The sequence below is a fragment of the Neofelis nebulosa genome, chromosome 3 (genome assembly GCF_028018385.1).
Source record: "Neofelis nebulosa isolate mNeoNeb1 chromosome 3, mNeoNeb1.pri, whole genome shotgun sequence".
Classification (NCBI taxonomy): domain Eukaryota; kingdom Metazoa; phylum Chordata; class Mammalia; order Carnivora; family Felidae; genus Neofelis; species Neofelis nebulosa.
The window spans coordinates 117,211,586-117,283,674 of NC_080784.1; the positions used below are offsets into that span (position 1 = coordinate 117,211,586).

At 37.7% G+C, this 72,089-nt stretch overlaps 1 protein-coding gene and 1 long non-coding RNA gene across 3 annotated transcripts; both read right to left on the minus strand.

The window, feature by feature from the left end:
- Positions 1 to 34,728: 34,728 nt before the first annotated feature.
- Positions 34,729 to 38,369, minus strand: LOC131506153 (uncharacterized). 2 transcript variants are annotated; one of them, XR_009258757.1, is made up of 3 exons: positions 38,147 to 38,369; positions 36,321 to 36,428; positions 34,729 to 34,984 (listed from the first exon to the last, which is right to left on the minus strand). It is a non-coding gene; the product is annotated as an uncharacterized LOC131506153 (long non-coding RNA). The 2 variants fall into 2 exon arrangements; XR_009258758.1 differs by lacking the exon at positions 36,321 to 36,428.
- A 3,882-nt stretch (positions 38,370 to 42,251) lies between these two features.
- Positions 42,252 to 43,350, minus strand: LOC131507225 (very-long-chain enoyl-CoA reductase-like). Its single transcript, XM_058721726.1, has one exon. It carries the CDS (start codon positions 43,279 to 43,281, stop codon positions 42,355 to 42,357), a length of 927 nt encoding a protein of 308 aa, XP_058577709.1. The 5' UTR covers positions 43,282 to 43,350; the 3' UTR covers positions 42,252 to 42,354.
- Between the last annotated feature and the right edge of the window lie 28,739 nt (positions 43,351 to 72,089).

The window sequence follows — 72,089 nt, forward strand, 5'->3', positions numbered from 1 at the left end:
ACAAGAAAGGGAAAGTAAGAGAAACTAGAGAGTAAGTAAAGAGAAAGAGGTAAGACTTCACACTAACACAGGTCTCGAGTGTTGAACTTGAGTTTATCTTACTTTGTCGAGCCACAAAGCAACACCCAAACCAGAAGTAACTGACTGGTAGAAGGAAACCAGGAGAATGTTCTCACAGGAACTATTTGATATTTTCAATGAAAGAATTGCCCTTTAGACTCTTCCTCTGTTTCTTTTGTTATTTGATAAAGTTTTCTCCACCTGTGTCTCTGCACTGAAACAGAAATAGCTGAGATGTACAACTGCATCATGCCCAAATAGTTTTTAATTTATTTGCTCTTATTTCAATTGCTCTTATTTCAATTTGCTCTTATTTCAATTTCAATTATGTTGTGGGACTTAAAAAAATGTTAATATATTCCAGGCTTACAATTTCTTTTAAATTTCTTTTTAACGTTTATTTATTTTTGAGACAGAGAGAGACAGAGCATGAACGGGGAGGGTCAGAGAGAGGGAGACACAGAATCTGAAACAGGCTCCAGGCTCTGAGCTGTCCGCACAGAGCTGGACGCGGGGCTCGAACTCACGGACCACGAGATCATGACCTGAGCCGAAGTCGGCCACTTAACTGACTGAGCCACCCAGGCGCCCCTCACAATTTCTTTTAAAACTGGACTTTGTATTATGATACCTCCAAATATTTTTCTTACGTGTATGTGAATTCAAGATCTCAAAAAATGGCATGTCTTTAACTTAGCAGGGAGCGTAGAGTTTGGGGCACAGTGGGTTAGCTGTCAGAAGGCTCGTGCTTTCCTTTAGAGTTATTCTTTTTCCTCCAGGAGTTTTTCTTGATTTGAAAGCTTTATTTTATTTAAATATTCAGAGGAGACTAGGTTTCAGTAGACTTCTTTATACTCTGAAAAACTGCATTAAATTCTTTTGTGGCCAAGGGAAAACATTTACTAATTTATAGAAGTGAGCTAACTAAAATGGTTTGCTCCTTCTGCACATCGCTACACAGTTGATAATTATTATTCTAATCCCTTTTACTATGCTTCAAGGAACTTTTATATATCTGATCTCATTAAGTTACTAAGGCAATGAAATCAATGCTCGAACAATCACAGACTCAAAGATCCTCTCAAAGAGAGAATCCACCCACGCCATGGGGAAGCCACTGAAGTTTCCTTCCCATTCTGGGTGATTATTCTATCCAGTAAATTAAATTTGAGATCAGTACATCTCTTTCCTTCAGATCTCTTCTGAGCCTTTCCTCTCTCCCTCAGACTCCTTTGAGATACATGTGAACACCTCCATAGCATTTTGGTATCTGAGACAACTCAGACTGATAGAGTGATTTCCTATGTCTAACAGCTAGTAAATGGCAAGGCTGGGCTTAGGACTGCAACCAAGAAGAATTCTTTCTCGTTGAAATGGTAGAAGTCCATCCACCTTTCTTTTAATTTTGAATGTCCAGTCTGGTGACCACCAGCAAGATTAAAAAAACTGCCATCCAGGGATCTTGGGTGGTTCAGTCCATTAAGCATCTGACTTTGGCTTATGTCAAGATTTCCCAGTCTGGGGGTTTGAGCCCACATTGTGCTCTGTGCTGACAGTGTGGAGACTGTTTCAGATCTTCTGTCTCCCTCTCTCTGCTCCAACCCACTCGTTCTCTCGCTCTATCTCAAAAATAAATAAACATTTAAAAAATAAAAATAAAAAACTGCCATCCTCTCGATATTTCTTTTCTATTCGTGTCATTTGACATGGTGTGAGGAACATTTCTTTACAGGCTTCCCGCTTCTTTCATAGTCATAAAAACGACTATGTAGGAAAATGGTAAGACCTTGGGCATAATTGTGTCTATATATAGTATATCTATTGTGTGGTAGATTGTATTGTTTGCTTAAAACATATGGTACTTACAGGGACCCTGCCCTGGTGCATTTCCCTCTGGGAGAAATATTCTTCCCACCCAAATTTATCAGTTTTGACCCATGTGACTTGCTTTAGCAAATGGAATGTGAGCAGAATGGACACATCTCACACCAGAGCATAAGGTTTCAGAGCCACTGCATGTACTGCCATTGTTCTTCACCTCTTCCTGTCGAACATTTTCCAGATCGGGGCCACTCTTTCTGCTTGGTTTTGGGAATAAAGAAAAGCATGGGTGCAGGGCCACAGCTAACTCACAGCCAAAGTATGTGTGAATGAGAAATAAACCTTTGTTGTAAGTCACTGGAGTTTGGAGGTTGGTTGTTATCACAGTATAATATAGCAAATGCTGACTGACAACACATATTGCATGTCAATGGGGCCATTGGTTTCACACATAATGGCTTTTGATACATTTTCTGTGGATAATTTTGACATAAATATATTTCTAAATCTGATTTCTAGAGTGGATATTGTGCCAACAGCGAAAGGCATACTTCTATATTACTATTCACTGATCTGAAAAAAGAGAAAGGAGCATGAGCTGCTATTTGAATAATGTTATATATTTACTATCACATTACAGTTGGTGAAACACTTTCATATACCAGTATCTTATATTCACAACAATTCTGTGCAATAGGTACTCTCATCTTCATTTTATAGAGGAAAGCATTGGTGATATTTAGAGAGATGGAACACATTTGCTCAAAATTCTGCATTAATAAAAGTGGAAAAGGAAGAAAAAACAGGTTTCCAGTTCAACGTTTCTCCCCAACCCACTATTTCACAGTTGTTACCATCATGCATCGTGTTATTGAATGATTAGTTGTCTTTTTTAATATTTTATACAAATACTTAAGTTTGCAGATAGGATTTATAAGCACCATATTTAAAAGCACTTTATATTGACATATGTGGGAGGCTTAAATTCTTCTTTCTGCCTGAAAATTAACCGTAATGGGGTTGTAGAGGTTAAAATGAAAAGAGTAGAATAAATTATATTCCGTAGAAGTTGTCCATTATATAATGATAGGGATGCCATAGACATTTAGAAATTAGGGAATACTAATACTTTGTTCAGCTCTTATGTTCATCCATCACTTCTTAGTTATGGTGACCAAATCACAGTAGTGAAATTGGATTAAAACATGCATCCTGCCTGATTCACTAGAGCTGGGGTGTGTTGCTACATCAAGTAGCAAGAAGATGACAATGCTGGTCATAAATCTTATGTTATATTAAGACAGCTACTGGTAAATCACAGTGAGTCCTACTCTACATTTCTATAGCCAGTATATTTTTGCGATATAGGCTTTCATATAACAAAATTCAATGGAGGTTTTAGTCTTCTGTTTCATTTTTCCCTTGTGTGTGTATGAAGGTGGGTGGGTGAAGAGGGTATAGGGTAACTCTGCTATGGAGGTGATACAATTGTTCTTTTCTAGAAGCAAATTGTGTGACCTATAAGTTGCCATGCGTGATAAATGTGCATGCTTTTTAAAACGTGCCTCTTGCTTCCTACTACATAAAGATCTGTGCACAAACGTATGTGTACATGTTATGTTTCTAAAATTGGCCCTGTATTGCTTTAAATTTGACCTGACTGTTGTTGCTATATGTAGTGTTTATGCGCAATTGTTATATATAATTGCAAAAGTTTGATGATTTCAAACAAACCTTATGATGTTACCAAAATTGTTTTAAATGTGGTAAAAGTTTCTTAGCCAGGCTAAAAATTAACTAAATATATTTTCACTAACTTATTTATTTGTTCGTTATCATAGACCTTCCTCCAACTCAATATTCATAATAGGGCAGAAAGATCACAGTGGCAAAATAAAGTAAATAATGGGCAAATTTTACTTGTTAAACAATGTCATTCGAATCTGTATTTGAACTTATGTTATATAGTAAGTCCAATGGATAATAATTAATATGATTAAAAATGAGAGGCTGCAATAATTAACATATATTATTGTGCTATCTCCAAACATCCTGTTATTAAGCATTTCTTTTGAACGAGCAAATGCTTACCCTAATAAATAATTACAGTAGGGGAGCCTGGGTGGCTCAGTTGGTTGGGCTTCCGACTTCAGCTCAGGTCATGATCTCACAGCTCATGGGGTTGAGCCCCACGTCAGGCTCTTTGCTGACAGCTCAGAGCCTGGACCCTGCTTCGGATTCTGTGTCTCCCCCTCTCTCTGCCCCTCCCCCACTCATGCTCTGTCTCTCTCTGTCAGAGAGTTTTGGTTTGCTGCTTCAGTGGGGAGTGGGAAATCATTTGTTTAGGTGAGCCCCACTGTATTTTATGCTAAGATAGTAAAACCCAATCAGAGAGAAGCCTTCTGAAAGACTGTTTCCTCTGTGAATGAAAGCACTGGTAGACTGTAGCTTCAGGCTTCAGAACTGTTCATTTTAGTTCTAAGATCACGTTTCATCTACCAGGAAGAGCTTTTATCTTCCACTAAAGGAAAATTTCACATGAGCAGTGATGGCACAACATGGCCAGTGGAAGGAATTACACAAGATATGCAGAGGCTTGAGGCTTGTGAAGTGCAAGGATGGAGAGTATGCATTAAACTGGGGGGAGGGAGCAAAACAAAATCAAATTTTAAAATGAGCTTTCCTGGGGCACCTGGGTGGCTCAGTTGGTTAAGCGGCCGACTTCGGCTCAGGTCATGATCTCACGGTCTGTGAGTTTGAGCCCCGCGTCGGGCTCTGTGCTGACAGCTCAGAACCTGGAGCCTGTTTCAGATTCTGTGTCTCCCTCTCTCTCTGACCCTCCCCCATTCGTGCTCTGTCTCTCTCTGTCTCAAAAGTAAATAAACGTTAAAAAAAATAAATAAAATGAGCTTTCCTTTTGCTAATTCTAAGATTTTTGATCTTGTAGAAATTATGAAATCCAAATCATTATAGCTCTCCATTAGTGGTGCTTTAGATCCCTAATAACAAATATAAATATTATCTTATTGTATGAAACATTCTCTTTTAACCTCAAATCATGCACATTAGTTTTTCTTGTACAAAATATTACAGAGTATAATTTCAAGTCAACTTGCTTTATCTTGCTGCCTGATTGATTTTAATCATATAATTCACAATTCTACATGTTTGGAGATTCTTCCTGAGGTTCATGATCATTGCAATATGCCGCTAGGCAATAACCAACATTTTGTCTAACTCTATCCCATGTGTGAGGCTGTAAGAATAGAGGTATTGATCTACCTGTAGTGGTCTTGACAATACAAAGGTACAGGAGTTTCAACTATGGACACTGGTACGATACTGAGTTTCTTGTGTTGTCTTTTCCATCTTGATTCAGCAGAGAAAGGAGTAACTGCAAACTTGCCCACATCATAGGTACCTGAGAGAATCTGTGAGCAAGCTGTTTTTCCCATTATAGAATGTTACCATAACTCTGAACAATCTAAGACAGATAATTTGCAAGGAAAGACATTCCTTATATACCAGGACCCTTTTCTCCTTTCACCATCTAAAAAATAAAAATAATAACAGATTGAAGTTTTGTGATGTCATTCATGATTTATATTTTAATGGGATTTATAATTAACCCAAATTGGAATAAATCACCATAATATATAAAAAAATTCAAATTAAGATTTAATTTAAAATTTATAGAGCTTATATTTTTAAAGTGTTAGATGTATAAAAAATTTAAAAAAGAATTAGTACAGCGTTTCCACATACCCCTTTACCCAGTTTCCCCTATTACTAATATCTTACATTTGTATGGCATATTTGTTAAAATTAGTGAGAAAACATTGATATATGATTATTAACTAAAATTCATGTTTATTTAGATTTCCTTAATTTTTACCTAATTATATTTTTCTGTATCAAGATCCAATCCAGGATCCCATTAGGCTCCTCTTGTCTGTGACAGTTTTTTGGGTTTTGGTTGTTTTTAAAGACCTTGACAGTCTTGAGGAGTACTGGTCAAATATTTTATAGGATGCCCCTCTGTTGGAATTTGTTTGATGTTTTTCTCATGATTAGACTGAGGAGGAAGTTAATTTTGGGGAGGAAGAGGACAGAGGGAAAGTACTATTTTTATCTTATCACATCATGGGTACATACTATCGTCACGATTTATTACTGGTGCTATTAACCTTGAACACCTGGCTGAGGTAGTGCTTGTCAGATTTCTCCATTGTGACATTACTCTGTTTTTCCCCTTTTCATTACTTTACACTTCAGAAGGAAGTTCCTATGTGCAGTCCACACTTAAGGAATGGAATACCCACATAACTTATTTGGAATTCTTTTAAATAGAGATTTATAGCTTCTCTCACATTTAAATATTTATATGTTGATTTATATCAGTATGTACTTAAGACATTCATTTATACTTTGGGTTATAGTCCCATTCTACTTCGTTTCTTTTGTTGCTCAAAATGTTCCAGTTTTGGTCATTGGAATCACTTTCATCTGGCTTATGTTCCTTTGAGATACACTCACCAATGTATTGTTCTTTCTGAGGAACATTTCCTTAATTTCTGACACCATAAAATACTGTAGGATTATCTTGTTGATTTTGTACCCAGTCCTAGAATCAGCCGTATTTCCAACAAAGCCTAGTTTCTTTTATGGGAGAATAGTATTAAAAAGCAAAACCTAGGCACTAGTTTTCTTGTTTCTATTGATATGTCATTACTTTAAAGACTTCTCAGCTGACAGAGCAAGGAGATATGTGTGTTTATACTAACCCATGTATATGCACATACATATATCTATAAATATTTCTATGTGTAAACATCTGCATCTATAATTAAGCTAAACATAAGTTCAGACTGATGTCTCCAAATCTAATTCAATACCATATAGATCATTTCTAGCCTTCTCCTTTGTTTTTATCTGAACTCCCATCCTAGCAGTAAGAAACCTGGGTCCATCTACCATCCAGTTACTAAAGTGTTTTATTGTATACATGTTTTATGGCTTAGCATGTGGTCTATCATGGTGAATGTTCCATGGTGAATGTTTGAAAAGAATGTGTATTTGCTGTCATTGGATGGAGTATTCTATAAATGTCAATTAGATCTATTTATTTAACACTGTTGTTCCATTCAACAATATTCTCACTGATTTTCTGCCTGCTTCATCTATCAATTACTGAAAGAAGAGTGTTCAAGTTTCCAGGTATAACTCTGTATGTGTCTATTTCTCTTTTCAGTTCTATTAGTTTTTGCTTTATGTATTTAGATCCTCCATTGTTAGGTACACACGTGTTAAAGGTTCTTATGCCTTCTTGAAAATTGATCCCTTTATCATGACATAATGCCCCTCTTTATCCCCAATAACTTTCTTTATTCTGAAGTCAACTGTACCTGAAATTAATATAGCTAGTCCAGCTCTTTGTTAGTATTATTATGGTATACCTTTCTTTACTCTTTTACTTTTAACCTATGTCTTTATGTTTAAAGTTTGTTTTTGTTTTGTTTTGTTTTGTTTTTGCCCTTTTTTTGTGGATGACATACGGTGGGGTCTGTTTTTTATCTACTCTGACTGGCTCTGTCTTTTAATTGGCACATTAAGATAGTTCACATTGAAAGCAATTATTGATGTAGCTGGGTTAATATCTAACATGTCTGTAACTGTTTTCTATTTGTTGCACTTCTTTTTCATTTCCGTTTTTCTTCCCCTCTTTTTCTGCTTTCTTTTGCTTTAATTGTACAATTTATATGATTCAATTTTCTCTCTTTAACACATCCATTATACTTCTTTTTTAACTTCTTTCAGTGGTTTCACTATAGCTTACAGTATAAATTTTTTTATGAACCTAAGTCTATTTTTAAATAACATTAATTACATCAAGGGTAGTGCTGGAATTTTTTTTTGGAGTTTTTTAGTTGCATTCCCCATTTCTCTCTCCTATTCCTTAAAAATTACTGTAATTCATTTCAGCCATCTATTTGCTACGATGACAGAGTACGTTTTACTCTTACTACTTTAACAAATGTTTATCTATTAGATTAAAAGTAAGAAAAATAAAAGATTTTATTTTATATACATATTTCTTCTCCAATTCTTTCCCTTTCTTTAGGTAGATCTGAATTTCTGATCTATTACTTTCTTTCTCCCTGAAAACCTCTTTTTTTTAAAGACTTTATTTTAGAGAAACTTTAGGTTCACAGCAAAATTGAATGGAAGGTACAAAGATTTCCCATGTACTCCTTTTCCTCATGAATATGTATAGTCTCTCCCATTATCACCATCCCCACTAGAGTGACACATTTGTTACAGTTGATGAGCCTAGACTGACACATCATAATCACCCAAAGTCCATAATTTATCTTTTTGGTGTTGTACATTCTTGGGAAACATGTAAAATAACACGTATTTATTATTATAATATCACATGGAGTATTTTCACTTCTCTAAAAATCCTATGTGCTCCCCCTCAAAGAACTTATTTTTATGTTTCTTGCAGAACAGAGCAGGTTTGTTGGCAATTAATACTCGCAGTTTTTGTTTATCTGAGAAAGTCTTTATTTCTCCTTTACACTTATAGGATAATTTTCCTGGACATAGAATTTTAGGTTGACTCTTTCTTTCTTTTAATACTTCAAATATTTCACTTCATTCTCTTCTTGCTTATACAATTTTTAAAATGAAAATCCACTATAATCCTTATCTTTTCTCCTGCATATGTAAGACGATTTTTTTCAGCCTCTGCCTCCTTTCAAGACTTTTTCCTCTGTCTTTGGTTTTCTACAGTTTGACTATAATATGTCTTAGTGTAACCTATGGCCACAGAAGCTTTAATTTCCTCTAGTGTCCTGTTTGTGTGTCCTCTGTTGTTGGGTTTCCCTAAGAACTTTTTCTTAAATAGAGTTTGAGCCTTGTAGATCTTTAAACTATAACCTACTATTATGATATTGGAGCCTTATTGATGTGACATTAAGGATTTGAGAAGGGGGAGGAGAAGTGTTTTATAAGCTTATGATTAAATTTCAGTTATTTAGTGGTAGTGTGTCCCTAAGCTGTAACCTTCACAAGTGTTTCTTTTCATACTTGCTCTACCTGTGTGAATCAGAAAAGCTGACTCCACGGGGGGTGGGAGTTGGGTAATTGTCCTTAAGTGTATGTGAGACAGACTCTGGTAAAGTCTTCTCACTTGAGAGTAGGTCTTTGTTATGGAGAACACATTGGGATTATTTCAAACCAGTTACTTCCCCCCTTATTCTGCCAAAGATGAGAGGTGATTTTTCTTGGCACCTTACCATAAGAACATGCTGGAGTTTCTGGAGGTGCAATCCAAGAACATATGCCTCCACCCCCACCGCAATCTCTAGGAGTCTCCTTCTCAAGGTAGTCTACAGTCTACTTCAAGCAATTCATCAAATTAGCATTTAAGTTTTCCTACCAGTTTATGGGTCTAATGGCTTCTGCCTCAGCCGAGTTGATTTCAGCTGTGTTTCTCTATATTTACGTGTCTCTCTAGATTTGGAGGTAGAGGTTTGCCCTGTGATAACAACTCTTGCATGTCCAGCAAAGCCTCTGATTTTCAGTTTGTTCAGCTTTATTCTTGAATTTAAGGTCAGGAGCCTATTACTTCCAAACTGAAATCATGTCAGAGCTTAAAGCAGAAGTCAACATTTACCTTGTTGATAAATAAAATTGCTGAATGTTTCCACTTTCAGGAGTCATATTTTTATTAAGGAAAATAATCCTTGATGATGATAGCTGTGAGATAAAAATTTCAAAGTCCATAAGGACGCTCATTGCCCTGAGAGAAAAGGCACACATACAATAAATGGTAGTACTTAATGAACTAGAGTAACCAGAATCTATTCTGAAAGAGACTTTAAAGCAAGTATATTAAAAAAGGTTAGAGTATAAAAGAAAAATAAAATCCGTAAGAAAAGTACAGGACTATATGATAGAATAAATACATAGATATAAGCATCAAACATAATTTATGTAACTAAAAATGAAAGTTTGAAATAATAAAAACACAGTAGATAAATTAAGGCATTGACTAGATATAGGTAAAGAGAGAACTTGAAAATAAATCTGAAGAAACCACTTAGAACACAGCTCAGAGAATAAAAGAGAAAAATCAAATTACAATGGAAGGAGGATAAAATGAGAAACTTTAATATGCATCTAAAAGGAGTCCCAGGAGGAGGAAATAGAATGGGAGAGAAGAAAAGGTCCTAATGTTATGATTCCAAATTGGTAACAATTGCAAAAGATTATGAGTCCTCTGATTATAAAAGCTTGACAAATTCCTAGTAAGGAATATAAATGCAAACCCATTCCTTAAAAACATCATAGAGAAACTGCAATACATCAGGGGAAAGAGTGAATGGAAGATTTTAAAGGCTACTAGAGAGTCAAAACAGAATACTTATAAATAGATAACAATCACAGTGACAGAAAAGTTCTTAGAAACATCAATAGATCTCAGAAATACTGAGGGGAATACTTGTTTATTTAGATTTAGATACATCCCCCTCCCCCTGCTGCCCTGCCAACACACACATCTATCAACAAAATGCAAAGGTAACTTCTGGAATGGGAGAAAATAGTTTCAAATCATATATCTAATAAAGGGTTAATATTCAGACTATGTGAAGAAATCATATAACTTAAGAGGAAAGAGCAAACCAATTAATAAATGGGCAGAGGAATTGATTAGACAGTTTTCCAAAGAAGACATTCAAATGGCCAACAGGAACATGAAAATATGCTCAACATCATTAAGTAGGGAAATATAAATCAAAACCACAATGAAATATCACCTCATACCTGTCAGAATGGCTATTTTCAAGGGGGGAGTTCCGGAAGATGGCGGCATAGGAGGACGCTGGGCTCACCGCGCGTCCTGCTAATCACTTAGATTCCACCTACACCTGCCTAAAGAACCCAGAAAACCGCCAGAGGATTAGCAGAACGGAGTCTCCGGAGCCAAGCGCAGACGAGAGGCCCACGGAAGAGGGTAGGAAGGGCGGCGAGGCGGTGCGCGCTCCACGGACTGGCGGGAGGGAGCCGGGGCGGAGGGGCGGCTCGCCGGCCAAGCAGAGCCCCCGAGTTGGGCTGGCAAAAGCGGAGGGGCCGGACGGACTGTGTTCTGACGGCAAGTGCGACTTAGCGTCTGGGAGGTCATAAGTTAACAGCTCTGCTCAGAAAGCGGGAAGGCTGGAGGACAAAGAGAGGGAGAGCTGCTGAGCCCCCGGACGGACGGCAGAGCTCAGCTTGGCGGGGAACAAAGGCGCTCGCCAGCGCCATCTCCCCCGCCCATCCCCCAGCCAAAATCCCAAAGAGAACCAGTTCCTGCCAGGGAACTTGCTCGCTCCGCGCAAACACCCAACTCTGTGCTTCTGCGGAGCCAAACCTCCGGCAGCGGATCTGACTCCCTCCCGCTGCCACAGGGCCCCTCCTGAAGTGGATCACCTAAGGAGAAGCGAGCTAAGCCTGCCCCTCCCGCCCCCGTGCACCTTGCCTACCCACCCCAGCTAATACGCCAGATCCCCAGCACCACAAGCCTGGCAGTGTGCAAGTAGCCCAGACGGGCTACGCCACCCCACAGTGAATCCTGCCCCTAGGAGAGGGGAAGAGAAGGCACTCACCAGTCTGACTGTGGCCCCAGCGGTGGGCTGGGGGCAGACATCAGGTCGGACTGCGGCCCCGCCCACCAACTCCAGTTATACACCACAGCACGGGGGAAGTGCCCTGCAGGTCCTCACCACTCCAGGGACTATCCAAAATGACCAATCGGAAGAATTCCCCTCAGAAGAATCTCCAGGAAATAACAACAGCTAATGAACTGATCAAAAAGGATTTAAATAATATAACAGAAAGTGAATTTAGAATAATAGTCATAAAATTAATCGCTGGGCTTGAAAACAGTATACAGGACAGCAGAGAATCTCTTGCTACAGAGATCAAGGGACTAAGGAACAGTCACGAGGAGCTGAAAAACGCTTTAAACGAAATGCAAAACAAAATGGAAACCACCACGGCTCGGATTGAAGAGGGAGAGGAGAGAATAGGTGAACTAGAAGATAAAGTTACGGAGAAAGAGGAAGCTGAAAGAAAGAGAGATAAAAAAATCCAGGAGTATGAGGGGAAAATTAGAGAACTAAGTGATACACTAAAAAGAAATAATATACGCATAATTGGTATCCCAGAGGAGGAAGAGAGAGGGAAAGGTGCTGAAGGGGTACTTGAAGAAATTATAGCTGAGAACTTCCCTGAACTGGGGAAGGAAAAAGGCATTGAAATCCAAGAGGCACAGAGAACTCCCTTCAGACGTAACTTGAATCGATCTTCCGCACGACATATCATAGTGAAACTGGCAAAATACAAGGATAAAGAGAAAATTCTGAAAGCAGCAAGGGATAAACGTGCCCTCACATATAAAGGGAGACCTATAAGACTCGTGACTGATCTCTCCTTTGAAACTTGGCAGGCCAGAAAGGCTTGGCACGATATCTTCAGTGTGCTAAACAGAAAAAATATGCAGCCGAGAATCCTTTATCCAGCAAGTCTGTCATTTAGAATAGAAGGAGAGATAAAGGTCTTCCCAAACAAACAAAAACTGAAGGAATTTGTCACCACGAAACCAGCCCTACAAGAGATCCTAAGGGGGATCCTGTGAAACAAAGTACCAGAGACATCACTACAAGCATAAAACATACAGACATCACAATGACTCTAAACCCGTATCTTTCTATAATAACACTGAATGTAAATGGATTAAATGTGCCAACCAAAAGACATAGGGTATCAGAATGGATAAAAAAACAAGACCCATCTATTTGCTGTCTACAAGAGACTCATTTGAGATCTGAGGACACCTTTAGATTGAGAGTGAGGGGATGGAGAACTATTTATCATGCTACTGGAAGCCAAAAGAAAGCTGGAGTAGCCATACTTATATCACACAAACTAGACTTTAAATTAAAGGCTGTAACAAGAGATGAAGAAGGGCATTATATCATAATTACAGGGTCTATCCATCAGGAAGAGCTAACAATTATAAATGTCTATGCGCCAAATACCGGAGCCCCCAGATATATAAAACAGTTACTCATAAACATAAGCAACCTTATTGATAAGAATGTGGTCATTGCAGGGGACTTTAACACCCCACTTACAGAAATGGATAGATCATCTAGACACACAGTCAATAAAGAAACAAGGGCCCTGAATGATACATTGGATCAGATGGACTTGACAGATATATTTAGAACTCTGCATCCCAAAGCAACAGAATATACTTTCTTCTCGAGTGCACATGGAACATTCTCCAAGATAGATCATATACTGGGTCACAAAACAGCCCTTCATAAGTTTACAAGAATTGAAATTATACCATGCATACTTTCAGACCACAATGCTATGAAGCTTGAAATCAACCACAGGAAAAAGTCTGGAAAACCTCCAAAAGCATGGAGGTTAAAGAACACCCTACTAACGAATGAGTGGGTCAACCAGGCAATTAGAGAAGAAATTAAAAAATATATGGAAACAAACGAAAACGAAAATACAACAATCCAAACTCTTTGGGACGCAGCGAAGGCAGTCCTGAGAGGAAAATACATTGCAATCCAGGCCTATCTCAAGAAACAAGAAAAATCCCAAATACAAAATCTAACAGCACACCTAAAGGAAATAGAAGCAGAACAGCAAAGGCAGCCTAAACCCAGCAGAAGAAGAGAAATCATAAAGATCAGAGCAGAAATAAACAATATAGAATCTAAAAAAACTGTAGAGCAGATCAACGAAACCAAGAGTTGGTTTTTTGAAAAAATAAACAAAATTGACAAACCTCTAGCCAGGCTTCTCAAAAAGAAAAGGGAGATGACCCAAATAGATAAAATCATGAATGAAAATGGAATTATTACAACCAATCCCTCAGAGATACAAACAATTATCAGGGAATACTATGAAAAATTATATGCCAACAAATTGGACAACCTGGAAGAAATGGACAAATTCCTAAACACCCACACTCTTCCAAAACTCAATCAGGAGGAAATAGAAAGCTTGAACAGACCCATAACCAGTGAAGAAATTGAATCGGTTATCAAAAATCTCCCAACAAATAAGAGTCCAGGACCAGATGGCTTCCCAGGGGAGTTCTACCAGACGTTTAAAGCAGAGATAATACCTATCCTTCTCAAGCTATTCCAAGAAATAGAAAGGGAAGGAAAACTTCCAGACTCATTCTATGAAGCCAGTATTACTTTGATTCCTAAACCAGACAGAGACCCAGTAAAAAAAGAGAACTACAGGCCAATATCCCTGATGAATATGGATGCAAAAATTCTCAATAAGATACTAGCAAATCGAATTCAACTGCATATAAAAAGAATTATTCACCATGATCAAGTGGGATTCATTCCTGGGATGCAGGGCTGGTTCAACATTCGCAAATCGATCAACGTGATACATCACATTAACAAAAAAAAAGAGAAGAACCATATGATCCTGTCAATCGATGCAGAAAAGGCCTTTGACAAAATCCAGCACCCTTTCTTAATAAAAACCCTTGAGAAAGTCGGGATAGAAGGAACATACCTAAAGATCAGAATGGCTATTTTCAAAAGTCAAGAAATAATAAGTATTGGTAAGGGTGTGAGAAAAAGAACCCTTGTGCACTAGTGGTTGGAATGTAAACTGGCGCAGCCAACCTTGGGAAACAGTATGGAGGTTCCTTGAAAAAATTAAACAGTAGAATTATCATATGATCCAGCAATTCTACTTCTGAACATTTATCAGAAGGAAATGAAATCACTGTCTGGAGAAGATATATACACCCCCATATTCATTATTGCAACATTATTTTTTTACAGTAGCCAAGACATAGAAACAATTTAATGTCCATCAATGGATGAATAGATAAAGAAAATGTGATGTATATAAACACACACACACACACACACGCGCGCGCGCACATACACACAGAGGGATATTATTCCATAAAAAATGTTGCCATTTATGACAACATGGATGCAACTTGAGAGCATATTATGTTAAATGAAATAAGTCAGACAGAGAAAGGCAAATACTGTGTAATCTCATTTATATGTAGAATTAAAAAAAATAAAACCTGACTCACAGAGAACAGATTAGTTGTTGCCAGAGGCAGGGAGGGGGTGAAATTCATGAAAGTGATAAAAAGGTACAAACTTCTAGTTATTGCACTTATAAATAAATCCTGAGGATGTAAATATATAGCTTGGTGACTGCAGTTAACAGTACTGTATTGTATATTTGAAAGTTGCTAACAGAATAATCTTAAAAGTTCTCAACACAGGAAAATATATTGTAACTATGTGTGATGATGAATGTTAGCTAAATTTATTGTAGTAACCATTTTGCAATACATATATATGTCAAATCATTATGTTGTACACCTAAAACTAAAATAAAATACATGTAAATTACATCTCAATGTACAAAAGATTCCACATTTAAGTGAGATCATGCCAAAAAAAGATAAAATCTTTTCAGATATTTCACAATTTTTTTACCCTTTTTATATCTAATGGTTAGGAAGATGTATAATAATTCAGAAGTGAGTGTATATACAGTAATACTTAAAACTGAGTTTAGAGTGTATTAAACACAACTGTACTTACGTGCATTTGAAAGATGATATAAATATTTCTCTTTAATATGTAATATATGTAATATGTAATATATGCTATATGTTTAACATGTACTAAGATAATGTCAGTCAATGATCAAAGCTTAGTGCATGTCTGTAATCACAGACCATTTGCCATAATTACCCATGATATTTTCAAAAACTACACCTCCATAGCTTGTCATGTCTCTGTTTTGAAATTGGTTTCTTACAGTTTTAGAAGGGTATGATTTAATACTGAGTTTCAACCATACTGGTCAGCATACCTTCAAAACATATTATTTTCTAGCCTTTACACATTATAACAGATATGCCTGGACCCCAGCTGCTGTGATTTGCTCTGATGGAGATTTGGGTTGCTGTAAGAATCAGTGTAGTACTTCTGGAATGCAGGATGCACTTTGGATCTCAGTGCAGCGTGCATACAATTGGCTAAGGATCAGAGTTCTGGCTGCAATGGATAGATCAGGGCCCTCTGAGAGCAATTTTAATTTCAGGTATCTTAGATGTTGGAGGATATTGCCAAAATATTTTTTATTCCTTAAAAACATTCAGATTTTTTCCCTCCCCTCACTTTTTCAATATAGAAAATCCCAAAGGAATCTTAAAAATAAAATATATTTTCAAAACAAAATATTTTCTCTCAATCATCGGAGAAACAGCTGTTTATTAGTGGTTCATTCAGTCAGAATACATCCATAAAAATATATATGTATGTATGTATATATTATATATATATACATACATACATATATATATATATACACACACGTCTATGTTTTAAGAGGGTGAAAGTAATTGATGTGATATAGTTTCAACCAGGCCTTTGCTCTGAGATTAAAAAAAATAGTGTGATTTCCTTCATCATTTACTAGCTCAGAAAAAACCCTCATGATTACAAATCCTTGCCCATCCATCCACTTCTTCTCATACTCAGGAATGCAGTTTCCTAAGGAACAACTTTCAGGAAAATGTCCTACTCTTTTAAGTCTTGGCTTCTTGTCTTTGAATCTCCAAACAGTTTTTGGAAATCCACAGCATGTCTTCTTTTTTCAGCTCATTAATTCGACAAATTTGGTTGATGTCCATGCCAGGCACTATGCTAGTCAGTGGGGATTCCCTGATGACTTTGAGAGCAATAGCCTGTAGCCACGCAACATTAAGTACTCAATGCCCTTGAAACCAGATTCTTGGCTTCAATAATACTCATTTTCCTTTAAAAGTATCAGAGGTCCTTCTCTCTTGTGTATTGAGCCAGATTCCCGGCACAGAACAGTGGTCATCTCCCTATCATAGCTGAGCCCAGATCTTTCTGAAGGACTTCCTGTTGCAACTCTATAGAATGGGCCCAGGGGTATCATTTTTCTACAACGGATGAGTCAGTGATGCCCCTTTGTACACACACAGCATTGTGAACAACAGAAGACCTGTTTTGGTTAAAATGTAAATAGACCTTTTTGCAGCAAAGCTTAGTGGAAAATCTTGGACATAGAGTGTTTTCTAATTCTGTCATAGAGCTATATGATCTTGAACAGGGTCCTCTTTTGGCCTCCATGTCTGCATATGCTAAATTGGAATAATATTAACTGGCTTATATGGTTAAGTGTTTATTCAGAAATGGTCCAGTGCAGCAGTAGTAGACGGTGACTATTATATATAAATATGTACATTATATATTCCAAGATGTCATATGGAATCACTATGAATTAACTTAGGTACAACTCTAGTTGTCAGGTGCTCCCGTTTCTCTATCAAATAGCATTTTACCCAGTAATCTCTCTAAACTCTGGTGTGTGTGTGTGTGTGTGAGTGTGTGTGAAACACATTTGCATAAAGTGTTCTAAACAACAAAGGGAAAACAATAGAGGAAATAAAGAAATCCAGCTTCAGAAAATAGCACTTCAGAGGCTTGAAAGGACTCCTTGACACATATAATTTATTGCCCAAGAGGGGAAAGGAAGATAATTCAGCAAAAGTGGAGGCTTTATCATTATGTTTGACTTTCACGCAATTTTTTTCCCTTTTACACGAAGCTGGGGTTATTTTATACCTTTTAACCTCTGATTTCCTGCTCCAATAACAAACATGGAGCTATTCCCGTGTTCTTTAATGCAAATAAATATAGTAGTACCCACAGTATTTAGCATAAGCTGGTTGCCTAATAGTATGAAAATCATTGCACGTACAGTTACCAAAATTTAACTTTCCTTTTTCTTAAACATGGAGAACTTTTTTAAAACCCATTTCAAACCTGAAAGATACCTAGGTTTTTATATCTATGACTGGCTTTTGTCCAAATGTCATGTAAGGAATTTATTAATATTACTATAATACTTCAGAGGACTGTGGAATGTACATTCTAGGCAGATTTTTTAGGCTCTGTGGGGGGAAAAGGAAAGAGCAGAGATGGTGGTGTGATGGAATTCTCTTCTCTGCAGGAGGGAGGAAGAGAATTTTCTTTCTGCCACTCTTTCATGCTGAGACTCCACTGCAGTGCCAGGGGCACCCTAACATAATATTAAATTATTGCTTTTTTATATGAGCTACTCATAACTTTCCAATGACTCAGAGGAATTTAATAAGAATTTTAAAAATGTACTGGTGGCAATAAAAAAAAATAGAAACTAATATATTTTATAAATGTATTTCTTGGGAAAGCCAGTGCTATTTTGGTAAAATAATAAAAAAAAATATTTCATACTTCATTGTTAATACTTTGATTTGCAATACACATCATTCTTTGTTTTGTTTCAGATAGCTTGAAATATTATTTATTTTCCCCTGTAGACATAAAGAAAGTTTTACATAATATTTGTAAAGTCCTTAAAGTAATGGGAAAATTGACATAGGTTAATCAAAGACATTGAGAGTACTTGCTGTATTTTGTGAGAATTTGCTCCAACACTTAACTCACTTAAGAACATTTCATTTTGGGGCGCCTGGGTGGCGCAGTCGGTTAAGCGTCCGACTTCAGCCAGGTCACGATCTCGCGGTCCGTGAGTTCGAGCCCCGCGTCAGGCTCTGGGCTGATGGCTCGGAGCCTGGAGCCTGTTTCCGATTCTGTGTCTCCCTCTCTCTCTGCCCCTCCCCCGTTCATGCTCTGTCTCTCTCTGTCCCAAAAATAAATTAAAAACGTTGAAAAAAAATTAAAAAAAAAAAAAAAGAACATTTCATTTAGCTTAAACACCATATTCAAAGGTCTTTGCCTAGTCTGTTCTCTTTGACCTATTTCCAGCATTTGTTGGAGTTTTCCTCCCCTTTCTTATTGAAAACTCACTGTTCCTTTGGCCTTTATAATATGTTCCTCCTAAGATGTGCTGATTATTTAGCTATTGTCTCTCAGTTCCAAGACTCTTTACTACTCAGCTCCATGAGGTTCAGCATGGAACTCTACAAATAACTTTTCCCAGAGTTCCTTATCGACTGGCTTCCTGTTAGGCTCTGCCAGTAGGGGGCCCTAGAGACAGATTGGAGGGAGAGAGGTGAGATAAGGTTTTGTTTGTGTGTTTCAAAAAATTTTTGAGTATAATTGACACATGATGTTACATTAATTTTGTGTATACAACATAGTGGTTTTCTTTCTATTTTTCCACTCCATAGAAGCATTGTTACTGCAAAAGCAGACAGTTGGATCCAGCTTCCAGCTTCTTTTGACAATTTTAGCTCCTATTGGTAACCAGAACATGCTTCCTTTAAAGGCTGGAGTAGGAGATGCCCCTGTATTCCCTCACACACTGGGACACACTCTTCGGAGCCTCTGTTAAGCAGTGTCCCCTCCATAGAGTTCCTGGCATTTGCCAGAGGAGAGTTGAGGTCTGAGAATCAGCTTTAAGCAGCTTTCCCCAAAGGACCAAACACCAGCTTTATTAGACTCCTCCTCCAAATTCTAGGTTCTAGCATTACCAACCTCTTCTCCTTGTTTTTCCAGGCCCAGAGACAGTAGCTGCTTCTTGCAGTTATTAATCTCTGTGTAACCTCAGCATCTTTTTTTCTGTTCCCATAGCTATCTAGTACCCATTAACCAATTCCCATATTAAATTACATTTCAGAAATACCTAGGGCACTCTGTTTTCCTTAGGATTCATGGTTCTCCCTTTGTTCTGCTTCCTTTGTTGGATTTTTTTTCCTCTTCTGCCCCAGGTTTCTCTTCTTAGTTTCTTTAGTCCTTCATGTGCACCTGAATACCAAAATCTGTACATCAAAGTTATGTCAATTTCATACACAATCTGTATATCAAAGATCTGATCCATTTCTTCAGCTTCCAACATGACATCTCTACCTGATCACATTATTAACTGCTTATTGAGCATTTTTTCTGGGATTTCCTATCAACTGAACATATTTAACATGCCCCAGGGCAAATGCCCATTTCACGTGCCATTTCCATGCTTCATCGTGTACTTCTTTTCAAACTTGCTTGTTTGGATCAACGGTACCTCAATGGTCCCAGTCAGGGAGAATCATACTTTGAAATTTTAAGACTATTTCCTATCATTAGACTCTCACATACAGACAGTAATAATATCATCTGAATTATTTTTTACACTATATTTTTAATATCCTTTTCTTACCCACTGCTACCACCACTACCTGAATTTAGATCCCCATTACCTTCACCCTTTGATAACTTAAAGTCCGTACTGGTTTACCTGTTTCCACAATTATTCTCTTTTGTACATTGATACCAGCCTAATTCTCACAAATGCTGAAATTCTCTTTCACAAACCTTTAGTGGTTCTCTGAGCCTGCACGATAAAGTCTAAGCCCTTCTGCTGGAAATCTCACCTCAATAAATGTTTGGCCTTGCCTCCCATCATTACCCCCAATTAAATCTCTACTTTAGGAAAACTGATTTTCTCAATGACTCCCACTTCTCTCTCCTTACATCTCCATAAAATGCTCTTTTTGTGAAGCCTTCCTAAAACATCTCAGACAGAACTTATCACTCCCCATGAGGGACTTTGCCTGGGAATCACTTCTCTGTATCACCTATTTGGCACTAGCTGTAAGTTGAATGCACTATTTTAAGGAGAAAAGAAGAGAGTATATATTTAATAAATTACACAGTAGAATGACCATGGCTGGTCATACTGTGTATGTCAGGACTCTTAGGATGCATCTATCCAATGTTACATCAGTAGATTAAGAGCCCCGCCCCCTCCAAAATGTCTTTGAAGTAACAATTCATTTTACTTCTTTTTAAAAAATTATTTAAGTTTATTTATTTACTTTGAGAGAGAGACAGATAGAGTGAGCAGTTTAGGAGCAGAAAGAGAGAGAGAGGGAGAGAGGGAATCCCAAGCAGGCTCTGCACTGTCAACAGAGACCCTGATGTGAGGCTCAAACTCACAAACAGCATGTTCATGACCTGAGCCGAAACCAAGAGTGAGACACTTAACTGACTGAGCCACCCAGGTGTTCCCCTTTTATTTCTTGACCCTAATAAAAATGTTTCTTTTTCTTTAAATTTCAATGCCACTGTATTGATCTTTTATATTGCCTTAATGTTTTGTAGAGGTAGAATTTATTAATAAACCTTGATATTTTCTGTTTTATGGAAGTATGTGCTCCATCATTCATACTTCTAAAATTCTTACTTTGCATCAAGAGATCTGGATGAACTAAGAAAATATAACAAAAGCTGATATTAATTCTAGTACTTCTTAAAGACATACAAAATATTTGGGGGAAGTTTCGTTTGAGAAAATTTTCCTGCCATAGTATATGTCCTTCCTTCCAAATATGTTCTAATAACTCTTGCTCCTGAAAATCAAGATTCTGATAGTGTCCAATTTCATGATCAAATCTGATAATATCAAATCTCATCATTAATTTGACCCACCAGGTAAATGTCAGATTTTGTAGCATGTAGAGATCCTGAAGGCTTCAAAGGAAAAAGTCCTGCAGACAAGTGTGTAAAGTTATATTGTGAAAAGAAAGCCAACAAAATGTGAAGCTACTTTGCCTATACTTTCTTGAATAGCTTTCCATTATCCAACCCTTACAGACAAGTTGAGGGAATAGTAACATAGAGAGGGCCTCAAACTAACTGGAAAAATTATCTTGAACTCTCTAGATTAGGAAGGACTCTAGAAAGAACACAATAATCTTTTGCTTTCAGAGACGTTTATAAATGTAAAACAACAAAAGCTAATCAAGCTCCTATTATGTTTTAGGTCAGTTAGTTATAAGCAGAAGCAGTGAGTCCCCACGGATGGAAACTCTACACCTCCCACAGTATCTATTTTTACAATTAATGTTTTGACAGTCAAGATGATCTTGTTATGTCTAATAAATGGGTAATGAAATTTTAGTTTCTATAAACATATGTTTAATAATTAGATAATGAGCTCAGTGATAACAGAGTCCTCAATAAACATATACATAAAAAAACAGCCAAAGTCTATTCTGCTTTTATTCTTATCTGCTCTTCCATGGGTAATGTGAGTAAATGATAAATATTTTTCCTCATCAAAATTCTTCATATACTTGAAGTTAGCACAGTCTTTGATTAATAAAGCGGTCATGTTGCTGGTTTGCCCAAGACAGTCCCAGCATGGGTCAGTTGTCTGGGTGAAATCTGTTAATAGCCACCATCTCCCTTTTCTCTGAAAAGTTTTCCAGATTTAAAATCTGGGAATTCTGTGATCAGTCTACCCATTAATCTTCTCATATTCGGGCCAAATAATCCAACATGTAAGCCCCCTTTTTAAAGGTTCACCATCATTGTTTTCCTCTAAATCATTTCTAGTGATAGTGAAGCAGGTTGCAATTTTCTCCCCTTAACAGTGTGGAGACATTTCAGTGCTCAAGGTACCTGCTTTTGGAAAATGGAGCCCCAGGTACAGTTATTGAACAACGACAATGAAAGAGTAAGTGCAGGGGAGGAGGGCTTGTGAGTGACAGTACTCAGAGGAAGAGAGACGGGGTGCCACTGAAGAGTTTATGATAAGCAGATGAATTCTAGTTCAAGAAATCAAACACCACCTATTTCAATTCCCATCAGAGGTTCAATTAGAAATAGAATCCTTCGTTGCTTCCTGCCCCACACTGGCGTGTTGTCACGGGCCATGCACTGTTTAAACAGCTGCAGAGTCTCACCTCAGGGGTGACTGAATTGCACTGGTGATGTTGATCCCTGTATGGAGCTAAAACTGAGAGGAAACTTGATCATTTGCAGAATGACTTAGGAACTGAGGGTGAGTTATGCTCTCTGTATGAGGATAATGAGGTAAAGACTAGAGAATGTGGGGTCGTAGTACCAGTTTTGCTCAGTAAACCTAGTAGTGTCAGACTCCTCTTTTTAGTGCAAACCAAGAATGAAAAAAACATAGACACAAATGTGAAGATGGTGAATTTGCAAAATTAAAAATAAGAATACTCAAATATGCATCTCAGTCTCTGGTATAAGCCAATGGGAAGGTGTCAGTTGCTTATTTTCTTGTTCTTCAGTATTCCTAGTATTATCACCTCACATTTAATATACTTGTGAATGAGCGATCACCTGCTCTTTATATCCATATGTTCTAGTCCAGTGGTTCTCAAGCCTCATCATGTGTTATGAACACCAGGGCCTCACTCCCATAAATTTCCAATTCACTAGTTCTGTGACAGATTTCTAGAATTCCCATGTGTCACATGTGCCAAGAGGATACTCTTGCTGCTGGCTGGGGATCACACTTGACAACCACTGCTCTAGAAATTCTGTATTTTACTGAAAGGTTTGATAAAGGTAAACTACGAAGAGGAAAAAGGGAAATTCAAATGCGAATGTATTATTTGGGAAGAGCATATGAAAGAGAAGCACAAGCTACTTCAATCAGGCTTATGAAAGTTTCATCACCATCCTTCCCTCCAATATGTCCTTCAACAACCCTGCCTCATTCATCGGAATTTGTTGCTGGGGGTCACTTCTCAAAGCATTCTGAGACAAATACTCTATTTACTGAATTTCAATTTACTGGTTAAATGAATTCATGGACATGAGAATATTAAGTAAGAGTAACTTACATTAAAATCAACTGTACGTGATGGCATGAAAGATGGTGACCTGACCTGGATTTGGTCTCCCCCAGAAACTTTGTGACATTGCACAGGAGCCGCTGTGCACTGTTTAGTGGCTACAGTACTTGAATGTGTTCATTCAAAGTATTTTGTGTTCAAAGTATTCAATTTATTCTTCTCAAGAATGTAGACTTCTGTCTTTTGATGTATATTTCCTTTCACGTACTACATTCTACTCTGTATTTTTTTCATCATTTTGTCAGTCTCCTTCAACCTTACTACATATCATCCTCAAATTCTTTACTTCTAATTTCACTCATTATTACCTTTACTTTCCTCCGTTAGTGTTCTAATGATTTCTCCATCACCCTTTCTTTTCTCCCCCACTCATATCTTTTTTCAGTATCTTTTACAACACTCTGGGATATTTGGTTATTTCTCTTTCTTTTCACCTGGAACCTGTCTTGTGTAACAAAATATTTTGAAATGTCTTTCAGTAATATACCAGAAATCCAGAAATCCAGAAATACCAGCATAAATTAAAAAGTCAAGGGCATTAAAATATAGAAGAGAAAAGCAAATTCATATAAAATTTAGAATTAAGAAATTTATACTATAAAGACTTTAATAGCTTCATACTTTTAATTAATAAATTTAACTCTGAGCTTCTTGGCAGCTGAAGGAAGGAGCTATAATCAGTTTACAGGAATGCTATTCTCACTTAAAGAGAAGACACACTAGTTCTTTGTAAGGTCAAGCCCATGTCTTGAGTGGGTCTTTGTATTCAGGATTCTGGGTTATGTAGTAGATGACATTTTAATAGCTTTATTAAGTAATTATAGCAGTCTATTTCATAAAGCATTTTTTAGGATATCCATTAATGTAAGCCAAGGGCAAAATGTCAAAGTACAGCAAAGAAAATATCTTGATAGAGGCTAAGAAAATATGGTCTAAATATGCAGCTTTTTGATAGCACAGCATGATTCAGGAGTTAAAAACAAGGATGTATATAGGGAGACATGCATTTCTTTTTTTCAAAACAATCTCCAGAAATGAAATTCCGTTCACAAATGGCTTCTCATAGAAGTTAGTTAGCAAATGGTTTGAAAGTATGTTCTCTGTTAATGAACAATTTCTTGTGACTGATTAAGGACAGATTCTGCATTTAAGAAATCAACTAACTGAACAGGAGGGTTGACGACTTCTTGTGAAAATGAGACCAAAAATCAACACTACTTTTTGAATAGATGGCCACCCAATTCCTACATCAAGGTGGGCTAATGGAGTAGGGAGATCCAAGAGTTTACTTAAGAAACAGTTTAGAGTTTTTTTTTTCCCAGCATATGAATAAATGGATTATTAAGCCTCCAAAGTTCTTCACCATACAATGTGATCAAGATGATTTAGACTGGAACATTTTCAAAACATACGTTACCAGCCACCCACCATGGCTATAGAAAAAAATATCACAGCAAATGTACTGATGGAACATCTGGTTTTAAGAAACTGGTTTCCTTGGTGAATCTACCAGCATGAATGAATTACAAATGTATGCTCAAGTAACTAAATTAATTATCTTGTTACATGGTGTTGATATGATCAAGTACATTTTGGAAGATAATTGACGCAAATAATTTTGGTTTTTAAGTAAATGATTTTAAGCAAACTTTTCTGATAACAGCTAGCAAGCAGAACCAATTTTCCCTTGAGAGTTCTGATAGTCTGTGACATAGTCATGTCATAAGCATGTAGAAGGAACATTCTAGTCTCAATATCAGACATATTTGGGCTTTTCAAACACATCACTGAAATATGTAAAAAGAAAATGAGTGGAATTAGAACACAGGAGCTTTTGTGTTCTTTAAAATTATTAGTTTTCTAGGCCATTTTTATTATTTTTTTTAATTCTAGGCCATCTTCCCAACCCTTATTCTCCCAGAAGAGCTATAGCTTGCCCACTAGATCTGTATAGGACCAGTATTAGGACTAGTACCAGGAAATCACTTAGCCAATATTGACCATTTGTTTTTGCCCAGAGTAAAAGACTAAATAAAAGCTAATAAAAGTATGTTATTATGAATAGACTTTGTCATAAATGGGTTTAGACAAACACAAGATTCAACCAAGTTTCTAACATTCGTCCTTGCCCTCCATCTATTATTTCTTATCTTAAATACAGAGCCAGGAAAGATCTGTCTGTGGTTTGTCAAGGAGAAAATTGGCATGGAGTTTGAGACAGAATGCATAATTAATGATATCTCTTGCAGAAATACTGTGGCTTTGTAACTCTTTTGTTATATATATATATATATATATATATATATATATATATATATATATACATACACACACACATTTTTCCCCCAAGCCTAAGAATGCTATTGTTCTGTTAATGGAGCAAAGAATTCTTGGTTCTCAAAGAGTTAGAGATCTGAGTGACTGCATATAAGAACTGGAATGCTTCTCCTTTCTTATTTTTCCTTCTCTGTAGTCATTTAATGATAACCAAATGTCATTGAAGCTTGGGACACATGTAAAATGCACCAAAATAATTTTGCATAGAAGAAAATCAATTTTAGCACCTTTTGGGAACATGACACAAGAAAAACCCCACAAATAACTGTGACCGATACTGAGGTAGGTGAACATATCCTCAAAGCAACCACTAACATGGAAGAGCAGAAAAACAATTTCATGTTTGTACCACTCAATAGAGAAATTATAAAAGACAAAAAGGATTATGCTCTTTGACTCCAAATTCCTCTTGTGTTCCTTATATGTATTTTCTGTATATCACTTCCTTGGCTTAATAACTTGTGTAAAACATGTTTTTTCTTTTGAGCAATTATAAGTGTCCCCTTTTCCCCATGAGGTTGCTCGAAGTTAATTTATCTTAAGAATAAGTGGGGTGTGCTTTGTAAAAATGATCTTTTTTCTACTAATACAAATCTATCTCAGATGAACTGAGAGACAATATTAAAGGTATGTGTGTGAGTGGGACTCTAAAAAAGAAAATAAAAATATTGCATCAGTGGTTTCTTCAAAGGTAATGAGAAAATAAATATATAGAAGACATATTCTATCATTCTGTGTTTACTAGATCTGAATGGGCTACACATTCTGAAGACCCCAGTAGATTTGCAAAGTTAGCAGATTTACTAAGCAGACAAAGAATTCCTCCCCCCCAAGCCCCTTCATTCCCTCCTCCCAGTCTTCTCAGTGAACTTTATATGAGTAGAAAAAATTTGTGTGACAGTCTTCTGGAAACTTGGGAAGACTGAGAAATCACCCCCTTCCCTGAAGTTGTCTCTTGAGATATATTTCTTTTCCTATCGTGTCTCTGAAATATAAAGTTCCTGCACAATCTTACATACCATTTTATTCTTCCTTCCTTGAATTGAAAGGAAGCATGTTCCAGCAGAGTGAAATTTTCATTTGGCATGTAGCCTATATATTGATGTTCCAAATGAAATTTCTCCTAGAACTTTCTGGCTTCCATGATTAACCATTCATTGCATTTCAGACCACATAACTCAAAGTACATCATATTTATCTAAGGAATTTTTACTGTTTATATTTAGATGTAAATGGTCCAATCACCCATATATCCCACAAAAACAGTACACTGTATTCTTTCTTACAAATGACCTAGAATGCTTTGAATTCAAATATGGTTATTGCACTGGTATTTTGACAAATAAAGCTCAGCATTAAAGCAAGAGATTCTTAGTAACTTATATTACTCTGTAGAGTTTAAAAAGGTAAATTTTCTATCAACTGTCTCATATGCATCTCAAAGGAGGCCACATTACTTTATTTTAGACTATATTCAACATACAATATTTGTTTGTGGCCCAGCATTACTTTAGATGGAATTTCCATGGGGCAGTCATTTGGAATCAGCTAATTTTACAAAATTATTTGTTGTCTTTATCACTGAAAACTCGTTTCAAAGAGTAACTGAGGTATAAAGGCACAAACACTCTCAAGGCATAGAAATGATCCATTCTTCTCTGATGGGATAGGTAAAACTTAGTGGTCTGGCCAAGATTCATTTCAAAATTCAAAATGGTTTGATTTGCAGCTTTGGGGTCTTAGAAACATTTCAGTACAATTACCTCAGAGCAGTTATAGTAAAGGTGAATCCCACCTCATTCTCTAAAGTCATCTGTAAGAGGCACATATATAAGTCAGAGCATCCACACTGATAATTGTGTACCAGCATCATTTGGAATGGAGAACCTTAATATAAGTGCTAAAACTGGGCAAATATTTCATTTGGTACCAGTAGAGAATTAATTTACAAAGAATTATGTTAATCTCAGAAGAATATATTTCCTGATGAGCAAAACGGAATAATCCTAAGAACAGAGACTTCTTTTTGAATCAGGTTTCAACATAACTACTACATTGGATGTAGAATTGCATTATTGGCATCTACTTGTCTTCCAGTCCCTTCTAATGATGGGAGGATCCAAGTTGAGACCTGTCTCCTTCCTATGCTGTGAATGCTCACACCTGCTAGCACAGAGATGTAAATATACCAACCGACTTGAAAAATCTTAATGTCAAAAAAAGTGGGTTCTATAAGTATCTACATCTAATTTCTTCTGTTTAACAAATGCCCATTGAGTTTCCAGGCAACAGTCTGAGGTATAAGTTATGGACATAAGTAAGCCATGGTCCTGACATCCAGTGAAAGAAACAAACATCTATTCAACCAATTACAGCACAGTAAGAGCTCTATTAAAAATGTGAATGAGGGGCGCCTGGGTGGCGCAGTCGGTTAAGCGTCCGACTTCGGCCAGGTCACGATCTCGCGGTCCGTGAGTTCGAGCCCCGCGTCAGGCTCTGGGCTGATGGCTCGGAGCCTGGAGCCTGTTTCCGATTCTGTGTCTCCCTCTCTCTCTGCCCCTCCCCCGTTCATGCTCTGTCTCTCTCTGTCCCAAAAATAAATAAAAAACGTTGAAAAAAAAAAATTAAAAAAAAAAAATGTGAATGAATTGTTAGAGGAACACAGAGAAAGAAATGATTTATTTTCTTAGATGAAAGATTCAAGAATTGATTCTCAATAAAATGTGTGAATTTCATCTTGATATGAATTAGAATTTTCTTTTATCACATGAACAAAAGTAAAAGCATTTACAATAGGAGAAATAGAAGAAGAAAAGATACAGAAATATAGAAGTCTACCACCTTGCATAAGTAATATTGAGTATCTTAATATGGTTAGAGTGTAGGAAAAGTCATAGGGAGGGAGATGCATGAATGAATGAGTGAAGAGTAGTGTAGATTGAAGAATGCCACTCAGAGGATCCTTTAGTTAGTCCAGTGCAGACCATGTGGATCCCCTATAGATTTTGATTAAGATAATGAAAATAACAGGTTGTGTTTTAGAAACCTTGGTAGACATTCTGGAAGCTGGATGAGAGAAGGAAGCTACAGGAGTAATGGTAATTCATTAAACAAGTTATTGTTTTTGCCTAAATGATCAAATAAGAAAATAACTAGTTTTGCCGAAATTATACACATAGCTGTGACTGGATGTATTTTGTTAGATTTATATGGTGTTTTTTGTTGTTGGTGTTGGTAGTGGTGTTCTTTTGTTTTTTTGTTTTTTTGTTTTTTTTCTGAAGAGAAGCCTAGGTTAGAGTCATTTCTCTTTTCATCTTTTTGGATTTTATGCCCATGAAGTAAGGAAATGGTATTTTTTCCCTTATCTGTCTTCGAGTTCATGACATATTATCTATCAGAAGCTTTGAAGTATTTGAAGGAGAATTCCATAAAGATCATAGAGTATTATGGTCTCTTTTGAACTGAGGCTTGCCATGTTTGCCTTATTTATGCCACCTTTGGATGAGGACCTACAAGATACCAGCTGTTGACCCATATTTTATATAAAAGTTTTTCTTCTTGAATAAATCAGAGGACCATTTCCTGGGACCAATTCCAGCAGAAAATATTGCCCATTGAAAAAATGTCCTGGATGTCAATAAGAATACCAATTCCTATAATGATAAACCTGGCTCTTGGAAAATTCCTGGCTCTTGGTGGTATTTTACTATGAATATCCAAGTTAATCTCTTAAAGTAGAAAGGGCCTTTCTAGAAACAATTTATATTCCTTGCTAGAATGCTTATTAACCAAAATTTCTTGAGCATCTCTACTGTCCATGGCTTTCAAATAGTGTGCTATTATAGGCATTTCCTTATTCCCGAAAACTGCTGCTCATGAAGATGTGTTTCTGGGCCCCTCCTAAATTTATGGCTCTTAAATGAAACAGACCTCTGGCAGTTTGATCTCTTAAAGTTAGGCATCTTTGATTTGCTTGAAGGAAAAACTGGAGAAGATCAGCAGGGCTTGGATCTGTTTTAATGTGACAATGCTTTGGCTAGAGTTTTCCTCCCTGTTCATTTTCTGACTCTTTAATAAAAAAATCTTGGGGCGCCTGGGTGGCTTAGTCGGCTGGGCGTCCGACTTCGGCTCAGGTCACGATCTCACAGTTTGTGGGTTCGAGCCCCGCGTCGGGCTCTGTGCTGACAGCTCAGGGCCTGGAGCCTGTTTCGGATTCTGTGTCTCCCTCTCTCTCTGACTCTCCCCCATTCGTGCTCTGTCTCTCTCTGTCTCAAAAATAAATAAACGTTAAAAAAAAAAATCTTTCCTTTCAGTACCCCAAATTTGAAGACATCTTAAGAATGAGATGTTTTAACCAGCCATTTTTGCTCTGCAGCAGCCCCCGAAACTTTTTTTTATTCTGTTGTAAGTCATTTAAAAGCTGGACAAATGGAGATATAAAATTTTAGTTTATTTTTTAGATATGTGTCAGTCACATGTTTCCTCAAACACTGCACGTTTATCAGCACACTGTAGTATATATTAAGAGTTTGGGCTTTAAATTATTTGATTTTATGTCACAATTAAATACATTTCAACAAATCTTAACTTTTTAGAGCTAACTGGCAAATCTTTTCACACATGTTCACGAATCTCTTTTCGATGTACATGCATATGTATGTGGTGTTTATGGTTGCTTTCAAAGTATGTAATCAACAACCTTCAGATATATTTTCCACACTTTAAGCTCAAATTACCTGAAGTAAGAAGTCATTGTGTAACGTTAGTACTCTGCTTTAGCTACTATTTATTAACTTTTTTCTGTATTTAGTAAACACTTATGAGCCCCCATTTCCTTCAAGGCACTATATTGCATTTTAAAGCAATGAAAAGTTAGGTTTACTGTAGGGAATACCCTTGAAAAATTTCATTAAACCCTTCTTGTCTACATAGTTTAGAGTAAATGAAAACACATCCAAACTCAAGTTACTCTGTGTCCATGGAATTATAAACCAATAAGAAGTGGGTAACCATGTAAGTATTTACGTTGGGGTAATGACTCAACATTAGATATTTAATGTGATTTTCTATGGCAAGATGATTATAATATGAGGAGCTTATTTATAAATAAAAATTACTTATACCCAATAATCTAATATTTTGATTGCATTACTGGTTGTTATAACCAAGTCTCTGCTGCATTTGCAATATATTATTATAAAGAATGTCAAGCATAAACAAAAGTAAATAAAATAGTAAAATAAACCCTCTGTACCCACAGCCCATGCAGCCAGCATTGCTTTAAACATTATTTTTTTTCCAGAAGTTTGTGTGTGTTTGTGTGTATGTGTGTGGTGGTGAGAGATTAATGGGTGTGGAGGTATTATAATATAATATTCCATTTGAAGCTCTTGGGATGGCATCTAAGATTCAGCAGCTTGAAATTGTTGGTTCAAAGTATCTGAGAAAAACATTTTAAATTTAGGTTGCAAATGCAACCGCCCAATGGGGATTAATCCCCCTGGTAGATAATGACCTTCAACACTTATATCACCACCAACACTTGAATAGCCAAAGCAAGCAGGAAGAGGGGTATGCTTAGTACAGGATTAGTGTGATTAGAAGAAACCTGTTCTGCTTGTTTTATTCATCTGACTGTTTCTAAATGGACTGTTTGTAAATGTAAAAGGAAGGTGAAAAATAGCTACCATCCTGAATAACAAAAGTACATTTACCCACCACCCTATCCTTTTCCAGATTTGCATTAAAGTGTCTTAAATGTTCATTTATTTACACATGAAGAGAATTCCAGGTTTCTACACTGGGCTTTATTCTCAGGACAGAGTTACTCTGTTGCTCTCCTCTCACCTGAGTTCCTAGTCACCAAACACGTGACTGTGAATGACAGCTGGGCATAGCTGAGAGCACAACTTATAATGAAAATCACAAACTGCTGATCTTCTATCAGAACCTAGTCCACTAATCTTCCAGTGTGTGACCTGAATGAGGTTCTCAGGCCATTTTAAGCCTACACGTAAAATACACAGATGGCACATAAAAAACTTTTATTTTCAACTTCTCTTGAAAAATTAGAAAGTTTGGTGTCACTGAACTCACAATGGCCAAGTGACATCTTCCCCTTTGGACTGGCATGTTCTCGTAATAGACTACAGTTCCCACCTGACCAGAGTCATTCACCCATGTTCCTGTCCAAAAGAACTTGAGTTTGCTAACCTTGATCTGCAGCCATTAACAAGCGCTGTCCCCTCCACGTAAACTCACTGAACAAATGAGCAGGCCCTCAGGGACAGAAGACCTATTAGTGGCTTTATAATTGGTTGTAAAAAATTGGTATTTTGAGCAAGGAATCAAGGCACAATAGATGTGAATTTCTAACATGTTAGAATATGAAGAGGAAATTTCCAAATAGATGACACAGAACCAGTTTGATACAGTTAAAACCCCTGAGGAATATTTTAAAAAGAATGAGAAGGGATAATAGTTTTTTTCAGATCTGTCATTGGTTGTTGGCCTTATGTATCTCAACGAGGGAAGGCTTAGAGTGCTTCCTTCTTCACCTCAAGCGTAGTGATGGGGACTTCCATGCAATCATTCAAAAGCTTGAAATATGTTCACTATGGTTAACTGGCATCATCAGAAGATGCTTAATTCATGCCAGAGAGGGGGAAACACATTCTGTTTGGATCATTGCCCACTTCTATTGAGCTTGGGACAGTGTGTTTTCAGTGAATCGGATGTGGGCTACCCATGTAAGGGAAGACCTGTTTTGACCCTCAAGGAGGATGATGGATTCTAATAGCAAGACCCTGTGTGTGAGGTGTGGGCAACCTGAAGTGCCAAGGAAGAGAGTTCAAGTGAGTGATGGGGAAGGGGGAAGCAAATAAGAAACTGACCATCTGTTCTGTAACAAACCCAATAGGTTCTAGCCAGCTAGAAAGGAGGGAGTATTTAATACAACATAAAATGTAGAATTATATTACATAGGGTGTGACATTTTACTTACCAAATTGAGCCTGTGTTTACAACTTCAAGTGACCTTGAGGTCTCATCAGGGTCAGAAGATTACCACCCCTGAGTACATTTTAAAGGGACCACGGTACACAAAAACAAAATCATGTTTTGATTATATTGGGAGTTGTGCTTGTTTCTTGTATTGTATGCAAGACACCAACAGCACAGCAATGTAAGCAACCAGGCTCTGTGGGGAGATTGGCGTATCGTCTTCAGGCTCTTAGACCTTCCGGTTTTCACGTATAGCTCTATAAATGTGCTGGTAGTCTGATCATCCGGGTCACCAGTATCTTACCTAGTACATCCTTCTGTTATTTTCCAAGGCTGTTGAAACTATAATTGACATGAATTTTCTTTTTCTTTTTTTTTTTTACTTTGCTCTGCAATTCCCTTAAAATTTTAAATTCTACCAACTTGTGGTTATTTTCACCAAAATTAACTTTACATTCTCAACATTTTTCCCTTGCTGCACAAAGTAGATATAAAGTAGAACATCCTTACTGATAGTCACTTACAGGTTATGGAAAGCAGTCAGTGCTTTTTTCCTATTGTTGAAGAGGGTTCCTGTCTGCAGACTTTATGGCATGCTCTAGTGTTTGTTTGTTTGTTTGTTTCTTTGTTATGGAGGAAGGGGGAGGGAAATAAAAGGAAATAAGTGTTTTGATACTTCTAGAAGTTTATCTGCAGTTAGAGAAAATAAGTGAAAATGAAAGGTGTTGAAATTAATAAGGTTACAGTTGAAGCACCATAATTATAAAGAAGCAAGAGAGAACCAGATTTATTAGCATGTTATTGAGTTGCATGTGAAGTATATCCTTAGCCATTTCCTGTGAAAAAAAAGCTCAAAACCAAAAAAAATGTAAGAAAAATGTAGGTTAAGTCACCTATGTCAGATGTAATTGATACTTAAGAATCATAAAATTAACTAATTGGACATATTTATAGGAAAAAGAGCAAAAATAAATCAATTTATAATTCCCTGGGTACATTTATTTAGACTTTAAAATATGAAGATGGACATTAAAAGAAGAAGAAGAGAGGAAAGGGACTCTGGAAGAAAGGACCTTTGGGAATCATGAAACATTCCCTGAGCATGTGTAGCTGAGTAATTTGTACATTTGAGAGAGAGTGAGACAATAAAAAATTAAAAAAATTAAACTGATTTTTAAAAGATTACTTATATATCCACTCCCGAATTATATCAGAGATATAATTACTTTCTCAAATAGTTAGAAATGCATATCTTATTTAAGCAGTCAGGTTTTATTTAGCAAAACCTCTATTAGCAGTAAGAAGTAGGAAAGCATTGTTTTAAAAATATATTCTTAGCACCTAAGGAAACAGAGGAGTCTATAAAAAATTGAGAATGCTGATTCATTAGATTGTGAGTTCTTTGGGAATATTATATTTATACTCAGAACATAAAGAGACTGGTGCTCAAAAAAAAAAAAAGACTAAGAATGAATGAATGGATGGATGAAAGAACGAAAAACTCAATGTGTAACCTCAGAACTGTTCAAAAACACACATATAAATCTGGCTTTACTCCCCTCTCAAGGTAGTTTCTTCACTCATTGATTTATTGTTTTTGTTTGTTTGTTTGTTTATGGAATGTTAAACCTAGATTAAAGAGATCTCAGGAATTTAGTCTGACCCTCTTGTCTCAAAGGAGAGAGACCTGAGGGTAAGGCAGGTTAAGGTAACAAAACAGTGACTAATATAACACTGTATGTTAACTAATTGGTATTAAAATAAAAACTTAAAAAATAAAAATAGAGCACACACACACACACACACACACACCAAGGGACTGTATTCAGAGCTGATCCAAGCATAGGCAGTGACCTCAATTTCACGTAAAGTTTCTCTTTTTGGGTGAGGGTATGTTGTTGCTGTTGGAAAGGTAAAAGGTATAGGAGAAAATTTCCTGAGGTCTGATGAATTCTTGCAGTTAGAAAATGTGGGGAATTTACCAAAGCGCATCTTGGGGAAAATTGCTCAAATACAGGCACGGTCATTAAAAATTTCCTTTTGAATCTTCTATTCAGAATCCTAAAAATAAAATAAGAAAAGCTTTAAGTGGAAATGGATTAGTCCATAGTTTTAAAGTAAGAACGAATGCACTTTTATTCAAAGTATGTGCTTTATTAAAATTGTTTAAAAAGTACCCACATTTATTATCATCTCAGTGAATGTAATTTGGTACCTTACACAAGAATGACTTTGAAAACTATGACTCTAGCTTGCCCATCAATGAAAGCAATTCTCATAATGGCCAAAAAATACAAGGCTAATACTACAGTATTCTTATAAACAATGACTAACAATTGCAGGATATAAATGGAAAAAATGCCATTTATGATAATGCAGTAGCTTTGAAACACTTGTGAGGGAGTCCAATTATAGTATCTCCTGCCACCCTTTCAGTATAACACTACCATCCATGAATGGGAACGTGTATCACTTCCTCCAGAACAATTCCATTCAGTTCAATCATGAAGAAAACCTCTTTTATGCAGATCCCCCACTTCCTTCCCTCTGATGTCCAGATCTTTCAAGCTCACTAAGTCACACAGCATTTCTGTGCATTGTTACCTCCTCCTCAATGAAGCTGTTGGGAAACACTTCAAAGGGTCTGTTCAGGAGGAGGAAAAAACCAGCAAGGGGGGAGGGGAAGGAAGGGAAATCAAGTCAGTGTTTGCCAAAACAATGAAAAAAGTGGGAGTTGGTGATAATGGTGGTGGTGATAGTGGAGAAGGAGTAATCTTTACTGAGCCAAATGAAATGGTTACCTGAGAGAAATGTTTAATTCATTCTGAAGAGAAAAATTGATTTAGGAGTTAGGTAATTACCTTAAATTTGTGAAAATGCATAACACAGAAAGTGGTGTTAAGAGAATAATTCAGGGTGTAAAAGGGGAGTCTGAAAAAATGGGGAGATGCCTTTGACATCCCTAAAGTTTTCAAAGCCTCTGAATTTCCATTTTAACTCATTGAGACACCAGGCATGTAGCATTAGTGCAAAAAACCAAGTCTGGACTCATGTGGCTACATTTGTTCGGACATAAATACTTGCATAGAGGATTTCTCTCCAAGACATGTTCCTGGTAATAAAAACATAGCCATACTATAGAGATGTATAGTATAAAGGCAGATTGTTTTTAAAAGGGGGATTTCAAGGTTTACTGCAAGGCGTCAGCTACTCTTTAAGTTAAAATAATGTTTGACAGGTCAGTAATGAGACATGAAAGATTTAAAACAACAACAACAAAAAAACCCAAGCAATTCTGTACAACTAAAGGGGCAGAAACAGAAACATCAAAGCTCAGGAATTGTATACATTGCACAAAGCGTTAGGAGTTTCTGTTCTCTTTAACATTTTGACATACGCTGTGTAGTGTGGTTAGAGCTGTTAAGGGAATGCAAGTTGCTTTCCAAGCACTTCTTTTACGGCTCATCATCTTTCCATGGTCGCGCAAAGGGCACTTTGAAGTTTCCTAGGAAAACGCACAAGGTAATGTGCTTTGCTGGGTAAGATAAGCACCAACAGAAAATGCTGATTAAGACATGTAGTATAATAATCTATCAAGTAGTATTTGTGTTTGGTTTAAATAGAATTTTGATCTTTTCACACAGGGATTCCAAGAGAAATCTCTTATCCTCCCTAGTCGTGCAGCTCTGTTAGGACTGAAAACCTCTTATAGGGGGCTGAGAAGACTTAGAAGCCGGTATTGGTAGGTTGACTGTCCAGTGAAAGGAGAATGTGTGCAGTACCTCCCAAGTGGTAGTAGTTGAACTCCATATAGAATGATTCAGAAGGAGGGGCGCCTGGGTGGCGCAGTCGGTTAAGCGTCCGACTTCAGCCAGGTCACGATCTCGCGGTCCGTGAGTTCAGGCCCCGCGTCGGGCTCTGGCCTGATGGCTCGGAGCCTGGAGCCTGTTTCCGATTCTGTGTCTCCCTCTCTCTCTGCCCCTCCCCCGTTCATGCTCTGTCTCTCTCTGTCCCAAAAATAAATAAAAAACGTTGAAAAAAAAAATTAAAAAAAAAAAAAGAATGATTCGGAAGGATTTTTTCATAATTCTTACATTCTTCTGCTTGATCATGTATTATTTGATTGGATGGTTTTTCATTTAGTTTCAGCAAATTATCAAAAGGATTTCTTACATGGAATAAGGTAGGTGTGATCATTTCTGAAATTGACTTTTTTTTTTAAATTTTTTTTAACGTTTATTTATTTTTGAGACAGAGAGAGACAAAGCATGAACGGGGGAGGGTCAGAGAGAGGGAGACACAGAATCTGAAACAGGCTCCAGGCTCTGAGCTGTCAGCACAGTGTCCAACGCGGGGCTTGAACTCACGGACCGCGAGATCATGACCCGAGCTGAAGTCAGCCACTTAACTGACTGAGCCACCCAGGCGCCCCCTGAAATTGACTTTAAACATTTGGCAGAAATGCGTCTGTGGAGGAATGCTTCTTAGAGCATGTTACAGCTTCAGGGACAGGGAAACCTTTTGGTGTTCTCATAACTGACAAATACCCTGAGCCTGATTTCCAGAGCCAAGATATTCCTTGATAGTCAATGTCATGGAATGGAAGAAGCATGGACTTTAGAACCAGACAGTTGTAGATTTATATGCACACCCCACCATTTACCAGCTGGGGGACCTTGAGAAAGTCTAGGCTTTCTCATCTGTAAAATTGGGATAATGATGCTAATTTAATGGAGGCTTATTGTAGGAATTAAAATGCAATTTATGGAAAGCTTTAACATTTAACAAGCACCGGTTCTCCCGTGTTACTTTCAACAGAAGGAGAATTGATTGGAAAGGCTTCCATTTGGGAACCAGAAAAAAGTATGAACAAAATTGCAAGAAGGGAAACTATTCTTTCTCTTCATATTAATTTTTATTCCTGTAGTTTCAAAGCCTATCATCCCCAAAGCTTAAATGTTGGAATCAGAACAAATGAATGAGGGGATTATGTGGACTTATGTCTCTCTACTCCTTCTTATCATTTCTAACCTCCCGCCCCCAGCGTATAGTTTTACAAGTAAGCCATTTGGGGGATCAGCATGAGCACATCAAGGGTGTACACAGATTCCTCCAACTCAGCTTGTCTAATGCTGAACTTAGGACTTTTTCTGCCCCAACCCAAACTGAAAAGCTAGGATTTATCTTGGCCATCCTCTCTGATACTCTCTTCATACAACCCACCTGCAAGACCTTTTGTTGATACTTTTCATCAGCCCCGGTTCAGGTGCTTTTTCTGTTTCTCCTTTGACTCCCTCTGAGTTTTGGTACTCTTCAATTCTTTCTTTGAAGGGGCCTTGGAGGTCAGAGCCTTTTAATTGGTGTCTTTTTGTCTGGTCTCAATCTCTTCCAAATACAAAGCTAATTTTTTGTAACTCCTCTTGCTTAGAACCATTAAATGTCTGCCCCCAACCTTAGAACTTAAAAGTCTGGATTCCTTTGCGTAGTGAATGAGGCCCTTTATGACATGGTCCTAACCGGGCATTCAGCCATATATCCTGCCATGCCTCACCTTGTTCCATAAGCTCCACTCATGCAGAATAACTTGAGGTTCCCATACTGCCGCTAAACTCTGCACCTTTGTACCTGATATTCCCTCTACCTGGATCTCCTTTTATCCTATTGCCCACTGGGAAATGAGATAGTTCAAATGTTACCTTCTCTAAAACACTGCCTGATTCTTGTGGCTTACTAACACCTGACCTTCAAAACCAGGGACAATGAATCATTCCCTTCTCTATGCTCCCTCAATCTTGTGTAGACACTAGGACTGCACTCACCCTATTGTATTAGATGTATTTCCACTCCTATGGAACTCTATGAACAGTGAACATATCTTTTCCCCTTTATGATCTCAGGTTGTTCCTCATATTAATTAAGCCTGGTTGAGCAATTGAATTTAGGAGACAGAATCAGGTTACAGGGATGTGGCAGCGCAGGAGAAAGATATGAGGCCACATTTACAACCTGGGAAAGAAAATAAAAGGAGAAGCTCTAGATTATTTAGGGTAGCTTTGGCATAGTGATTTTATATAATGAAAACCTATCAGTAGTATAGAAAGAAGAGTGAAAGAAAATTTAATGGCAAATGGTATATTTGCTTCAAAATCCCAATGGCTCGACCCTTAAACTTTTAGATCTATTGCATCAGGATATGGCCCAAGCTGTTGGAAGAAATACACTCCAACTTGCAGTGGCTTACCTAAAATAGTAGTGTATTTCTCATGGTTCCATAACAAAAGTGTTTGTAAAATATCGGGAGATAGAGAAGGAGTGGTCACTTTGACAGTGGCACTGAGGGAGGCTTTGCAAAAGAAGAGGTAATTTATTTGGTTGAAACTTGAAGAATGCTTATGACTTCAACAGGTTAAAAAAAAGTCAGGAAAAAGACCCTCCGGTAGAGAGAATAGCATGAAAAAAGCAGATTAATGAAACACATGCAGTGTCCAGGGGAATGCAAATAATTTGGTATGAAGAAGTGAGAAAGTGGTGAGAATTTATACTGATCAGGTATGTGGGAACCACATTGTGAAAGTCTTAAATGGTAAATTGGGTAGTTAGGCTTATGGGAAGTCTATATGGAATGTCCCAAATGGGAAGCCACATCAGGCTTTTGATCCAAGTGGTGACGTGATCATAGCTATAATATACAAGGATCCTTCAGATGGCAGTGGAAGGAATGGCTTATTACTATATGGTTATATGGCCCCCTGGTCATTTCTATGGCACATATTCTGGGCAAGGGGGTTTACCACGGATGGATTTTTCTAAATCCCAACAGAGAGAAGAGTTATTTTGTCTGGTATAGCATAAAAGCTGGAATGAGTGCCTCAGCATTCCCATCCTCATTCAAACATCAGAATACCTTGGGGAGGAAAAGTTCAGATGGGGAAGTGTCTCCTTCTAGGCCTGGTGGGGAGAGCAGGATATAATTATCTTTATACAATGAGACACACCAAGAGTTGAACGGCTCACTTAAAATCCAAGCAAACTTAAAATGTATGACCGTAAACTACATGCCCCCCAGTCTATCCACAAAAAAAGATTTGGCTGTGTACTCTTTCCTTGGGGGTGGGGAAAAGAATATAGTATATATTTCTTCACACATCTAAAGATTCCTTTGAACTCATTTTACTTATATCCCTACACAATTTTATTTGAAGGCTGCAGTGCCCACAAATCCATGCAGATAATTTACATTTTGATGTAAGCAATTTCGTAAAAATTTTTCCTGTCTGGATTTTGGGCCAAAATTTTTGGTCAGAGAGGAATGAGTCATAGGCTCATAAAAGAGAGACATTTGGGTCATCAGTGATATTAGTACAATGCTGAACCTATGACAGTTTTCAGATTTTAGTTGGTTACTTTTTATTTTTTTTTTTAAATTTTTTTTTTTCAACATTTTTTTTAATTTATTTTTGGGACAGAGAGAGACAGAGCATGAACGGGGGAGGGGCAGAGAGAGAGGGAGACACAGAATCAGAAACAGGCTCCAGGCTCCGAGCCATCAGCCCAGAGCCCGACGCGGGGCTCGAACTCACGGACCGCGAGATCGTGACCTGGCTGAAGTCGGACGCCTAACCGACTGCGCCACCCAGGCGCCCCAGTTGGTTACTTTTTAATATCCAAACCCATCTTGTATTTTCCCAGGCTAAAGAAACTGAAGAGAAGATCCCTGCTAGCTGTTTTCATATACCTACTGGAACCTTATTTCCCGAAGAAGCAGTGAAGCCCATGAGTTTATACAAAGGTGATGTCACCGTAGAAAGATCACAGTGAATTTTATAAAACCAAGTCTAAAAGAAATTTAGGCTTTGGATACATAGAAGAAATGTGAAGATTTTGCTGGTTGGCTGAACAGGATATATAATAAAAAGCAGACATTTATTCACAAATATTTAAGTGCTTCTTACAAAATGTTAAACAGAGCTAGGTACTTAGTAGATCTTGAAGAAGGGGTATCTTTCCTGGATAGACCAGGAAAGAGAAGTGAAAAGTAGAATGTGGAGGGCCTCACACAGCTAGCTAAGGCATTTCTAATTTCTCTTGGAGGCAATAATGAATCATGCAGGAGAGCATGTTTGAAAGATTAATCCAGGAGCATTATCAGATAATTGGGGAAAGGGAAGAGAAAGAAGGCAGATGAGCAGTTGAGGGAGGCTTGCATAGTAGTCTCAGCATGGGGGAACAGAATCAAATATTGGCTTAGAGATTATTTTTTAAAAATTGCCAGAAGATACATGAATATATTCTTTGTTTGAGACTTGATCACACAAAAATTTTTAGGGGAAGATTTCTATGCCAACTTGGTTTAATAAGAACAAAAGTAGTGTCAGTCAACCAGGTATTAGGAAAAAGATATTCCTGTTAGGTCGAGAAGTTCATGCCTTTCTGCTGAACTATCATTATGAACAGCTTATTTAAAATTAAGTGTTGTCTAGGATTAAAAGTATGAAAACCAAGACTTGATTTTACAAACCATAAAAGCCATGTGGGATCTGTGACCATACTCATTTGAGAAACATGGAGTTCCTGGTCTTGGATCAAACAAATGGGAAGAGAGCAAAAGAGAGAGGAAGTTGGTCAGGGAATCCAACCATGATTACAAGCATAGCAGGGTTTGCACCAAGGAAGAGTAGGCATATAAACAAGCCCAGCTCTTTTGCAGGTCTCCAGAGGAAAGCTGACAAGTCTTAAATAGCCAAGTGTACATACCAATGATGGTTCAGACAAAGGCTCACAATGGTTGACATTTTCTCTGACAGGACACCACCCTCACTCCCATGTGAATTGCTCCTTGCATTTCTTTTGCCTTTATAGCATTTATCAAAGCTAGTGATTATACATGTCTGTGATTATGTGATAAATGTCTGTCTTGCCTATTGGGCTATAAGTTTAATAATGGAATAATGGAAGGCACCGTGGCTGTTTTGCTCACCATGGTATTCCCAGCAACAATGAGAGTGTCTGGCACATATGTTATTCTTTTACTTTTTAAAATTTTTTTTCAATTATTATTTATTTTTGAGAGACAGAGCATGAGTGGGGGAGGGGCAGAGAGAGAGGGAGACACAGAATATGAAGCAGGCTCCAGGCTCTGATCTGTCAGCACAGAGCCTGATCAGGCTCAAACTCACAAACCATGAAATCATGACCTGAGCTGAAGTGGGACGCTTAACCGACTGAATCACTCAGGCTCCCCTGTTATTCTTAATAAATATCTTTTGGGAAGATTAATGCGTAACACTGTTTGTTTGTTTTTTTTTTTTTTGGCCGGGGCAGGCAGGTTTTATTCCAAGCGCCTGACAGTGGTGGTCCCCCCCTCCTCCCTCGGAATGCTGCTGGGACAGAGGAAGAGCCTGGCTTGGTGGAGCCTGGGAGCCGGCGGCGGCTCAGAGCAGGAAGGGGATGATGGGCATGCGCAGAGGCGGGTAGTCCCGGAACTCCTTCAGGTAGCTGCGGTGCTTGCCCTTGGCCCAGATGGTCATCTGAGTGAAGCCCACCAGGGAGAAGAGGGCCACTGGGAGACACTGTGTCATGATGGCAAAGCCAATCCAGGATCCCACCTCGTACGTATAGTTGGGGCAGGACACCAGCAGGAAGAGCCAGGTGAAGGGGTTCTTGGAGGGGTATGGGATCTTCCTGGTCTTGGACCCAGCTGGCCGCAGGTCCCGCAGGGCCATGTGGATGGAAAAGTTGCCAAGCTGGCAGATCACGAAGATGGCGAGGGCCAGTTTCACCTGCTGAGCTCCATAGGTGGGGAGTGTGTAGAGAGGGTGGTTAATGTAATAGGCCATCCATGCGGCGAAGCCCCAGTAGTAGGTGCAGTTTTTGAAGATGTTGCGCAGGGGCATGGTGCCGTGGGAGAAGCGGTGCACGAAGAGCGTCTCCAGCAGACGCTTGATGTAGTGGAATGAGTGGCAGATGCAGGCAAGGTGCACCACCGTGTGCCGGCTGGACATGAAGTCATACTTGTGGCTGTAGATGAAGGGCACCCGGAAGTAGAAAAGCAGGTAGATGAAAAGGGGCCCTGCGTACTCGGTCAGGAAGACCGTCACCCAGCTGATCTGGGCCCCCAGGTCCCGGAAGTAGAGTGTGGCCGTGGTGCCCACAGGCAGCTTCTGCAGGACGTCCTCATCCTTCAGGGACTTGCCCTTGGGGTCCAGGCGGAGGGACTGGTGGGCAGGGTACCACTGTGGATGGGTCTTGGTGAAGAGGTTCTTGATCTCGGCAATGGTGGCATGGGGCTCCACCTTGTCCAGGAAGCACAGCTTCTCTAGCGTCTTCGCGTCCAGAATCTCCACCTCATAGTGTTTCATGGCTTCTTCACACAACCCCTACTAATCCTGCTGCTGCTGCTGCCTACCTGCGCGCGACAAGGAACAGGCTCCCTGTTATTCCTCCAATATTATTAATATTCCTCCAAATATTATATATATATAATATATAATTATATATATAATATATATAATATTCCTCCAAATATTAATTAAATATCTATGACTAATTGGCAAACTAGTCTCAAATAATCAGCATTAGGTACTGTGTATTGATAATTTTGAAGACTGTCAATGTTCACGTCAGAGAAGAATGAGGAAAATGAAATGACAAATAGCAATATTTGAAGGGCTCACCAATCTATGAAAAGAGGCGCAGAAGGGATTGTGAAAAATCCACTATTCTGTTTCACTTTATGAAAATTATCAAATTATAAAGTGGTCAAGGTAGTGAAAATTAAAAGTAAAAGTGGAACTAATGGGCATATACACTATGGTGAGGAAAGCAATGTCATTTTCATAAAAGGAAGTTATAGGGGCGCCTGGGTGGCTCAGTCGGTTAAGTGGCCGACTTCGGCTCAGGTCATGATCTTGCGGTCCGTGAGTTCGAGCCCCGCGTGGGGCTCTGTGCTGACTGCTCGGAGCCTGGAGCCTGCTTCAGATTCTGTGTCTCCCTCTCTCTGACCCTCCCCCGTTCATGCTCTGTCTCTCTCTGTCTCAAAAATAAATAAACGTTAAAAAAAATTAAAAAAAAATTAAAAAATGAAAGGAAGTTACAGCTGACCGCATTATATATTCCCCTGAAGGGACATGCATATGTGACTGTAAATAAAAGACAAAATGAAATGTAAACCTATTTCCATTTTCAAAAGCTTTTAACAAAGTTCTGCATCAAAAGCCATTGAGGAAAAAAAGGTGTGTCACTATGGAACTGGGGAAAATGTTTTGTCACAAGTAGGAAATTGGCTCAGAAATAGGAAATAAAGGGTAGTGATAAATGGACCTTTTCTTGTTGGATGAAGGTAAACATTGAGGTTCTGAGGGATCAAGGCTGATAGAACTTTTGTTCAACATTTTAACAAATGATCAGTGAGAGGAGAAAAGCTTCTGGAGTTTTCACATCTGAAGATTACAGAACTCTTTCAGGTAAGGAAATGTGGGCTGTCAAGTCACATACTGTGTGTGTGGGCAAAAATTTAAAAGAAGTCAGAACTTTTTAGTTTTTATTCTGGGAAAAGAGATCACATAACATAGTAAATAGTACAAACAGCACAAAAGGATAAGAAATAAAGTGAGGCTCTCAACCTGAGACTACCCTTCAACTCCCTCACCTCAGTTCTATTTCACAGGGTTTACCACAGTACATCCGGTTCCTAGACTGTCTTTCCTGAAATATTATGTGCATATGCATGCACTTATGTGTATATGCCTTTATATAATATATTTACACACAAATGGGGAGCTTACTATACACACTATTCTGAGCATTGCTGATTTTTTTTTTACTTAAGAATAAATATTGGAGTTATGTTTTTATTAGCAGACCATTGCATACTTTTGAATGACTGCATATATGCTGTTATATGGATTTTCCACATCTCATTTACTCAGTCCCTTGATGGTGGATATTTAGGTTGCTTCCTGTTTTTGTTATCATTTACAATGGCTATTGTTGTGATTTTTGCTTTTGTTTTTACTACAACTAATGCCACAAGGATGTTCTTGACTGCATATATCTTCACATATTTGGGTGTGTCCCAGTAGGATAAATTTCCAGAAATGGGATTGCTGAGTCTAAGAGCAGATGGAGTTATAGTTTGCTTTGCTTGCTATTACTTTCCAGAAGTATTGTGTCAATATATATTCTTACAAGTAGGAAATGAGCATTTGTTTCACAATAAAATAGGCAATAGTATTATAAAAAACATTTCACTTTTTTCAGAGTGTAATTTTCATAATTAAAAAATATTTTCCAAAAATTTTTTTTTCATTAAATTTGTATTTTTCAAATACAAGCTGTACACATACACATTTAAAATGGTCACTATTTTCAGCATGGAGGAAATGGAGCCGTCTGTAGGCTGAGGAATGAGAGGGGAGGGGAGGCAGTGAGAACAGATTGTCTTCAGAGAGGCTGGAGGGAAGGAGGAGAAAGAAGTAGCGGGCAGGAAGAAGGGTCAGGGCCCAAGTTAGGAAAAAACATTTTATTTGTTAAGGAATTTGATTATTTAGAACTGTAGCAGTCTTTATCCTGAAGTAGTGAATTTCTTGTCACTGGAAATGGACGAGCTGGGGCTCAGGTGGCCTCTGGCAAAGCCATTCCTGCACTGGAGAGGAGGCTGTCAAATCATCTTGTCTCAGTCTTGTCAGAAGGAAAATAACTAACAGCTAATTGGATCCTTTCAGCATATGTACTTTGTGGAGGTGCAGAATCTGCCTGAATATCACTAATAACAGAGAACTTACTACAGTCAGTAAGATGCAAACAGGGCATCAGAGGGTAGAAAGTGAAGATCTCTAAAATTCCTTTTGAAAATTTTTTAAAAGTTATTTGTTTTGAGAGAGAGAGAGAGCACACAAATAGGGGAGGGACAGAGAGAGAGAGAGAGAGAGAGAGAGAGAATCCCAAGCAGACTCTGCACTGTCAGCACAGAGCCCAATGCTGGGCTCGAACCCATGAACCTTGAGATCATGACCTAAGCCCAAGTCAAGAGTTGGACTCTTAACTGACTGAGCCACCCAGGTGCCCCTCCTTTTGAAGTTTTTATAATTAATACATTAAGAAGTATTTGTATTTAATATTCTGATTCGGGAAAAATGGTAGGACTGGCCAAATCCTTTGTAACTGTTAATTGCAGAAGAAAGGAGAATCAATAAGATCTAGTTGATTACAAATTAACATTTATTGAGAAAGACATGCGAGGCCAAGAAATATTTTGAAGCAAAAAACAAGTTCACCTGATAATGCCTGCTTTCATAACTTACTATGCGTATGTGATTTTTCTAAGTATCTTCCCTGTTAATACGTTGTAAGTCCCTCCATCCAGTCAATTACATTCCATATACACTCAATTTTATTTACAACTTGCCCCATTTCAAGTGAATCTCTCACATGTACACAGTTGTTTTCTCATATGGGATTTATACAAATTAGAGAGATGCTGATAAAAGGACCAAGCAGAATTGAAAAGAAAAAAAAAAAAACACACTTTACAAATATAGAAATTTAAGCCTTTTCTTTCCTTGCAGTATTCTCAGCATTTCACCAAGAGCCTGGGGTGGTATATGATAATAATTTAGTTTAGAAGATGACTATCAAGGGTGTATCAAAATATTTTTACCAATTTATATTGAGATGCTTGGTTTCAATATGGCAATCTTTCAAAGGCCTGATTAAATTCATTGGAAGTTTTGTTTGCCAAAGCATTTCACATCCTGGGAAAATAAAACCAAATATGTTGTTTTTCTTTGTTCTCCACTGAGCCATGCAAAGTTAAAGAGCGCTTTTAAAAAAGGAAAAACAAAAATATCTGTATAAATCCCCTCTAAATCAAATTGACCTTTTCTAGGCAATTTTTTTCTGCATCTTGGCAGGGATTGAGTCTATATCCTTTTCTTTCTCTAAGCACGCTCTGTGTGGCCCACTTCCTGTGGTTGTTTCATTCTCTGAAATGACAACATTTTCAAACTACAGTAGCTTAAATAATATTAATTCCCAGTCATTGGAAATAGCCTACATTTCACTCAAGACAAAGAAATTGTTCCTGCTTTCTGACACTTGAGCTTTATTGCTGCTGATTTCAGACAACCCAAACACTGGAAGGTGAGAATAACTTTCTTTTGGAAGCATTTCCTTCATGCTTTGCCACCCCGCCTCCCTTGCCACCCTCCCCACCTCCACTCCCCCCCGCCCCCCCCAGCCAGGCTGTCAGCACGTTCTCTTCTCAGGTTGGTGTGGGAAAAAGGCTTGAGTGTGGAGAGATTATTTTAGGTAAATTTAATCAAGCAGTGAGCTTTTATTTTTACTTTTTGTATGTTGGAAAAAAGATCTCACTTTAGAATGACAGAATTCTGGAACTGGAACTAAGTTTTAGAGATTTTCAGTTTTACAGATGACCAAACAAAGTCTCAGACTTACCTGCTTTCCTCCTTTATAACTTGCTTCCCTTTTTTGATCCAAAAAAAGAAAAGAAGAAGAAGAAGAAGAAGAAGAAGAAGCTTTCCAGTGTAGTCAAAATCAAAATAAAACCCAGTTTCCTTCAGTCTATAATATTTGGGAATGGTAGGCTACTTGAAAGGGGGGGAAGATCCCAATTAAGAGCAAAACAGAGACACCTTTTGCAAACTTCATGCAAACACAGACTGGGAAGAATGTTTCTAACATAACTGGTCTAGTAAGGGAAGCCATTCCAGCTTCTTCTCTTTTCCAGATTCAAATAAGTCAGATTAACACATCATCTTGAGTATATGAACCCAGTAGTAAGCACATCATTAATTATAATAAGCTCGATTCTCCATAGTTTATAAGTGTGCAAATTCAAAACTCACATCGTTCTACAAGCTGACACAAACACAAATCACCATCCAGGGAGTCCAACTGATAGAAGTTTACCCTACCAAATATAAAAGAACTGACTTTACCTACTTCAATTTTAACTCAGCATTGCTCTCTATACACTGGATTGTCGAAATATCCTATTGGGCACTGTTGGGTACTAGAAATTATTTACTGAAAATTTACTGTATGGTGAATAATTTACCCATTGTCTTATTTATTTCTTTATTTTAAAAATATTTATTTTTGTGAGAGATCAAGTAGAGGAGGGGTAGAGAGAGAGAGGGGGACAGAGGACCCAAAGCGGGCTCTGCACTGACAGGCTGACATCAGACAGCCTGATGTGGGGCTTGAACTCATGAACCACGAGATCATGACCTGAGCCGAAGTTGGGTGCTCAACTGACTGAGCCACCCAGGTCCCCCACCCATTGTCACTTTTAAACCACCTGACAAACCCCACTTACCAGATGAAGAAACTGAGGCTCCCGAGGTAAGTTAGAATGCAGAGCTGCATATTATTATGTATACTAAGTTATATATAATATTATACACATTTCTGTGTCATATAATTACTCACAATTTTCCAATGGTTAGAGACAGTTGACAGAGTGGTATAGTAAAACACAGACTTTCTGGTAATAGAGACTTAAACTCAAATGCCAGCTTCTCTTGGACAAGTTATTCAGTCCAACGTAACTCATTTTACAAAACCAACTGTCTCAAGGTATATTCCTTACAAGCAGAGCCTTAAGCAGGGATTTGGGATCATGTGCTTTATAAAGGGGGTACTCTTTAGGAAAAAGTAATAAGGGAATGAAGGAAGCATATGGAATTAGAGGAACAGAGAAATGATGTGGTCTCAGGGCTAGTCTAGCCTTGGTCTGAAACATACATTTTATGGTAGTGTTTGCCTCATGAGGGAAGGGGCAGGGATTTTGCACCCCTTCATCAATCAGTCACTGGCTGACCCAAGCAAAAGCCTGGCTGACCTTCTCCTGCTCAACTTCTGACAAGTTGGCTCCTGACTGCCAAGACCAGTTTTCCTGAGAAGGTTACAGGTGTCAAGCCATCATTCCAAATTATTCTCAGCAGCTGGGTGATGGGTGTTCAAGCAGGTTAAGGTGAGTAAAGCAGGGTGTTTAAAACATCTACTATATTAACTTCTATTGAGTACCAACTAGATGTCATTGACTATATCCCTCATCCTACAGGAACTTAAAACCTAATGGGAAGAAAAGTGTGAAGGGGCCAAACTAAAGCATATTTGTAGTGTGATGGTCTGTTTTGTATGTCTGGGCATGGGGATGGGAAGATAGAAGAAGAGAAGAAGGGAGAGGGAGAAGCACTAAGAAAGATCAAATGATCAAATAGTATCAAATGATACCTCAAGGACCAACCCTTGAGGTGCTTCTTGGAGACCCTTAGAAGTTAGTGGATGAGGTGGCAAAGGGCATTTCAGTCAGTAGGAAGAACATAAACAAGAGAGGCTTGACAAATCATGGCAGTTCTGCAGGGTAGCATTAAGTCTCCGTAGGTAGGATGATTGGACTTTGTAAGGACATGGTGTGATGAGACTGGAAGGTGAGCAAGAACCACCTCATGAGTCGTCTATCAGTTTACGCCTCATAGTGGAACTTAATACTGAGACAATGGGAAGGTTGAAAAAAGTTACTGTGTGGTGACATAGTCTCAGGCCTACATTTACCACATCTATTTAGTAGTTATATAGCTGCATGTAATTGGATCATACAATGCTGCCAAGTTGGTTTATACTTCTTTTCTCCTACCTCCATTCTCCTGGTAATATATGAAATGTAAGATAGATAGTTGTGCCATACTAATATTATTGATTAAATACCTCAAGTATAATTCTAAGGTTGGTGTTAAATAGGGCATATTGCCTTCTTCCACATGCCAGTACGTTATAAGCATACCGACCCAAGTTTGCAGAGGCTGGCTGTGTGAGTCTCTCTCCAGGCTTCTCCATGCTTTCACTCCCACTGACACATACTCCCTAATCTCTGAAATTGTTTTATTTCCATTCTTTGAGCTCTATAAGTCACATGGCTGTTAGGCCACTAACTTGCTAGCTTACTTTGCTTTATCTCAAACTCAATACTCGTGTCATTGAACAGTTATAGTTTTGTTCAGGGTGGAGACTGACTTACTTATTTTTGCTTATAGTTACCATTGTTTTCTCTCCATTTTGGTACTTTTTCCTTTTCCTGTCATAGAGTCATATTGCTTTTCCATATGGCCACAGTAAGGCAGGTCCTCTGTGGGTTCTGTGGAACTCCCCTGAATTCCAGCCAAGGTGTGTGCATTAGAAATGCTCTTCAGGGCATGAGCTGGGGTGTGGAGCAGTGGGAAATAGAGGTGCAGGGTTCAGTGTTCAATAGGGGACATGTACGCACAAAAGTCTTAGCAAAACTGTTTATGATAACGAAATCTGGAAGCAACCCAAATGCCTTTTTTGGGGGGTGGGGGATGACTAATGATCGTATAGTTACACAATAGAATATTGTATAGCTGTCAAAAGAATAGATTACAGTCCCACCCAGGAATGTAGATCAAACATAACAATATAACACTAAGCATAAAAAGTCCCCACAATTTATGTATGTCATGATATCCTTTTTTATAATATTAAAAGCCATAAAATAAAACATTTTAAGAATACAAATATAGATGGGACATCTGCATGGCTCAGTTAAGTGTCCGATTCTTGATTTCTGCTCAGGTCATGATCTCATGGTTCATGAGATCGAGCTCTGTGAAGGGCTCTGCGCTGACCAGCATGGAGCCTGATTGGGATTCTCTCTCTCTCTCTCTCTCTCTCTCTCTCTCTCTCCATCTTTCTCTGCCTCTCTCCTGCTCATGTGCGCATGCACGCTTTCTCTCTCTCAAAATAAATAAACATTAAAAAAGGAATACAAAGACAATAAAGCCATATAAAAAAAGGAAAAAATGAACAAATGAAAGAGGATTTGAGATGGCAGTTACCTTGCATGTGGAGAAGCAAAGGGATGGACTAGGGGAGGTAATAAGGTGTATGTCAAGGTCCCGGCTTTTACTAATGGTGGTTTCATGAATGCTTATTATATAATTTTAAAAAACCAAAAAATTATAAGTCAATGACAAAAAAAGATGGCCAATATGGACTAATGACGAGTGCATCATGAGCTAAGGATTATGATTAAACTAAGTCTGTGTACCTGAGATCCAAAACAAAAATCATGGATAACTATTGTAGTTATTCATGTAGATAAAAGGAAGTAGCCATGCCTACAGCATAAGTTGTTTTGAGAATTAAGTAGGAAAAGTTGTGAATCAATTTGAAGTCAAAGCTTCAAATTCAGCTATGAAGAAATATGACCTCATTTCTTTATTTCTTTTAAATCAATTGAAATTGCCTCCCAATTTGAAGGGACTTCAGTTGGAGTTTTCAAATTGAGAACCCCTCTCTCTGCAACTTGCCCCCTGACCCAGGTTAAACCACTGGCCTTCCAGAGCAGAATGGAGTTGGGGGCATCCTGCTGGTCATCCTGATCTGAGTCACCCCTCAAGCTGTGACAGCCTCATAGCTTCTTAACTGATTTGGGAATGGGGCATGAATCTTTGTCAAGACTAGGAACCATGATCCTTAAAGTTCAATCTTGGTGAGGAGGTAGCACAGTTGTTTCTCCCTGAGAGAACTTATCACCTATATCAGGTCCTAGTTAAGTCATAGATATCCTTCTGTTCCCACTCCCTGAAAATCCCTCTCTTTTTGTCCACAGAGTAACACGCCTTGCCTCTGGACTACCCCCAATAAATTTAATTTTTTTAAATGATAGGAAAACTATGACTTCAAGTAGCCTCTGCTTTATGGTCTTCCAACACGCCTAAAGCAAGAGACGATGCCAGGAAAATGGGACAAGAAAAATAGCAGAGAGAGTTCCGGAAGATGGCGGCGTAGGAGGACGCTGGGCTCACCGCGCGTCCTGCTGATCACTTAGATTCCACCTACACCTGCCTAAAGAACCCAGAAAACTGCCAGAGGATTAGCAGAACGGAGTCTCCGGAGCCAAGCGCAGACGAGAGGCCCACGGAAGAGGGTAGGAAGGGCGGCGAGGCGGTGCGCGCTCCACGGACTGGCGGGAGGGAGCCGGGGCGGAGGGGCGGCTCGCCGGCCAAGCAGAGCCCCCGAGTCTGGCTGGCAAAAGCGGAGGGGCCGGACGGACTGTGTTCCGACAGCAAGCGCGACTTAGCGTCTGGGAGGTCATAAGTTAACAGCTCTGCTCAGAAAGCGGGAAGGCTGGAGGACAAAGGGAGGGAGAGCTGCTGAGCCCCCGGACAGCAGAGCTCAGCTTGGCGGGGAACAAAGGCGCTCGCCAGCGCCATCTCCCCCGCCCATCCCCCAGCCAAAATCCCAAAGAGAACCAGTTCCTGCCAGGGAACTTGCTCTCTCCGCGCAAACACCCAACTCTGTGCTTCTGCGGAGCCAAACCTCCAGCAGCGGATCTGACTCCCTCCTGCTGCCACAGGGCCCCTCCTGAAGTGGATCACCTAAGGAGAAGCAAGCTAAGCCTGCCCCTCCCGCCCCCGTGCACCTTGCCTACCCACCCCAGCTAATACGCCAGCTCCCCGGCACCACAAGCCTGGCAGTGTGCAAGTAGACCAGAGGGGCCACACCACCCCACAGTGAATCCCGCCCCTAGGAGAGGGGAAGAGAAGGCACACACCAGTCTGACTGTGGCCCCAGCGGTGGGCTGGGGGCAGACATCAGGTCGGACTGCGGCCCCGCCCACCAACTCCAGTTATACACCACAGCACGGGGGAAGTGCCCTGCAGGTCCTCACCGCTCCAGGGACTATCCAAAATGACCAAACGGAAGAATTCCCCTCAGAAGAATCTCCAGGAAATAACAACAGCTAATGAACTGATCAAAAAGGATTTAAATAATATAACAGAAAGTGAATTTAGAATAATAGTCATAAAATTAATCGCTGGGCTTGAAAACAGTATACAGGACAGCAGAGAATCTCTTGCTACAGAGATCAAGGGACTAAGGAACAGTCACGAGGAGCTGAAAAACGCTTTAAACGAAATGCAAAACAAAATGGAAACCACGACGGCTCGGATTGAAGAGGCAGAGGAGAGAATAGGTGAACTAGAAGATAAAGTTATGGAGAAAGAGGAAGCTGAAAGAAAGAGAGATAAAAAAATCCAGGAGTATGAGGGGAAAATTAGAGAACTAAGTGATACACTAAAAAGAAATAATCTACGCATAATTGGTATCCCAGAGGAGGAAGAGAGAGGGAAAGGTGCTGAAGGGGTACTTGAAGAAATTATAGCTGAGAACTTCCCTGAACTGGGGAAGGAAAAAGGCATTGAAATCCAAGAGGCACAGAGAACTCCCTTCAGACGTAACTTGAATCGATCTTCTGCACGACATATCATAGTGAAACTGGCAAAATACAAGGATAAAGAGAAAATTCTGAAAGCAGCAAGGGATAAACGTGCCCTCACATATAAAGGGAGACCTATAAGACTCGTGACTGATCTCTCCTTTGAAACTTGGCAGGCCAGAAAGGCTTGGCACGATATCTTCACTGTGCTAAACAGAAAAAATATGCAGCCGAGAATCCTTTATCCAGCAAGTCTGTCATTTAGAATAGAAGGAGAGATAAAGGTCTTCCCAAACAAACAAAAACTGAAGGAATTTGTCACCATGAAACCAGCCCTACAAGAGATCCTAAGGGGGATCCTGTGAGACAAAGTACCAGAGACATCACTACAAGCATAAAACATACAGACATCACAATGACCCTAAACCCGTATCTTTCTATAATAACACTGAATGTAAATGGATTAAATGCGCCAACCAAAAGACATAGGGTATCAGAATGGATAAAAAAACAAGACCCATCTGTTTGCTGTCTACAAGAGACTCATTTGAGATCTGAGGACACCTTTAGATTCAGAGTGAGGGGATGGAGAACTATTTATCATGCTACTAGAAGCCAAAAGAAAGCTGGAGTAGCCATACTTATATCAGACAAACTAGACTTTAAATTAAAGGCTGTAACAAGAGATGAAGAAGGGCATTATATAATAATTACAGGGTCTATCCATCAGGAAGAGCTAACAATTATAAATGTCTATGCGCCAAATACCGGAGCCCCCAGATATATAAAACAGTTACTCATAAACATAAGCAACCTTATTGATAAGAATGTGGTCATTGCAGGGGACTTTAACACCCCACTCACAGAAATGGATAGATCATCTAGACACACAGTCAATAAAGAAACAAGGGCCCTGAATGATACATTGGATCAGATGGACTTGACAGATCTATTTAGAACTCTGCATCCCAAAGCAACAGAATATACTTTCTTCTCGAGTGCACATGGAACATTCTCCAAGATAGATCATATACTGGGTCACAAAACAGCCCTTCATAAGTTTACAAGAATTGAAATTATACCATGCATACTTTCAGACCACAATGCTATGAAGCTTGAAATCAACCACAGGAAAAAGTCTGGAAAACCTCCAAAAGCATGGAGGTTAAAGAACACCCTACTAACGAATGAGTGGGTCAACCAGGCAATTAGAGAAGAAATTAAAAAATATATGGAAACAAACGAAAATGAAAATACAACAATCCAAACGCTTTGGGACGCAGCGAAGGCAGTCCTGAGAGGAAAATACATTGCAATCCAGGCCTATCTCAAGAAACAAGAAAAATCCCAAATACAAAATCTAACAGCACACCTAAAGGAAATAGAAGCAGAACAGCAAAGGCAGCCTAAACCCAGCAGAAGAAGAGAAATCATAAAGATCAGAGCAGAAATAAACAATATAGAATCTAAAAAAACTGTAGAGCAGATCAACGAAACCAAGAGTTGGTTTTTTGAAAAAATAAACAAAATTGACAAACCTCTAGCCAGGCTTCTCAAAAAGAAAAGGGAGATGACCCAAATAGATAAAATCATGAATGAAAATGGAATTATTACAACCAATCCCTCAGAGATACAAACAATTATCAGGGAATACTATGAAAAATTATATGCCAACAAATTGGACAACCTTGAAGAAATGGACAAATTCCTAAACACCCACACTCTTCCAAAACTCAATCAGGAGGAAATAGAAAGCTTGAACAGACCCATAACCAGCAAAGAAATTGAATCGGTTATCAAAAATCTCCCAACAAATAAGAGTCCAGGACCAGATGGCTTCCCAGGGGAGTTCTACCAGACATTTAAAGCAGAGATAATACCTATCCTTCTCAAGCTATTCCAAGAAATAGAAAGGGAAGGAAAACTTCCAGACTCATTCTATGAAGCCAGTATTACTTTGATTCCTAAACCAGACAGAGACCCAGTAAAAAAAGAGAACTACAGGCCAATATCTCTGATGAATATGGATGCAAAAATTCTCAATAAGATACTAGCAAATCGAATTCAACAGTATATAAAAAGAATTATTCACCATGATCAAGTGGGATTCATTCCTGGGATGCAGGGCTGGTTCAACATCCGCAAATCGATCAACGTGATACATCACATTAACAAAAAAAAAGAGAAGAACCATATGATCCTGTCAATCGATGCAGAAAAGGCCTTTGACAAAATCCAGCACCCTTTCTTAATAAAAACCCTTGAGAAAGTCGGGATAGAAGGAACATACTTAAAGACCATAAAAGCCATTTATGAAAAGCCCACAGCTAACATCATCCTCAATGGGGAAAAACTGAGAGCTTTTTCCCTGAGATCAGGAACACGACAGGGATGCCCACTCTCACCGCTGTTGTTTAATATAGTGCTGGAAGTTCTAGCATCAGCAATCAGACAACAAAAGGAAATCAAAGGCATCCAAATTGGCAAAGATGAAGTCAAGCTTTCGCTTTTTGCAGATGACATGATATTATACATGGAAAATCCGATAGACTCCACCAAAAGTCTGCTAGAACTGATACATGAATTCAGCAAAGTTGCAGGATACAAAATCAATGTACAGAAATCAGTTGCATTCTTATACACTAACAATGAAGCAACAGAAAGACAAATAAAGAAACTGATCCCATTCACAATTGCACGAAGAAGCATAAAATACCTAGGAATAAATCTAACCAAAGATGTAAAAGATCTGTATGCTGAAAACTATAGAAAGCTTATGCAGGTAATTGAAGAAGATATAAAGAAATGGAAAGACATTCCCTGCTCATGGATTGGAAGAATAAATATTGTCAAAATGTCAATACTACCCAAAGCTATCTACACATTCAATGCAATCCCAATCAAAATTGCACCAGCATTCTTCTTGAAACTAGAACAAGCAATCCTAAAATTCATATGGAACCACAAAAGGCCCCGAATAGCCAAAGTAATTTTGAAGAAGAAGACCAAAGCAGGAGGCATCACAATCCCAGACTTTAGCCTCTACTACAAAGCTGTCATCATCAAGACAGCATGGTATTGGCATAAAAACAGACACATAGACCAATGGAATCGAATAGAAACCCCAGAACTAGACCCACAAACGTATGGCCAACTCATCTTTGACAAAGCAGGAAAGAACATCCAATGGAAAAAAGACAGTCTCTTTAACAAATGGTGCTGGGAGAACTGGACAGCAACATGCCGAAGGTTGAAACTAGACCACTTTCTCACACCATTCACAAAAATAAACTCAAAATGGATAAAGGACCTGAATGTGAGACAGGAAACCATCAAAACCTTAGAGGAGAAAGCAGGAAAAGACCTCTCTGACCTCAGCCGTAGCAATCTCTTACTCGGCACATCCCCAAAGGCAAGGGAATTAAAAGCAAAAGTGAATTACTGGGACCTTATGAAGATAAAAAGCTTCTGCACAGCAAAGGAAACAACCAACAAAACTAAAAGGCAACCAACGGAATGGGAAAAGATATTTGCAAATGACACATCGGACAAAGGGCTAGTATCCAAAATCTATAAAGAGCTCATCAAACTTCACACCCAAAAAACAAATAACCCAGTGAAGAAATGGGCAGAAAACATGAATAGACACTTCTCTAAAGAAGACATCCGGATGGCCAACAGGCACATGAAAAGATGTTCAACGTCGCTCCTCATCAGGGAAATACAAATCAAAACCACACTCAGATACCACCTCACGCCAGTCAGAGTGGCCAAAATGAAGAAATCAGGAGACTATAGATGCTGGAGAGGATGTGGAGAGACGGGAACCCTCTTGCACTGTTGGTGGGAATGCAAATTGGTGCAGCCGCTCTGGAAAGCAGTGTGGAGGTTCCTCAGAAAATTAAAAATAGACCTACCCTATGACCCAGCAATAGCACTGCTAGGAATTTATCCAAGGGATACAGGAGTACTGATGCATAGGGGCACTTGTACCCCAATGTTTATAGCAGCACTCTCAACAATAGCCAAATTATGGAAAGAGCCTAAATGTCCATCAACTGATGAATGGATAAAGAAATTGTGGTTTATATACACAATGGAATACTACGTGGCAATGAGAAAAAATGAAATATGGCCTTTTGTAGCAACGTGGATGGAACTGGAGAGTGTGATGCTAAGTGAAATAAGCCATACAGAGAAAGACAGATACCATATGGTTTCACTCTTATGTGGATCCTGAGAAACGTAACAGAAACACATGGGGGAGGGGAAGGGAAAAAAAAAAAAAAGAGGTTAGAGTGGGAGAGAGCCAAAGCATAAGAGACTGTTAAAAACTGAGAACAGGGGCGCCTGGGTGGCGCAGTCGGTTAAGCGTCCGACTTCAGCCAGGTCACGATCTCGCGGTCCGTGAGTTCGAGCCCCGCGTCAGGCTCTGGGCTGATGGCTCGGAGCCTGGAGCCTGTTTCCGATTCTGTGTCTCCCTCTCTCTCTGCCCCTCCCCCGTTCATGCTCTGTCTCTCTCTGTCCCAAAAATAAATAAAAAACATTAAAAAAAAAAAAAAAAAAAAAAAAAAAAAAAAAAAAAAACTGAGAACAAACTGAGGGTTGATGGGGGGTGGGAGGGAGGGCAGGGTGGGTGATGGGTATTGAGGAGGGCACCTTTTGGGATGAGCACTGGGTGTTGTATGGAAACCAATTTGACAGTAAATTTCATATATTAAAAAATAAAAAATAAATAAATTAAAAAAAAAATGCTAAAAAAAAAAAAAAAAAAAAAAAAAAAAAAGAAAAATAGCAGAAAAAATACAAATATTTTAGTAAAGTCTCCTGCACATATATTAAGCACTGGTCAAGTGGCATTAGGTGCTCAGTAAATAGTCTTGACCTGACTCTATCTCCAAGTTAGTAACAGGAGTATGGGCTTTTCTTTCCCTGTTTGGCTCAGGAAATTTTACACCTAAAAGTGTGGAGGGGATTTCAACGGGCAAGATGTGTTTTCCTGTGTTTACCTCTTTCAACGCTGCTTTTCTTTCCAAAGAGCAAAAACGACAACCTGTGTGCTCTGGTGCTCAGAACAGTGTGACATATAAAAGGTGCTCAATGAAAATTCCCTGACTGAAAACTCCAAAATAGAAGAGGTGTCATTTTTTTTCTTAAAAAGAAGAAACGTTCTGGGATGAAGGCAGAATTCACATGTTCTGAAAGTGGCTTTTGTCTTTCTATGGAGCACATCCAGCCCATTTCCTCTTTCCAGGCTGGAAGAAGCTGGAGGTTTCCCAGTCCAAGAGGTAGGGGTGTGCTTCCTTGGAGGGCGGTTTAGAGCATTCACATATGCCTTTAAGACAGCCCATCCTCCCTGGTCTCCTCTCACCACATAGAATAAGGGAGGAACTGAGCTCAGTGCTATTTTGCTTTACTTTCCATTGATTCATGCAGCAAACAAAATAATGCACTATTCTCCCTTAAAAGAGCAATAGTTACTCTAAATAACAAACTGTCCATACAGGAAAAATTTCCTTTGCCCTCCTAGCAGTTTCATAGAGGTAACCTATTCATTACAGGCATCTACTGAGTAACCAGCAGACCCCAGCCAGTCTGTCCAGATGGCCCCATCCTATGAGGGTGTTGCAATAACATAAAAAGAAGCCATGCTTTGTGTTGGCTGATTTGAAAATGGATCTCTGTTATGGAGATAAATATAGAAAACTTATCAGGTTACTAATCTGCCATTGAACCCAGGCCTCAAAGGAAAGTCATAATCATGCTTGTCATATCTGTCTTCAAAGGCTGTCATAAATATAGCTAATGAATTACAAAAGCACCTGCCTCCACCTTTATCAGCTTCCCTTTATTTAGTTTTCTTTGTCTTTTGAAAATGCTATCAACTGATCTCATCAGATGAAATTAAATGATGATACTGAACAAAATCATGAATTCTGCCCTGCCTTATGGTCATTGACCTTGCATCAATGTCTGTGTGTGTGTGTTGTTTTTTTTTTTCAATAATTCAACTAAAAACTTTGGCATAATTGAATGCATACATTCATGTATTCATTCAAAAACATTTATAGTCAACTGTAGATAAAATAGATTTTCAATAGCTCTAACTATCTCAAAGATGTATAAAGCTGTTTTTAGTCTTATATGAAAAGTCTCCATAATTTCATTCATATTTTATTTCAAATTACCTAAAAAATCTTTTTTCTTTGTTGAAAAAGCAAAAAAAATAGGATATTACTCTTTGCTGCATAAAACTATTTAATATCATTTCAAATTATTACTAAACCACTTTCTGGGCTTATCAATTATCTCCTTGCTTTCAACTTTTTCCCCTTGATTTTATAAAACTTGGTCTCTTCTGAACAAGAATTCAAGTGATTTGTTGCTTGTAACTATTAAACTAGATCTCAGATTTCTGGTACTTATTGTCAGTTCTTAGCACAGTAGAAAGACAAAGTCACTGTGCCAATGAATTTAAGGATTATTCATACTCAAAAGTATATATGATATTAACACTTTAAAACCTATTTCTAGGTTATAAGCAAATGAGATATTTTGAAAAGGATAATTATCTTAAAATGTAAGTGTGGATACCTGATTAATTGTTAAAAACATTTGGACTAGATATTTTCACTTTTGGTGTTACATGTATCTGGCTAATGATTCTTTACTGAAGGTCTTGGCTCCTTTATCCTCTTTCCAATCTTAGGACCTCCAAGTAGTTTCTTTCTTTTTTTTTTTTTAATAAAATTTATTTTGTAGAACAATTTTAGATTTAGAAATAAATTGTGAAGATAATGTAGAATTTTTCTAAATGCCCCCATGATCAGTCCCCCATCATTGACATTTTAGTACAGTACATTTGTTACAATTAATGAACCAATATTGATATTATAAATAAAGTCCCTACTTCATTTAGACTTGCTTAGTTTTCACCTACTGTTCTTTAATGTTTCAGGATCCCATCCATGATATGACATTATATTTAATTGTGTCTTGTTAGGCTCCCTTTGCCTAAGATAGTTTCTCAGACTTTCTGTGTTTTTGATGACCATGACAATTTTGAGGAGTAGTGGTCAGATATTTTGTAGAATTCCCCTTAGTTGAAAATTGTCTGACATTTTCCTCATTGTTAGATTAGGGTTATGGATTTTGAGAAGGAAGACCACAGATGTAAAATGCTATTTTCATCACATCATGTGAAGGAACCATAAAATCAACTTGACTTCCCACTGTTGAAGTTGACCTTTGTCATTTGGTTAAGATGATCTTTACCAGGTTTCTCCACTGTAAAGTCACTTTTCTCCCAACTCCCTTCCCAACTTTCCATGCTGTACTCTTTGTAGGGAAGTCATATGAATGGCCCATACTTATGGAGTGGGGCTCCTACATAAATTATTTGGAATTCTTCTGCATGGGAGATTTCTCTTCTATCCCATTTATTTCTTTATTTGATAATTCGTTTACATCATGATGGGCTCATGGATATTTATTTTATGTTTTTTCCAAATCTTATTTGCTGATATATAGGAAAACAATTGACTTTCGGATCCTGAAATGTTACCATACTCACTTAATAATTACAGAAGAATTTCTTTCCTTTCTTTTCTTTTCTTTTCTTTTCTTTTCTTTTCTTTTCTTTTCTTTTCTTTTCTTTTTTCTTTTCTTTTCTTTTCTTTTCTTTTCTTTTCTTTCTTTTTTCTTTTCCTTTCTTTCTTTCTTTCTTTCTTTCTTTCTTTCTTTCTTTCTTTCTTCTTTCTTTCTCTTTTGTTCATTCTTTAGGATTTTCAACATAAACAATTATGTCATCTGTGAACAATTTTATTTCTTCTTTCCCATCTGGTATACCTTTTATTTCTCTTTCTTGTTTTATTGCATTGAATAAAACTTTTCAGTATGATGTTGAGGAGACATGGAGAGAGAGGACATTCTTGCTTTGTTCCTAATATTAAAGGAAATGCATCCCACTTTTCCCTATTAAGTATGATGTTAGCTTTTGCTTCCTTTTTAAGTATTTGTCTTAGTCATTTCAAGATTTTACAATAAAATATCATCGACTGGATTACTTATAAAAAACAGAAATTTATTTCTTACAGGTCTGGAGTCTCGAAAGTCCAAGATCAAGGTGCTGGCAGATTTGGTGTCTGGTGAAAGCCCAATTCCTGGTTCATAGATAGCATCTTCTGTATACCTTCCTCATATGGGCATAGAAGCGACAGAGCTCTCTTGGGTTTCTTTTATAAGTGTAATAATTCCATTCATGACCTTCATGACCTAATTATCTCCCAAAGACCCCATCTGGTTGGTGAAGTACAACATTCACAAATAATTCTTATTTTCTATAAACACAAAGCAAATTCTATATCTACAAGTTCAAAATAGTAATTGCACATAACTGGGTTTTATGAAGCTCATGAAAACTTGGGGATTTAAAGCAAAGTTATGACTTGTATTTATTACCAGTTAGTTATACGAGCTTAACTGAGCTGCTTGAGCCAGTTACGATAAAACGTTTTCAAATAATTTATTTCTCAGGAGAGTAGAGTGAGCCTTTAAAATTTCTTGTACTATGTAATCATTTAGAGAGATATTTATAGTATTAAAGTCCAGGGGTCCTTTTGTCAACCTTATAAATACGTTTGGAAAATTTATCAGCTCTCCAAAACATGCACAGTATCAGCCAGCAAATTTTTTTATCAAGAGTGTCATAGTGATGAAATATCTGATAGCTATGAATATTAAGCATGGAGTATATTGTGACACATTTCAGTTTGATAAATATTCTTATACCTATGGTCTTTTAAAAGTTTCTTTAAAATCTAATGCTAATCATAAGCCTGGGTAGGAGAGTAAAGTCTGGCTTTTTATAATAGACACTAAATTATATGAAAGGGGTCTGTTTTGGATCATTTGTGTTTTTAAGTATAACATTTGCTAATCCTATTTTGATAAGCCACATTGAATGAGCAGTCTTTTATTTCATGCATAGATAACTATAATAGATTTTACATATTGTGTCTAGAAGTACACAAATCCAGAGCTCAACATAGTATGTGAGAAGCTCTACTTTAAAGAAGGCTATTGCTTCTATGTTGGCCCTCTGTCTGACTCTTGTTCTACATTTAAACTTTTTTCAGAAAGCTGGCTCTTCTAGTTCTCTCTACAAACTCCTGTTTCTCATACTAATGGAGAAAATTGCAAACCTTTTACTTTCTGGTCTTTTAAAAACACTTTTGTTCTGAGCCTGGGTCGTTCAGTTGGTTAAGCTTACAACTCTTGATTTTGGCTCAGGTCATGATCTTGTGGTTCGTGCCTTTGGGTCCCACTACAGGCTCTGCACTGACAGTGTGAAGCCTACTTGGGATTCTTTCTCTCTCTGCTCCTCCTCCTCCACTTCCTCTTCCTCCTCTCTCTCTCTTTCTCAAAATAAATAAATAAATCTTAAAAAAAACCCCATTTTTGTTCTATCCTACCTCAGGAAAAACTCCATAATTTCTATTCATAACAGTGCAGATTTTCTATCTTCTTTGGTGCACTGACATTCACTATTTCTTACTTCATGTTTCTTAGATTTTTCATTTTTCTGGGATTGGAGGGTGAGGAAAGTTGGGAGAGAGATAGAGTTTGAAGGAATAAAATTTAGGAGTCTTGATTTTTCTGGTGACTTGTACAGTTGAATTTACAAATTAAGCAAAAATTCTAATTTTCTTGATGTGCACAATAAATCTCTCATTCTAGTTCCGTATATTTGAATTATTGTAGTAAATATTCAGTGCTTTTCTGGGTTATGATTACTTCTCATTTTCCTACTAAAATTCTGAGGCTAGATTGGCCACCCATCTAGTCCCAAATTTCTATAAATTGTTCAATATTGAGTTCACCTCTGTATATACAGATAACTAAAATTTTTATCTCTGTCAAGCGAATAAATAAATGAACAAATCAAAGAACTAGATGAATTAAGTGGTGTTTAGTCTGAACTTCAAAGTTAGAATTAAAGTCAACACAAGACACACTCATAAGTATTTAAATGATGAGCAAATAAAATATTAACATAAAAATTAAAGATAAAATTAAAATTAGCAATGTTAATTGTAATTTGAGTTAGCCCCATACTTAGGAAAAATTATCAATCTGAGCTTAGAAATCTGTCCTTTGATCTTTGCTGTATTTCTTTCCTTTTAGCAATGGGCTTGGATTGTTTTAAAATTTGACAAAGACCTTCTGTTGTCGTTATAGAAGACAGTCACATTTCAGGAGTTAAGAGATTTCTTATTGCTATATCTGAAATAGGTACCCTATCGTATATTTTAAAAAATAATATTGATTATTTACCCAAAAGGAATCATCATGGATCCTACTTACAAAGAGAATGTGTTTTCTTGTCTTAGTTGCTAAAGGGAAACCATATCAAAATCAATCAAGTGACTTCCAGCTCTTGAGCTAAAGAAAAAGTTGGAGATTGCTAGAGTATGATACTGCATATGCTTAATTGCAGACAGGAATTTAACCTTCTTGTGAGTGAGTAAAGACCTCACAGTGAGGAAAAAATAAAAACAAACATGTTATCCTGTATCAGTTATCTAGTAACTGTCTAGACAAATATTGAATAAATAGAATTTGGGGAATCTTTTGCCAAGTTTGGAACCCACTCAGAAAATGTAGGTTCAAAGTTTGGAACAAATTTCAAGCTTTTTTTCTACTCAACTTCATTTACTATTGGCAAAGCAGTCATTTCCTGTTCTTCAGAAGATTCTTTTGAGAAACTTAACTGAGGAACTGAAAAGCTTCTTAGTCATTAAATGGCTCTGACAAGTAACATCTGTAACTTTTTGGAGGGGTACAATTTAGTGAGTAAATCAGAGACCAAATGAATTTCAAATGACAGATTTGATTCAAAGTTTATCTCCCCTTTCCCTCTTTAATATGCTGATGTAAAATGGACCATGGCCATAAGACCAAGACATGGTAATGGGTGACTTGATGTGGGAAGGCGTTTACAGGAGCAATTTACTTATAGAGACTTCTGGGAGTTAATTGGAACCCCCAAATGTTTTACCCTGTGTAGACCATAAACTTGCTACTGAAAAGTAAAAATAAAACCATCTTCAAGAATATCCAAGAGAGATGGCTTTATGAGTGGAGACAGCAAGGAAAAAGAGAGAGATAATGGTAAATCCATCAGAGATCGGTCCCTGGGAAGAAACAGAAAGGAGTACGATGCAGAACTAGAGCTAAGTCTACAAGTAATATGAAGAATATTCTTTTTTTTGCCAAATCAGCATGTGATATTGGGATAGATATAGACCTTTAATGACATTATACCTATTGGGGCAGTTTGTGAAGTAGCACATGGGAGTCATAGAGAGCCTTAGGTACTTTTATGTGTGCTAAGTATAAATCCCTTATTCTGTGTACAAGGTATTCACAGTTGTAATCATCAAGAGGATAAAACTTAGAGAGGATTTAGAATCTTCATCTCCCATCAAAGTCCATGATCTTTAAAATCTCCTGCTAAAACAAGACCAGATATTTGGAAAGGAATCAAAGTCAAAGAGCAGATTGATAAACCACTGAGTAGAAGATTTGCCTTACTTTTACCAAGCCTCTAAGATAAAGAAAAGGACAATTCTAGAGGAGAAGGCATTGTTTAATGTCATCCTGACATTCTACACTTTAAGACTTGTTTTATTCTTGATTTTGGTAAGACTCAGAGGTGCATACTCTACCCAGTCAGAAAAGCTTTATTTGCTTATTATTGTGTCTCCTCTTGTGTTTTCAAAAGTAGGAAAATATCCTTTACTGTAAAAGTTTTTCACTTATGTTTTCTGGTCTCTAGAGGATATCTATTATTTTTTTTACTGGGTTTCTATTATTCAGAAATGGCTGCTCTCTCCCATTCAATATGATTCTGTTGGGACTGCCAATCCTAACATCACATTCCTTGTGATCACACACAAAAATACCACCACCCTGGTCACAGGAATGGATATGTAACCTAGACCATATTTTTCTATTCTCTTGCTGATGTCGATTGATTCAGAGGCAGGCATGTGACCCAAGGTAGGACAATTTGATATATTTCTTCAAGAGTCCTCATACTGGAGTCAGAGAATGTTCTTGCCCTTTTGGATAATGACGCTTGAAAAGTACTGTATTTGTTAGTACTGTATTTGTTGTGTTCAGCTGATGCTACAAAGACCTCAACTTGGTATTAGCTTAAACAAAATACAAGTTTATTAATCTATCATGTCAAAGTCTGATCTGTATAGTTAGTTCTCTTTAACCAAGTCATTAGAGACCCAAATTCGCTTTATGTTGTTATCTTACAATGGTCCAAGATGCCTGCTCCAGCTTCTCCCTTATGTTTGCATTGCAGACATGGACAGAGAGAGAACAAGGTGGGGAGGACATCTCATTCTTTCAAAGGCATATTAAAAGGTGCATATGCCACTGCTGCTCAGCTCAAATTGGCTATAACTTGCATGGCACACTTATCTTCAAAGGAAGCTGGTTATAGTGCCATTACATTAATAAGTGCGTGATTAGTTAGAAATTCTATTGTTATAAAAGAAGTGGAGGGGCGCCTGGGTGGCTTAGTCGGTTGAGCGTCTTTGACTCAGGTCATGATCTCATGGTTTGTGGGTTCGGGCCCCGCATCGGGCTCTGTGCTGACAGCTCGGAGCCTGCTTCGGATTGTGTCTCCCTGTCCTGCTCCTGCTCTGTCTCTCTCTGTCTCTCAAGGATAAATAAACGTTAAAAAATTATTAAAAAAAATAAATAAAAGAAGTGGAGAGTGGAAATTTAAGGAAATGTGTCCATTTTTTTTTTCCAAATATAAACTTTAGGGTTTCCTGGAAGCTACCTTTTCTACCTATATGATGTTTTCCTACAGTTGGTAAGAGTTGGTTGGAGTATTTGAATGTATTTAAATTTTATAGTTATGATACTTCTTGACATCTAGAATAAGTAGACCAATGAATTTATTTATGTGTGTGTGTGTGTGTGTGTGTGTTATGTACTGTATTTTGCTAAATAAACTTAAGTCAAGCTATTGTCATATATGGTCCAAAGAGTCCTGACTAGTACATGCTGCAAGGGTAAGGGGAAAGTGATTCTTAGTCATTAAGAAAAAATGAAAAGAAGAGGGCTTCCATTCCTTCTTGTACGACACAGGATATGTATAAAGTTGAGTATCATAAAAACAATGGTTATTATATATTGAAAAGAGTTTTGGAATACTTGGGTGAAGAAAAATCTAAACTGAGCAAAGAATTTAAAATGTCCAAAATGGTTGAGGTTTAATTAAATCTGAAGATAAGGATGAAGAGTACAGGGATTTTAATAAGAGTACAATAACAATAAAAAATAGCCATTTCTTTTTTTTTTTTTTTTAGTTTATTTATTTATTTTGAGAGAGGGAGAACACATGAAGGGGTTAGGGACATGGAACCACACACAGTCAGAAATCCACTTACAACTTTTGAATCCCCAAAAACTTAACTACTAATAGATAAAGTCGATTAACACATATTTTGTTATTATGTTATATACTGTATTCTAATAAAATAAACTAGCGAAAAGAAAATGTTATTAAGACCTTGATTTTTTAGCTGTTTTATTAAAAATATAAATTATAAACCTACTACATTCTCACTGTCATTCATTTATTACTGAGAATAGTCTTTAGTGTCAAGCTCTAAACTTGATTTGGGAATGTAAAGGTGTTCAAGAAAATGAGACAACATACAATTGGGCAAGAAGTTGTAATGATACATGTTAAGTGCAAGGAGAGGGGAAGTGCAGGAGAAAAGGGAAGACAGAGGCACCTCACATTTTCAGGGGTGGGACAGGAAGATATCTTAAAGAAAGTGGTGTTTAAACTGGGACCTAAAAGATGAGTAGGAGATGGTAAGGGAAAGAGGAGAGCAGAGTGTTCCAGAGCAAACTGCCTGGCCAAAGGCCCAGAAGCCAGAAAGATGAAATTAGTGGTCATTGTGGTAGATATGGACATGAGAGGAAAGGGCTAGAACTGTAGGGGAAGTAAGTGTCAAGTCATATAAACGATGCTCAAAAAAGGTGGACTTTATTCTAAGGGCAATTGGAAGGACTTAAAATCTTGTAAGGCAATCAGAAATGTACTTCAGAACTTCACTTTATTTCATTTTCTTTTCTTTTCTTTTTATTTTTTAAAATTTACATCCAAATTAGTTAACATACAGTGCAACAATGATTTCAGGAGTAGATTCCTTAGTGCCCCTTACCCATTTATCCCATCCCCCCTCCCACAACCCCTCCAGTAACCCTCAGTTTGTTCTCCATATTTATGAGGGGGACAAAACAGAACTTCACTTTAGATTGCTGCTTGCAATGTGGAGAAGAAATTGTGGGGGTCAAGACTGAAGTCAGGGTTTAGGATCATCACCAACTTGCAGTAGTCCAAGGAAAATCATCATCCTCAAGAATTACCTGACTTGACATGGGGACAGTTTGCTTTCATCTATATAAAAGCAATGAGAGGGAAAGCAATTCACAAACTTAAGAAATCATTAGGAAGTACAATCACCATGACTTGTGGTTGATTTAAACAGGGACATGTGCAGAGCCCGCTTGGGATTCTCTCTCTCTCCCTCTCTCTGTTCCTCCCTTGCTTGCACACTTGCTCTCTCTCTCTCTGTCTGTCTCTCTCTGTCTCTCAAAATAAAATAAATAAACTTAAAAAATAACCAGGACATGAAAGCGAAGAAGGATGTAAAGATAACACCACTGTTGCTGTGTGGGCAACCAGTGTTTGGTGATGTCATTCATTTAAATATGGAGGCAGGAAAGTTTTGTAGGAAAGAGAATGAATTAAAATTTTTGGTAAAAGCAAATTATGTGGAAGTAATGTCATGCTTAATGAAAAATTGCAAAGTGACACAAAGACTCTCCTACACCTTTTATTCTCTTTCTTTGTAGATAAATGTAGATAGATGGTATCTATCTATCTAGATAGATAGACAGACATATAGAGGTATAGATAGATATAGCTATTCCTTAACCATTTAAGAGTAAGTTGTTCGCATCATATGTTTTTATCTCTAGGTACTTCAGTATATATATATATATATATATGTGTGTGTGTGTGTGTGTGTGTGTGTGTGTGTATTTATGAACAAAGACATTCCTTTACATAACTACACTGCACTTTTCGACCTTAGGAATTTTACATTGATACAGCATTTTAGTGTATTGTCTGTATTCCAGTTTCTTCAATTGATCCAATAATGTCCTTTGTAACATTCCCTCCCTACCCCACCCTGGAAGTGGATTCATTCTAGGATCATGTATTGTATTTCATTATATATCTCTTTAGTCTCTTTCATCTGAAATAGTTCCTCAGACTGTCTTCTTCTTCTTCTTCTTCTTCTTCTTCTTCTTCTTCTTCTTTTATCATTTTTTAAAAGAATATAGTCTTCTCCTTTTTATAATGGAATATTTTCCATTCAGAATTGTCTGACATTTTGTCCTGATTAGATTCAGGACAGATGCATCTCAGCTTATAACATCACACAAGTGATGTTGTGTCCTTCCCAGGATATTACACTCAGAGGCAAATGATGTCCACCCACCTCTCATGTATGATGTTTATTTTGATCACCTCATCAAGGCATTGTCTTGTTTTCCCACAGGATAGTTACTCTTTCCTCTTTGTAATTATAAGCATTTTATGAGGAGACACTCCAGGACATACAAATAAACATATGCTGTTCATTAAAATCTCTTTCTCCCATAATGTATCATCCATTGATGATTCTTGCATGAGCCATATTTACTATGTTGCTTACAAAATGATTTTCCAACCCCAACATTCCCTCCACACTTAATCGTTGTCGTTGTAAACTAAAAACCCTCCTTCTCCCCGCATGCATTTGATTTACTTTTCTACCTATTACACCCAGGGACTTTTAGATTTCTCTCTTTCAGTGGTTTATAATTCATTGCCATCTTTACTTATTATCATGTTCAAATTGTCCTATATTTGGCTGGCTTGAGTATTTTCTCTCAGCTATTAGATATGAATTCTAGTTTAAAGTTTGGACATTTCATCATGGGATTCTTTGTGAAGCTGACTTGCCGCTGATGAATTCAGTTGTGTACATGTTGAGTTTTGGATGTCTGTAGGACATAAAGGAGATCTCCAAGAGACTGTATAATTTATAGATCTAGAAGTCAAGAGTGTAGTTTACACTGAAGTATTTAAAGATAAAAATGTATGATGTGAACAACTTACTCTTAAATGGTTAAGGAATAGCTATATCTGTCTATACATCTATCTATCATCTAAATATCTATCTATCTGTATCCTACATTGATAGTAATTGAAATCTGAAAGGTAGATAAGATTGCTGAGTATCTGAATAAGCAGCAGTAGAGAGCACAAATCTAAGATAAATAATATTAATTAAAACCATAATGACAATAACCAGTACTAAGCTTATTTTAAATTATAGTAGCATACATTTATAGTAGTAATTTAAAAAAAAAACCAAATAATGAAACTAGAAGCCTTTAAGAGAATACTTTGTACATGTTGCCTCATAAATAGTGGACACAGTCAAAATTAGAATTTTATGTTACCTAATTCTTTCTCTCTTCTTCTTTATCTGTATTTCCCACTAAATGTTACCTTTTAAGGCAAACCTGCCTGTAATATTTGTGTTGATCCAAATTGAGTATAAACTTACCCCAAAGAATCCCATGTTAAAATGCTTAGGATTCAAACCAAATACCAACAGCAGCAGCACTCACATCTGAGAGCTGAGAGCAAATATTCCCTGGTCTGTCTGCTGAAATGCTATCTCTCACTGCTCCTTGTGGAATGGCAGAACTCCAGTGCTCTCTGAATCTGTGTTTAACAATGTCCAAAAAGCACCAGGAATAAGAGGCAATGTGTTTCATAGAAATTTCCTCTAAAGTAGGCCACACACACACACACACACACACAATCATTAACCTTGGTGATTATAAATTTTGTGCCTGTGTTTATTTTCTCATAGGGAGAGGAAGTGTTGTGAGCAACTTATGCTGAACAGGAATGAGAAACATGAGTTTAAGAGAGAGTAAATTCAGGGTACACACATGATAAAGCACTCTTATGGAAAATGAACTGGCTGTCAGGGTGAAAAAGGAATCATCAGAACATGTGTTTTTAGTCATGTGACTAAAAAACCACAAAGTTTTAGAAAGAGAGACAAATTATACTCCTCAGAGGAATTCACAGAATTCTTGGGCTGGTTGTCATTCTTAGATGAGTTGATGGATTGGTGGGGCAGAAGCGCTATTAGATTGAATCAGCATTCCAGCTAAAACCTCCCAGAAAGTGATGGCATGAGTCAATGACAGTTGTCCTTAATGTCCCTTATAACTATCATTGAAAGTGCTTTACAATTACAGTTTTCATAGTGAGCATTTCATAATGTATATAATTATAGAATCACTAGGTTGTACACTTGAAATGAGTATGTTACGTGTCAACTCCTTCAATTGAAAATTTAAAAATAAAGTGCATTATGTTTGTAAAAAGAGATTACATTTCTTGAGCTTTCAGTATGTGCTTGAAACAGTTCCAAGTGCTTAACATGTATTAAATTATTTAATTTTCAAAACACACTTCTAAATTATGCATTATCATTTCAATTTTTCAGATGAAAAGGCTGAGCTATAGAGAGGTTGTGTAGTTTGCCAAAAATTGTGCCACTGGCCAAGAAAATGCTATCATGATTGATACAGCTTCTTTTCAAAGAAGTGAGCATAGAAGAATTAACTGTATATATTCTAAAATTTCTGTAAATGAATTGATTAATTCATGATTGACCAGTTGTTTTTTGTTTTGTTTTTTTTTTTGCTTGTTTTTTGTTTTGCTTTTTCTTGAGCTCAGCTGACTCTCTGATAAATAGTACTGACATGTCCCATATCTATTTTGAAAACACAAATTGCCTAATTTGATAGTGCAGTGTAAATTCGTATCAAATGATTAGTGTATTTTTATTTTTGCACACTGCTGAGCATACAGAAACTGTAAATTCTCAGAGAGTGGCACTGTTTACATAACATAAATTTCATGCGAAAACCAAGGATAATTATCTTCATATTAATTTAAAAAATCTCATTTCCCTGTAGTTTTAGAAAAAAATGTCACTTACCTTGTAAATATATCTTGAAGATATGTCACAGTATTTCATAATATTACAAATTTGATTTAAAAACTTTAACTGATAGAATAAAAACCTATAATAATATCAAATTTATTATAAAAATTCATTAAAAAATGCCTTTTAAAAATGTTTTTTGGACAGCCTCTTCATTCCATATGTAGAATACAATATTTAAATTATTCTTTAGTATCTACATAATTTATAATCATTATTCACAGAATTATCGTTAATTTAATTGCTAGCACTGATGATATTCATTATTTTGTGGATCTTTTCATAAAGATTCTTGGAGACCAACAGTTGCTATGCATAATGCAATGAATTGCTAAAACACCTGTTGCTACTTCTTAAAAAGTTGGTCATATACATAAATTGCCTGTCAACCATAGCCTGGGCTCCATCTGTTGCACAATGTATGACATTGGGAAATGGACTTTTTCCAAGAATTAATTTTTAAGGCTTTCAAACATAAGTGACCCTTTTGTATACATTCTATATAATTTTGAACAAAACATATCCACTAATACTTTTGCATTCCTTATGATCTTTACATTACGAGCAATGAAACTTCATTATCAAACAAGATGGTTTAATCCATCGTAATCAAAATTTGCTTGACTGTAGTTCACTACTTAGTTGATTTTATCTACCTTTCTTAATGTTGCTGATTTTTCTTCAAAAGGAATCATGACTTTCAGAAGAGGTG

Excerpts from the sequence above, each read along its gene's own strand:
- LOC131507225 (XM_058721726.1), bottom strand. The coding sequence starts at position 43,281 with ATGAAACACTATGAGGTGGAGATTCTGGACGCGAAGACGCTAGAGAAG.